We start from the raw sequence: 56,464 nt of genomic DNA, 5'->3' as shown, positions 1-56,464 counted from the left end.
AAGTGCTCTAAAACATAGGACAAATATTTAATTGTTTACTCAGCGATAACGTTTATATTGTATTGTACTCTAAGTGTCAAGATGGCCATATTACAGACAACTCAATTTGTAACAATAATATAAACGACTAGATTCAATAATAATCAATTTCTAAGGTGACATGATGATTGTCTATCGTTTGATAACAACCAAGTATTAAGATCAGAAATTATATGGGGCAATACGGAAAGTTTACCAGAGACAATCGGCCATTATTCTACATATTGGACAATCGGACGTGGTTATTTTGAATGTATAAATTAAAATATTCCCACGGAACGAAATATTTTTTAAAGTGATCTAATAATTTGTACGAAACACAGAAAAAAAACCACTGCAAAACATCATCAAACAAACAAATCAATGCAGACATGTATCACCAGTTTTGGTCGGGTTTGTTTTCGTCAATCTGTAGTATCAAAGTTGTGGTTGTGTACTATTGTTTGTCTGTCTGTCATTTTCTTTTTTATATTAATGGCACTGTCAGTTTATTTTCGACTAGTGAATTTTATATCCCTTTGGTATCCTTCGCCTCTCTTTTATGAAGCGTAGGACAAATTTTGATAAGATTACTATAGCAAGTATACGAAAGAAAGAACGATAACAAAACAGTATTCAGATGGACTAAAGCTGTAAAGCAATGCGCCAAGATCATCAATCGTAAAATAATCTGTTTTAGGAAAATATCGGTTGCAAATATATGATCTGATTAGTGTCCTACTTCTTTTTGCGGTTTCCCTTAGTGTTTTTTTTTATACCTAGATATATGTATGAGACTGTGCACTTATTAATATCAATGCAATTTCAAAGGCGTTAAATTTCATGTCATATAAATCCGAATCATAACTTTATCTGCTGCTAAAATGATGCGTGTACCACATGTGTCTGTTTTTCTATTATATAATCCTGATAATGATGTGTCAAGGAGAGGATATAAAAAAGCCAGCTTCGATGCAACCAGTTAAAGTAGAATGAGTGGTAATATCTAATATTTTCATACTAAAATTAGCAAATCTAAATAAATATATATTTACCATTTGTTTGCATCAAAATTGCACTAGTCTAAGAATGGAGGGTTATAGTTGGTAAATTAGATCGGAACATTAAAAAGAGGCTAATGACAGTAGAATTTAATTGAATTAAAATTAAATTCGTTCATTGAATTAACATATACGTGTACAGAGACTCGACAAATCAAGTCGTCCTTCCCATGTATTGTTAAGCAAATTTGAGCATGTGATAGTTGAGCAGTAAAAGTTCGTGCAATTTAACGACCTTTTACCTTGAAAACCAAACAGAGAGGACGTTGAAAAATGTAGACCCATCAACTCCCATCCTTATAAATTGAACTTTGTTTGTTGCTGGTTTTATATATGTTTCAGATGCTCCAGTCTTCAGACAAATATCCGTCATGGTAACATGCTGAAGCACAGTCACACAATCGGAGCCAAATTTCCATAATTTTATTCAGACTATGGATAACCCAGCTGCTAATTCTGAAACATTGCTGAATGAACCGCCCTTCAGTACACCAACTTTGGATCGCCCAGCTGTGATAAAATGATTAGTTAAATCGTCATCAAGATTTTATTGATTGACATATATTTTGGTTGTGTATTTTTGTTGTAACAGTTGTTGTTTTTGTTGTTTGAGTGAGATTATTATAGCAAGTACACGAAAGTTTTTTGAAAGAATTTTGATTAAATGTTTTCATGCAATTCAATATCCAAATGGAATCAGTGTTTGTTATTTGATATAGTGAAATACAGATCAAGGCATCAATGCGTCTATTCGTCAATTCTGATATTTGGGTAGTTAATATTAAATAATTACTTTGATCAAATGATACATTTATAATCAATAATGCAACAATAACTTATTAATTCTGTAACGAGATAAGATAGACAACCAAATATTATAAAAGAAAGACATCATACTGCCAATAAGGTCAGTAGTGAGACTTTTTTTTGTCCATTTGATTGTAGCAAAAACGACACATAGATTTAATAATTAGTGGTCGATCAATTATAGTGTGACTACTTCTTAAGGGGAATCTTTGTCTTCTCTGGGTCTTTACATCTTTTATAGGAAAATAATATTTATTGCAATTTTCCTTTGATCTTACTGACTGATAATTTTCAAAATTTTTCAGCACAGTAGAGTAATTAGAAAAACATATTGCTAGAACTTAGGGAGCACGTGGTGTTGTCATCGGTAAAATAGCGATTAACAGCTGTACCGACTCGAGCGAAACAAACAGTATCGATAATGCATTAATCTAGTGTATTACAGTTCGATCACCAATATTGAAAACCCTCTTTACACTTTTTACACTAGGGTTTAATGTTTGGACTAACAATTAAGATGGTACCTAACACTACAGGGAGATAACTCTGTAAAATCAGCAGAACGTTTTAATGACGTTGTGTTCATGAGGGAATATTAAGCTTCTCAATGATCAAAATTAGTGTTTGTCAAATTGCTATATAAGCAGTGTAATATTTCTGACAAAATGGTTGGTTCAAATTTTTTGAAATTTTTATATTTTTTTCAAAGGGTCAAAGTAAATACTTTGTCAAAATTTTATGAAATTTAAACGAGCCAAATTAATTTTAGTTAAAGTGTTGGGTACTACCTTATTTTTTTCATGAATGTGCATACACTGCACATTTTGTATAAAACCTTTTTTGAATACAGTTGAAAAAAATCACGTTACTACATTATCACAAACGTCATATCATATACAGGATCCGGTACATTAAATAGGTCTGTCAAATCTAAAGTTGAATGTTTTAATTTCAATACTGATTTGGTTACCTGTAAGGAATAGAATGTATAAATTGACAATAATATCTCTATCCAAAAAAAGAAGAACGACAATCCTTTAATACTTGCTTGAGATGAGAATGATTTCTGTGGATGGGGAACATAGTACTTATTTCTGCCGTTAAAACAAAACACAAAAACCGAGTTCTGTTCTTAAACTTTACAAATAAAAATAAAAAAAATAAATAAAGCCTAAACATATTTGAAAAAACTCAAACATATAAAAAGACGGGAACATTAACACACTACGTACATATGAAGTGATATTTCTCTATTGCTGACACATAAAACTTAAAAGTGCTGCAATTAAGGTTTGATAAAGATATGAATCATTCTGCATTTAGTTCCCGTTTTTGAAACAGTTACTTTTGTATTTTGGTTCTGGGTGAATTAGACTAGGACGGATTAAAGGTACATCCTTAAGACAATCTTATTTCTATAACAAAATGAATCTCTTGTACTTGTATACCACAGTGTTTGCTATTATAAGAGGTATCTACAAAAAATGTGTCCCAATAACTCCAAATTTATGGTTCAATCTCCTAATTGCACCTGTTCCCGTATATATGCTTGGAAAACACAAAAGTGAAGTTCTAATATACATTTTTGGAACACAAAATCGACAAATAAAGGCAACAGTAGTATACCGCTGTTCAAAACTCATAAATCCATGGGCAAAAAACAAAATCGGGGTAACAAACTAAAACTGAGGGAAACGCATTTAATATAGGAGGAGAACAACGACACAGAATTAAAATGTAACACACACAGAAATGGACTAAGCATTAGACAAAATTCTATGAGACATGAATTTTGGATAGATATGTACCGTGACACCTCTTATAGTAATGTGAATTCACACAAATAAGACAATGAAGATACTTCTCTGAAAGTGCCATATTCTAAACAGAGTTCTAGATACATATAGTACATTGTACCTGTAAGGAAGTTATTTTGTTTCTACTGACACAGTCCCAAATAAAGGCAACAGTATAGTATACCGCTGTTTGAAAGTTATAAATCCGAGTTACAAATTAAAATACATCAACTTTAAGATGAAAACAACGAAACAACAGAAACACTGAAGTGAACAAAAAATCAAAATCTAAAATAACAGCATTGCATGACAGGACTACAGTACAAATAAATACAAAAACATTCGGGACAGAAAAATACGCGAAATAAACATTACAATATGACATTTGAACATGCTGATAGTTATCAAGGGTACCGGGCTAACAATTTAAAATAAACCATATGTGCGCGTCTTCAACATAAAACTCACCAATGACATTCTGATCAAAATAGTAAAGAAAGCCAAACAAGTGCACAGTTGAAGAACAATGATAACTCAAAAACTTCAAAATGCTGTGCCAAACAGCACTAAGGTTATCTTTGCCTGGGATAAGAAAGTCCTTAGTATGTAGAATAAATCTTATTTTTGCAAACAGTAAATTTATAAGAATGACCATATAATTGATGTTTATGTAAACACCGAAGTTGTGACTAACCACAGAATAAACACGAACACGTAATTCAAAATTGGACAGCACATAAAACAGCACAAAAGAACCAGGCATCGTCACACGAATTAATAACATAACAAAAGTGACGTCACATGTAAATTTAAAAAAAAATGATATAGTTCAAAATCAGGTTTATAATAATGGTATTTGATTTATAATATAACAATTAAAATTTGATTAATTTAGAATTATGTTAGTGTTTAGATAATTAATTGTATTATCTAGATGTGTCGTTATTTCTTCTAAATCAAACTATATACAAAAAAATCGTGTATGTTAATAGTTATCAAAGGTACCAGGATTATAATTTAGTACGCCAGACGCGCGTTTCGTCTACATAAGACTCATCAGTGACGCTCATATCAAAATATTTATTAAGCCAAACAAGTAAAGAGTTGAAGAGCATTGAGGATCAAAAATTCCAAAAAGTTGTGCCAAATACGGCTAAGGTAATCTATGCCTGGGATAAGAAAATCCTTAGTTTTCGAAAAAATCAAAGTTTTGTTAACAGGAAATTTGTAAAAATGACCACATTATTGATATTCATCATGTTCATGTCAACACCGAAGTGTTGACTACTGGGCTGGTGATACCCTCGGGGACGAAACGTCCAGTTGCCCCAACATTGCACAATAAATTCTGAAAATTCATTTTGTTACCCTGAGTAATTTGTCAACGAAAAATGCTATGACGAAACAATCACATTTAGGTAAATGTGCCATTTTGAGTTTCAAAACTCAATTCCACTGGATACATAATTTCATAATGAAATAAAATATACATGAGTCTCCTCATAAACAACATTATATTTATTTGTCTGCAAATAATGAAGGTAATTGCATGCTCAGAAGATCTTTTTTTTGTTGTGATTTTTGCCTAAATCTTTCTCGTTTAATAGTTTTAAAGTACAGTCGACTCTCGTTATGTCGAAGTCAGCCGGACCTGAGAAATATTTCGAGATACACGTAGTTCGACTCAAACGAACACCGGAAGTTCGACAATCTAAGGGACACAACTCTTGATTGGCTTGGTAAAGCTAAAATAAATCCGGGTGAATATGGCAAGGGGATCGATATTCTAGTATCAGATCGATGTATTTGTATGTCACAGTCTTTTATTATTATAATGACATTATTTTTACTTATTCAATTGTTTCAATTAAAAAAAAATCCTATGGCTTTTCCAAGAGAGTAATTTCCAATCGATAGTTTAGTTATTCAGGTTGTTTACAGCTGACAAAATTGTTTATTCTCGGATACAAGAGATTTAAGAAACTTTTGATTTCTATTCATATTGTTTTATCTCACTCTTTCTTTTCAAAAGAAAATATAACAAGATTAAAAACGCCGTTTGAGTAGTTTTTAGGTGATCATCAACGGAAGCCATAATCCTCACTTGATACACACCCAAGCTCATTAGTGTAAATCACAAATTAATTGTTTTGTAAACATTTTAAATACTTTTTCATGAACATTAACAATGTATCACTAATTATTTATAAAAATTCTATAAAAGATAATCTTAGGTAAACACTCATGGAAATAGCATGTCATAAATGAATACAGTGGTCAGTGACCGGAAATTTAATTACACGTGTATTGTCAGATTAACTCTTCAATCCATTTAAATCCCGGAGGTCATGTTTTGACATATGTGTATTAGTTCGAGATAAAAAAATGATTTTTGAATGCTTTTGTTAACCTTGGGACCGTATATTTAGTTCGACTCAACCGAAATTTCGACTCATCCAATTTCGACTCATCAGGAGTCGAATTACATACTTTTGTATGGAATGAAGTTCGGGACCACGTGAAAACTTCGACTCATCCGAAATATCGAGTCAACCGAGTTCGAGACAACAAACTTTACTAATCGAGTTATGCTCAATGTTGAATGCTGTACGGTGATCTATAAATTCTAACCTCGATGTCATTCTTTGTCTCATTGGCAACCATACCAAATCTTCTAAATATTCAAATTTACAAAATACATCACATGCACACTTTCACAAAGTATCGATCTTAGAGTACTTGCAGCTACGGAAAGCTAACAAGTAATACAAAATCACGTTTCAAAGACAAAATGTAAGTCAGAACACATCAATTTAAAAAAAAAAACGTACAGACGTCATAGGCAGTTCAGAACAACATAGCCTTGTATACTGCTAAGAAATAAGTATCGACAGATTTTATAACATTATCTAAGTGATAATAATTGACTCACAAAACAAGTTTATTATGTTTTGAATTATAGACAACAAAAGTACTTCTAGTACAGAAAAAACAACCAATTTACAAAGATCTAATTACAGTATTAGATTGATAACCTTTTAGAATAGATTGATGTCATATTATCCAGTTTTGATCAGGGTTGTGTTGCTTAGTCTTTAGTTTTCTATGTTGTAGTTTGTGAGATATAATTTATCTATTCATCTATTCTTTTTAAGTCATGGGGATGTCAGTTAATTTTCGATTATTGTGAATGAATGTTCGGCTGACATCTTGTACCCACATTGTAGATGCAATCTAAATAAAATAATTGTTAATCCTGGTTTACCGTTATAACCGCTACTTGTTTTTAATAAATTTTCGACAAGTATTTAACATACATACCTATAACCCCTTTATTTCTATCAATTTTAAAAGTAAAAATTCATATACCAATAATCCATAATTAGGAAAATAATCGATTTGATATGTGAAAATAACATTTCGTTAATTTGCATTTATGAGCATGTTATTCCAATTAACTCGTGTCATGAAATATATCAAGGTTTTATCTTTATGTACGTAAGCATATATGTATATGTATGTTGATGTTAATTCAATCCTTTGTACTTTGAAAAAACCTATTAACCATATTCTACAAGATTACCTGCAAAAATGATTATTCAGCCTTTTATCTGTTAATGGAGTACACGAACTCCTGTATCCGGTATAACTAATTTTACCATAAACGATTTTCAAAGCATCCCTTATGGCAATGTATGGATGCATAATAGTTGTCTTTTAATGGGGTTATCTACTGTAAATCAAGGGTTTCAGTTTTAATTTGTCTACTGCAATAAATCTGTATACAGAAAATATCCATTTTGAAAGTATTTATCAATGTTGCATGACATTCATTTGAAACACATATAAAAGGGAAAGTTATTGGGCTTTTTTAAAATATTGTGATCAAATGTATTTTAGTATATGAAATAAAACAATAAAGAAAAAAAACATTTCGATATAACTCTTATATGAAAAAAAGTAAAAACACAAAAATACTGAACTCCAAGGAACATTCAAAACAGAAAGTTGCTCATCAGTAAAATTGTCAAATTGGGGGCACAAATATTTCTACGTGATTACTTCCTTTTTTACTAAGCAAACACGTTAATAATAATAATAAAATACCACTAGAAATAATTTTGCAACCAACTGTGGATTAATTTATTTTCGAAGGTACCAATTTTCGTGGTTTGAGTAAAACTTGCATATTCATGGATATTTAATTTCGTGGTTTTGGCAAAGTCTGCATACATTCCTTCAGAAAATTGGCAATTCGTTGAATATTTAAATTCGTTGTTCACCTGTTTCCACGAAAATTGGTATCCAACGAATATCAATGAATCCACAGTACATAAACACTATTCAAATATCAGTGTGATATGCATGTACAATACACACGAAAAACCCAAACTGTTTAGTTTTAAAATTATCAGGGTTAAGCCAAATTTGATTTCTCAAACCTTAATCAGTGTTTCGGACTTTTATTCAGATTGTGAATTTATCGGTATAATTTACCAATCAATACCTTGTACATTTTGTACTTCATAAAACGTTTTGTGTGTGCTTAGGCTATTTTCCTCATACAAAAAGCTTGTATTACAAATGTTTAAGTCTATTTAGAATGAACGATATGATTGGCTGAATAAATGAGCATGCAGGGAAAGTTATATACATGTATCTCCAATATAATTAACAAATGCTGAAATATAAAAAAAATAGGCCGTCAGTTAATAAGACATAATATATAAAAAGGAAAATCTCAAAACTACTGAACTCTGAGGAAAATTCAAAACTGAAAGTCCCTAATCAAATAGCAAAATCAAATAATAAAACATATCAAACGGATGGACAACAACTGTCATATTTCTGACTTGGTACAGGCATTTTCAAATAAGAAAATGGTGGATTGAACCTGGATTTATAGCGCTAAATCTCGCACTTGTATGACAGTCGCATCAAATTTCATTATATTTACAACGATTATTATACACATTAGGCCTTTTTGTTTAAAGACGAAGAAGCCGCGTTTCATAAATATGTTTTACTCAAAATAACATATGTTTGCTTATCTTTTTTGGTATGCTGATAGAACTTACAGTGATAAAACACTATACACAAATAAACCAAAAACATATTTTCGAAGCGTCTGAAGCATCGCAGTATCGTGTATTTTATTAGCAAATTGAAAAAGAAATAAGTGTCTATAAATATGTCGAAGGTTGCACTTTGTAAATATAGCTGTTTCTCAAAACACGCCTTTTTTGGGGAGATCTTGAATATTCATAGAAAATTAATTTTGTTTACATACTGGTTCCCAGTTATGCTCTCTGTCTCCATCTCCATATCACAGAGACATAACTTGGGAATGTTACCAGTAAATATACGTGTGCATATTGTTTACATTGAAATCTGTGGTAAACTTTCATTCGAAGTAAGGGCAGTTAAGAAAATTAGTGTTAGTTTAAACTCTGAGAAGTTCAGGGCATATAAAAGTTGAAAATATGCCGCACAGCCCTATATTTTGACCTTTGAAAAAAAATTGTGGTGTATATGAACTTTCAATTCTAGGATAAGATCATAGTCAAAGTGGTACAGTTTTAGCCGTAAAAGGAGTTTCTATGGGAAATTGTATTGTCAATACAGAAATGCAACTCAAAGTCATAAAATATGTACTGAAATCGAACAAAAAAAATAATTAAAAAATCAATTAGATATTAGTAATTTTGTCGTCTTTTGACCACTGACTGCATTACCTTGATGGAGGAACACATTACGGCTTAAATATAAATGCTTTTGCATGCATGCTTTTGGTCCATGTTTGTACGATTTGCGCTCTTTTTTTGTGTACTTTTTATTTAAAGATATTGGTTTATTTCTTTCATCTTTTGCACCACGTGGTATGGCTTGATATATGATCATACTGTAAAATGTCATTGTTAGATAATTGTAAAAAACATAATTATCACCATGTCTTAAGTGAACATCATTTAATTTATTATAAAAATGTTCACATTAATCCTATATTCTCACGGATTTTTACTTACTCTGCATTATGTATTCAATAAATTCTGAATTGATTGCTGCTGAGTCTGCATGTTATGCAAACATAAAAGTGTTATTATTTTTTTTATTATTTAGAGTCGTGCAGAATTATGCGGAAATCATTGTTGTATCGTGATAAGATTCTTTTGTTCCACCTACTTATTTTTAAGACATAATGGAAAATGTTTAAAACATATTTTTAACAATTTTATTTATTTGAATAATGCAATCAAAAACCACGTGAAATATACTTCAAGAGTGCAAAATTAAATTTGTAAAAAAAGACAAAAGCTATGTATTCATATTCACCATCGGTAAATTGTATACAATAAACTTCATCATACTATCTGACATTTCACAAGGTAGTCGGTTGGATGTATCCGTTATAGCCTTTTTTTGACTTTGTATTCGATATTTGTTCAGGAACTATCTATGAAAAATCATAAGTTATTTTCATTATAGTCACAAAATTGAGAACATTTGAAAATGCAGTGAAAATGTCATTGTTTATCAGATTAGTCTTACTTTAAATGACGTGTGAAAGTAATATAGGTTACAATTGGAGTTGAATACCTGACCTGATATACAGCCTGAGACAGAACGAGCGTATAGAAAGCAATTAATAATGGATTTCACAAAAAGCGACAGTAGTAGCTATTTTCGAGATACAGAATTTTGAAAGTTTATTTTAGAACAAAACCTGGCTGAACATTTGCTCAATAAAGAACAGTTATTCTAACAGTATTTTTCAGTCTAGTATATAAGTTCCCGTATCATTTCTAAACCGAATTTGTACTTACCTCCCTTGCCTATCAATTCTGTACCTAAATCTACGTATCCAATCAATAAAGAACAGTTATTCTAACAGTATTTTTCAGTCTAATATATAAGATCCCGTATCTTTTCTAAACCCAATTTGTACTTACCTCCCTTGCCTATCAATTATGTACCTAAATCTACATATTACAGCGTAGAAAAGACTTCTCATGCATATTAGGGCTATTTAAGGTAAATATAATGTTTTGACTCTGGTATAATACAGACTGGACAGAATATCTAGTAATACAATATAATGGCTGCACACTACGACCTATCAGAATAAGCTATACTATTAATCATGAATCACATGTTTATACGCACATTAAGTCTAATGGTTTATTGTAACCTTTATATTTGCATTGTGACAAGATATCTGAATTTAATTCGTAATCGCATGAAGACTCATGCATCTTTCTATGTTTGACAAAAAAAGGTGTGAATTTCTTGTAGATATAAAATATTTTAAATTATATAAAAAAAACAAAAAAAAACATTTACTTAACATGACTGAACTCTTAAGGGCATACGATACAGTTACAGGGGAGGTAATGACGTTGCTAACGTAAAATGTTATTTTCGCGACGTCAAATTATGACATATCGGAAAAAGATGCATTTTTCGACTATTTTTTATCATTCAAACTGATTTAATTTGAAAACGAGTGCATGGACCCTATTTTTTAAAACGACATTTTGTTTCATTTTGCAGGGAGATTATGTGGACCAAATTTTATAAAACTGTAAATAGAGGAATTTTTTTAATTTTGATAAATATACAGCAAAAAAATACGATTTTTTCTTAATTCATGACCATTTGATAAATATGAGTTATTTCTAAATAAAAAATGCATAATTTTTTAGAATACTTATAAAATACAAAAATTATAAATGATCTAACAAAAAACAATTTGTGTTTATCTTTTAAAACAAAAAAGTTATGGCTTTCTTTCGAAAGGGAAAATACGGCCACAAATCCGAATTTTGAGCAAATATACAAAATTTCGACCTCATTTAACTCAAAAAGTAGCACATGAAGGTATATTTTTTATTACATATTTGATTTAAGCAGGCAAAAACTAGCTTATATGGAAATTTTCATCAAACTGTAAATACAGGATCAAAACTGTATCGTATGCCCTTAAGGCATTTTGTTTTCTCATTTTTGTTTGTGTATGCAGCTAAAAACCAAAACAGATTGAACATGAAAATAAAAAGGCATACACTGTTAAATAGGCAAAACTAGTGTAGCTTTCAGTTAAATTCATAACATCAAACATGTCAAAGATGTATGTTTGCAAAAAAAACCCAAAAACAAACATATATTTGAATATATTTGAAAATTTAAGCCGACTAGTCTGCATACTGGCCTTTTAATAATAACTGTATTATAGTTTGGCGTCAAAAGAAGCACTTTAAACAGAATATGATAACAGCAGCAATTGTGAGACAAGTGTTATCAATTAAAATTAATAAGCGATAATGTTTTCAACACATAATTTGATCTTTTTAAACTACTGCATTATCACATCACTAGAACATGTAGATCAGGTTAAGTTCACAACAACTTAACTTTCAAATTATAGTTTTTTTCCCAGATATCGAATTTTATCATACTTACACATATACTCAAAACCTGTCATTCTTAAACAAGGTCGGACCATTTTAACAACCAAGTTATTAGATAAAGTAGTTTGGAAATGTGCTCATCCCCAACAAACATAAGCCTGTAATGCAGTGGTTGTCGTTTGTTTATGTGTTACATTTTTTATACAAATAAGGCCGTTAGTTTTCGCATTTGAATTATTTTACATTGTCATATCGGGGCCTTTTATACTGACTATGCGGTTTGGGCTTTGCTCATTGTTGAAGGCCGTATGGTGACCTATAGTTGTTAATGTCTGTGTCATGTTGGTCTCTTCTGGAAATTTGTCTCATTGGCAATCATACCACATCTTCTTTTTTAGATATATTGTTGTCAGTGTACATTAAGAAAAATGAATTCAATCGAAAAATTTACAATTCGCCGTTTCAGAATCTAATGCATCCTGGGTAATATTTTCAAAAGTGTTCACCAAAACGTCGTGATTGGTTAAAAATGTCATAAACAATGGAAATTCAACCAATGACGTGACGTTATTTTCATTTTGGGGTACGAACAATGAAATTACCCATGATTCTTTAGATTCTGAAACGGCCAATTGTGTTGACTTGTTCATATTGAACATCATATATCTATTTTAAATAAAAAAAGGGGAAATCATTTGGTGTTTTTTTATAAAACAATTGAAGGTGTATCATTCTAAATTGTCCATTGATTACTTAAATGATCATAATATATATATTCAAACTGGCAGGAATGTTGAAGATATGTAAAAAAAATGTGAATTTGTTTAAATTTTAGAAATTAAAAGGATGTTTTTCAAATCTCCATTTTTTTTTATAGATTTTGCAATAATTTTGCTTAATAATGGATATACATTTTTGAAAAAAAACCTTTCTGCCAAAAATGCTTCTGAATTAAAATATATATCTGAATTTGTTTCGTTATTAAAATGTAAGTCTGCATATCTTTTATTAGAAGAATAAAGATGTTCGTAATTATCATTCATACACAAATTACAAAAATCTTGAAATCATTCGTAGGCATAATGTTTTCTGGAGAAAATTCTATAATAAGCCAATAATAAAAGGTTATGATTTCAAATCAATATTTAAGCAATATATAAATGAAAGGTAATTTATACTTGAATATAGAAACCTTTCTAACGTCGGAAAATAGCTGATAATTATTGGCGTATTGTTTTGCTTTTATTTTCACACTCCTATCTGGATAATAAATATGAATTTATGCTGATATACAAATTATGGTTGATATCGGAAATTAAGCACACTATAGGCTTTACTTAGTTTGTCTGAAGATATAAAAAGGTAAATATATATTTAGTTATTCCTTTATGATGATGCATTACATATGACTAGAAAAAATTCTAAAACAGAAAAAAGAACAGATGAAGAAATTGTCAGGTAAATCGTTATCTGTACTATTATATTTTAATATAAACAAGTTTAAAACTTTACGCAGACGAATTTTTGCCTTTTGGATGTATTTAAATTTGTTAAACGTCAGAGAAACAGGTTTTTAATAAAAACAAGACTGAGGTTATATTATAATATGTTAAATGTTACAAGTTGAATTATATTTTTAATCATTGTTTGACGGTACTATCGACGGGAACTAAGGAATGGTAAAGCTTTATTTCATATGAGTTAATAACTTCTAACACAGTGATGACTGCTGTACCCATATTTTGACTAATTTATTTATTTTGTCTGTGTTGTTCACGCATCCTTGTAAATAGAAAGGAATTTGATGAGACTGTCGTACAAGTGAGAGGTTTGGCGCTGTAAAACCAGGTTCAATCCAACATTTTCTACATTTGCAAATGCCTGTACCAAGTCAGGAATATAACAGTTGTTGTCCATTCGTTTTTGATGTGTTTTGTCATTTGATTTTCCCATTAGATTAGGGACTTTCCGATTGAATTTTCCGCGGAGTTCAATATTTTTATGATTTTACTTTTTTCAAATATAGTAAGAACTTAAATGCATCTACATTGAATTATGGTACCTATTTTACTGAGCCATATGCTCATTCGACTAATAATGTAATGTTCAATGCCATTATACTCGAAAAGTCAACACACAATATAAACTTCCGCGAGCATCGTACGCATTGAATAGTTCTAATGAATTGTATGCGTATCTGGGAAGAATTTTTATTCTTAAAATATTTTAATATATTTCATTTTAATTTAGTAACCATTATATACACATCGTTGATTTTATAGTTATAAGTTTTCATCCTTTTGACTTAAATGATGAAAATTTGTAATTATTAATTATTTTGTCTCGGAGTAAGTAAAAAAAATTATTGTTTTGAAAAAATGTTAACTTAGCTGTATTGGAAATCAAACATCATAGAAGAGAAATTGACATTTATGTCACAAGGACATTGCAGTAACTAAGATCAATTAAACTGAAATAACAATTCATGAATTGGTGAATTCGAAGCACTTTTATTGATTTAACTTCATCAGAAACACAAAAATGTACCATGTAAAATTAAGACGTACAATTAAAAAGCCGATTCAACACTTTAAGAATTGAATTAATAATACTACTGATTTGGAACAGGTAATTAGCAATGGCGCGAATTATGTTTAAGAATTCGTTTCTTACAGGACCTTAAATGAAAATAGAACTTTCAATAAAATAAGCATAGTAAAAGACGTTAATGTTTTTTCATCGTATTTAAAAAAAAAAACATGCATTAAAAAAGTATACAATTTTTATAAAAAAAAAACATGTTTGCCGCTACATTGTACTTAGAACAAGCAGAAAATGATTGAATTAGTTTATGATTATGGATGGTAGGTGTATAGTAAGTACTGCCTTAAAATGTGTAAACAGTAAGTATCAGAACGTTGCATTTTGAATCAAAATTACTGAAATATTTGAACGTTTTGTTTTCAGATTAGTTATTTTGTTAATGTTTTACTTTCAGATTTATTTTCTAATATGAGAATTGGTGATCCTTGGTCTTATGTGATTCTTGTTATACTATCAACACAATTGCTTGTACCATTAGTAGTGACAGACAGAATATGCAATTCACAAAGTACTCCTCACCCGTTTGGTGTGTGTGGAAGCGAATTGTCAAATATAATGCAACTTATATGTGGAGATCGTGGGTTCAACTCAAGAATGTCAAAACGAGGCGAAGTTATAGAAGGTAGTTCATTTTTATCTCATTTGTTTGAATCCAAAAGTAGTTTGCGATCTTGTGAGCATACCCAATAATATTTTTTTTGCGATATCAGTATCTTCTTACTGACAAAATATATAATAATGATACTTTTACCATACAAAAGAAGTAGGATTCTCCTTAACTTTTTATCGGACATGTTTGGGAGCTATAATAGAGAAATACCATTCATAAAGTAAAATAATTAACGTTTGATTCTATATGTTTCTTAAGATTAGGAATCAAACGCTAAATGCTATGCAATGGTTATTGAAACGATAACTATAAAACAATTGATATATAATTTTGAAAAAACCAGATCTGTGTAGTCTGTAACATTCTTTGACATTGAGTACAATATTCTGGTAGTCACTGATCAATCAATTTATAACCGCTGTTCAAAACTCAAAAATCCATGGACAAAAAACAAAATCGGGGTAATAAACTAAAACTGAGGGAAACGCATTTAATATAAGAGGAGAACAATCACACAACATTAAAATGTAACACATACACACAGAAACGGACTTAGCAAAACAAAACAGTTATTTTAATCTAAAAGCTCTTCAGAGATTGATAATACATAATCTATAGCAATTTTTAGTACTCAGATTTTTCCGAAGAAAGCAATTTTCAATCACGTATGGTTTCAAAAATTACGAATAAATAATGTTTTCTTATAATAAACTTAGTTATATATAATCTTAAACTATCATTGCTTATGCTATTATACTATTATAGTTCTATCATTGAAATAATTGTTTTCAATAGTAAGTATCACGGGAAAATTTACTTCTTGTTATGGACCAGTTCATTATTATAATTTATCAGTTGACAAAATAATATTTTGTTTTAAACGTCTAAGGATTTTCTACTCGAGCAACATGTGTATATAAAAGACGATGTGGTATGATTGCTAATGAGACAACTCTCCACAAGAGACAAAATGACACAGATATTAACAACTATAGGTCCCCGTACACTGTATTTCGCAAAATCTTTCAGAAACCCTCTTCTTAACGCTCTTAAGTTCATAATGTACTTACTTTAATTTCATTGATGAGAATTGTGGAGACGAAACGCACGTCTGATGTATACAATTCTAATCCTGATATCTATGATGATTTTTTAACCCCATCTATTACTGGATTTATTTGAATATATTTAAAAAGGCGGGGTTTAAGAAGTTCGCTTATTCAAGACCAGTCCATCTATAGACATGAGTTTTGGGATAAACTCATTATAAAGTGTCCAGTTATTTGTCCCATATCATACACTCAGTTCTTTTGTATATACGTTTGGTGACACTGTTAGCTATAGGTGATTATATTTCAATAATAATTATAACGGCAATCATCCTTATCACACACATCTTCAAATAGGCTGTCCTTAACAATTAAGATTAAAACATAAGCTCCGACTGATCAGTTGAAATAACATTAGAAATACTGATCTACAAATAGAAAGTTTGATACTTATAAACACTTACTTGATCGGACTGGTGATAACTGCTGTACCCCTACTTTGACAATTTTACCTATAATGTCTGTTTTGTTCACGTAGCGTTGTAAATATAATGGAATTTGAAGCGACTGTCATACAAGTGAGAGGTTTAGCGCTATAAACCAGGTTCAATCCACATCTATCTACATTTGAAACTGCCTGTACCTACGTCAGGAATATGAAAGTTGTTGTGTATTCGTTTGATGGGTGTGGTAATTTGATTTTTACATTTGATTATGGAATTTCCGGTCTGCATATGCTGAGTGTTCAGTATCGTACGAGATTTTTGTAGACGAAACGCGCGTCTGGCGTAAATACAAGACGTAAACCTGGTATCTATGATGAGTTTATTTGTATTCATTTGCTTATCCATTTTAATAAAACATTGTTTGTTATTTCAGATACTACAGACTCACCACTTCATGGAATCATTTTGGGTAAAAGAAAAGCGGTGGCCTATATTACTAAACGACGGACACACATTGTTTGTGAATGTTGTCATAATTCTTGCGAATTCAGCGAAATGGAACAGTACTGCAACTAGGATTGAAACACAAAACAGTAAATTAAAATAGAGGAAATTAAATAATATTTGTCAAAGTTAACATGCTTAACATATTTTGTTATACGAAAATATTGTTTATTTGATTTTTTGTAAAACAAACGGTATATAAAATCTTCTTTCTCCAGAAACTTTCATCTTTAAAGACAAGAAGCATTTGACTAAAAAAATATACAATAAGACTGTATGAATGATGAATTCCTAAACTAACGTAAACATAGAAATTGTTTGATATTATGATTAATAATATTTTAACTATCATGAGAGTTAAATACAAAGTGAAAATGCCAATTTGAGTTTTAACGTTATGACACAATTTGTCTGTGTTATCATAATACAGACTCGTGCATACATTAACACTACAATTGAACTGTGTAGGTAAACAATCGAGATAAATTTTATTTCGGCCTCTATCGTTTCATGATTGTATTAACAATAAAAAATAATTGTTTCAAACCTGACTTCTATTCTGTTTAGAGATGTAGAGAACCAATCTGTACTCAAATAATTTTTACTCACTCGCAAGATTTTAAATGCCAATTTTTATCGAAGACGCTGCTGAATGATTCAATGTACAGGTGTAATCTGCATTCGAACTTCTTGATATTATTGTAATGAATCTTACTTTTTCTACTGTTTAATTCTTTTTTTCGAGGATATAAATTGTCTAGGATAAAAGTAATCTTGCATGGTCGTGGACACAAATTTTGTTGCTGTGAAAACTTTGGTAAACATTTTTACAAGCTTATAGGAATTTGAAATTGACGGAACACTTAAAGTCATGTTTCAACAATACCTATCAAATCAACGGAAAAAATATATGCCATGAATAATATTCGATAAAATTTATGGAAAAATTTGAAAATGAGGCTAATATTTTGAAAGTTTTGATAATATTTATCCAATATGTGGTATGATGAGAAAGATTCATGAAATATACACTTTAACATATAAAGTTCATTTTGTATAAATATCACATAGTGTAAACAATCGTTGAAAGAGAGAGAAAATGAGAGTATAAGCTATGATGTGCTATGTGGCACTGCGACATTATTCTCTGATTTAACCACATGTAAGTGCAGATTCAGTTTAAAATGACGAACATCCAGAGTAATACTTTATACTTTCAGTTTATATAAACACGCTGCATTGTCTCATTGATCTTGAAGATACGAATTGTGTAGTAACAATTACATCATTAGTTCTATTATACAATGATATATACTTTTGTATAGGTTAATTAATCGTTTTATTAATTGATATCGAAAGTCATGAATTATTTCATCATTTTTGTTTTTTGTTTATCTGACATGTTCCAGTATGTGCTCAAGATTATTAACTGCTTTGTGTTTTTACATTAGTTATGTTTTTGCAGTTGCTAATTTTCTTGGGTTCAAATATCTAATAATAAATCAAATTTTTTTTAACACCAAACAAAGAAGAAAAAATACTTATAGTAATCTCTCATGATTGTTCCAGTGGTAACTTTAATGTTTTATCAAATTATAATTTTCCTTTTGTTTTGCTTTTAGCTAATGAGAAAAGAGAAGTTTCCTAGTCATATAATAATTTGAATTAATCAATTGAGAATGAAATGGCCAGTTAATGTTAATATCTCATTTTGACTAATTGTAATAGAAATTGTCCCTTTTGTGCACATTTTACAACTAGTTTTTTGTATGTGTATCTATACAAACAGAGCAAGTATGAGTGTAGCCGGGATAACATATAACACTGTTGTGAGTCTATGTTAAACATGCTTAGGAGATTTGAAAATGTTCGTGAATGTAATTGTTTACGTAATGAGAATTATATTTGTATTAAAATGTTCTTATTGACATGTTATTATATGGATAAAGTTATTTTCAGTAGATTGTTACTTTTTATTTTATTTTGGAACGAAGAAACTCTTTCAAATCATTCCTTTGATACTCTCTGCTCACGTTTAACAATGGCGTACAGGGTGTATAAGGGGGACATTTTGTCTGTGTCTGCAGTAGATCTAAAACTAGCTTCTGGTGCAGTAAATTTTTACAGTAAATGCTCTCACATACTGCAAAAGAGGGGCGAAAGATACCAGAAGGACAGTCCAACTCATAGATCGATAAAAAACGACAACGCCATGGCTAACAAACCAAAAGGCAAACAGACAAATAATACACAAGACACAACATAGAAAACGAAAGACTAAGTAACCCAAACCCACTAAAAACATGACATTTCCTAGTTATAGTCTATGAAATTATCAGAATGGTAATATTGCTTTAAAGTTTCATTTTTTTTGCCAATAAAGTTAAAAAAAGATTTAAATAAAGAATATGACTTTCTAACAGAAAAAGCAAAATGTCAAAATTGGTCATTACTTTCGATTTATTTTATTGATCAATATGAGAAAGATGATAATATCTTGACACTGGAGTGTCAAACAATAACATTTTTGTATGTCACTTTGATTTTCGTTTACGTGTCGAATGTTAATTTGACATTAAATGACCATTTGTTGATATACCTGAGATAGGTAGTTGCGAACAAAAACTATCCAATATGATATTTTATTCACATAAACATCTTCTTCTCAAATACATATTAGCATATGACTGTTTAGAAGATTCTTATTTTGGTTGTTTTTGCAGTTAAGTAAGACTGAGCATTTGTGACAATTGAAATATTGTAATGCCGGCACTCCCCCCCTTTTTTTTTTATAGTAAGCCTATGTCTGTATAGTTTATTGAAATTATTGAGGATAAACGATAGATGTTAGTGAGATGTCTAATGTTGCAAGTGATGTAAGACTTGTAATTTACTATTTTTACTGTTGTTTCCATGATACGACAGATTTGTGTATGTTAGTTTGTTAAGAACTTTTATTCCACGTACCGATTCCGTATTTTCGCGGTAGTTACCTTATTATACTCTAAACTCAAATAAAACTGTTCTTATGATCTTCAAATAAATTTAAAGTCAAAACCCATCTTTATTGATGAAGATCAATCCATGTTTACAAATAATATAAACGTTACGGGAATTTCCCTTGTGTGATCCATGGTTGCCGATTGGTAAACAATATGTAACAAGCTCTGCCATTGGTCAGTTGAAAGTATAAATACAAAAGCAACAACAGAATCGACGGAGAGTTGGGTTGACAAAGAATGGGAAGTGGTAAACTTTAATAGAAGCTGGAATATGTCTGACAAATACAGACAAGCATTGAAAGTTAACCTTGTTTTAATTTAAGATTTTCGGTGCCGGTGACGGTGCTTAATACGGTTGCCGGTGACGGTGCTGAATACGGGTGACGGTGACGGTGACGGTGCTCTTGAAGGTGCACATTAATAGATATGTTGGCGATTTTGACATGATTAATATGTCATTTAATGTGTTATATTAAGTTCTATAATGTAGAAGGGTGTTATTATCCTTTAATTGAGATGATAGAAAGATACAAAATAAGTGGCAATCTTGTTACTTGACTGTTGAATTATATACATGTACTAGTTTTGTGTGTCTACGTAACACCAACCTTTACCGGGAACCTGACCAGACCAGTGACGGAGCCTGCAAGACCCATTCTCTCCGGCGTGGATTATTTTTGATATTAATAAAATATGAAACTTTATTTTATTTCATAACTGAGAATTATATATTAACACAAGTATACGATTTCCCTTTCTGTAACGTGTTTTGATCCGACGGTAAACAGTGGACGTCGAACCTAACACTTTATAGACCCTTTTACTCTCTTTTTCTTTGTCACCCTGTCTTCTCTGGTGTCCGACTCTAGCACCAGGGAGGCGGCGTTACAATTTGGTGGCAGCGGTGGGATTTAATACTAGAGTCGAGTTGAAAGTTGATATTGATACAGCTTGGTTATATCAGTCTGTTAGGTTGTAAAATATAGACGATTCGAATGTTATTTCGTTCAAGCCCCATCTAGACAATAGGGAAGACGACGAAAATACGCTACCTGAAAATAATTTTGAAAGTTCCCCTGTTAGAATGTCTGGAAGTGAAGGAGCAATGGATATAATGGCTGCAGAGACTAGACTAGAAATGAAAAGGTTTTTGGACCAAGGTATGTCCGATTTCACTAATAGAATGCAAAAAATGTTATCAAATTTTGAAACGAGACTTGTCCCAACAATCTCAAGTAAACCTTCCGAAAATAGTAGTAGAGACGTAGTAAGTTCCCTAACACTTTCTAGGGAAAGTGATGATGTAAGTAATGACAGTAATTTAGTTAATAGCGATAGGTCAATTGGCAAACATGAATTGAGTTGTAAAATAAAACCCCAAGTTTATGACGGAAATGATGATTTAGAAGAGTATTTAACTCAATTTAATTGTAAGCAGAATTGCACAATTGGAACTCAAAAACAAAAGCTTTGTTTTTGGCTAGTAGTTTGTCTGGCGGAGCACGGGCAATTCTTAATGAAGTCATGGAAGTTGATCGTCACGATTTTGAAAATTTGGTCACGTCTCTTAAGAATAGGTTTGGTTCAGTCAATAAAGCTGAAGTGTTTAGAGCAGAGTTGCAAACACGAGTACGATTTAAAAATGAAAGTCTGCCTGAATTAGCTCAGGCTATTAATAAACTGACACGTAGAGGTAGTTGCGAACAAAAAACATCCAATATGATATTTCATTCACATAAACATATTCTTCCCAAATACATATAAACATATGACTGTTTAGAAGATTCTTATTTTGGTTGTTTTTACATTTATGTAAGACTGAGCATTTGTGACAATTGAAATATATAACGTTAACTGTACCCGTTATACTACAGTAAATTCTTATTTCGATGACTTATATCCCATCTGTTAAGCACGAGTGCAAAAATGTTTTTAAGATCCACAAATAACTCAAAAAATTATTGCTAACACCCCACGAAAAAGAAGAACAGATGAAAAGGACAAAAAGTATGGTTTAAGTCGATCTAATGAGATCATTGCATGAGGGAGATGTATCCCTTAATCTAAATTATCTCCTAAATTTAGCTCTCGCATTTTTCAAAAACGAAAGATCCTTATTTCACTTCAGTACCGATGACTTTATGCCGTGAAACACTTATACAAAATAAAGTTCTAATGGGATACAGACTGGTTTCATATGAGTATTTGAAGGTGGTAACAAGAAAAATTGTAATTCTATGTTTGTATTCAATAATGAATGGTTTGCGTCTGTCATTCATTACCGATTAAAATATCGGAATATTTGTTTTGGTCACATACATGGGCTTTTTCATTCGTTTGTTTCAACTTTTACATGTTGAGGCCATTAGCAGTTGTATAACGCTATATTTTTTACGCTTTGGCTAACATATTTGTGTGTTGTTTTACAGTGATTAAAATTTAAACACAATGTTGGCTGCTAAAACCTATTTTTAACATTTGTATATACTATGTCTGTTTTGATCACACATTGTTTTCAGTGTAATGGAATTTACTGCGACTGTCATACAAGTGAGAAGTTAAGCTAAAAAGTCAAATCACAAAAATACTGAACTCCGAGGAAAATAAAATCGGAAAGTCCCTAATCACATGACAAAATCAAATGACAAAACACATCGAAAGCGAATGGACAACAACTGTCGTATTTCTGACTTGGTACAGGCATTTTCAAATGTAGAAAATGGTGGATTGAACCTGGTTTTATAGCGCTAAACCTCTCACTTTGTACGACAGTCTCATCAAATTCCGTGATATTTACAACGATGTGTGAACTAAACAGACATAATAAATAAAATAGTCAAAATATGGGTACATAAGTCATCACCGTGTTACAATTTTACAAAAAACACAAGAGCATCTATCAAATAAAAACACATTCATTGGTTCTCGTGTCTGACGTCAGAAAATGTATACGTCACCTAGGAAGTAATGTTGTCGTTCAATGTTTATACACAACAATTTTATAATTTCACATGGGCAATGTAGGCATACAGGGTTTAAAAATCAAATGTATGTTAGAATTAATTTCAGAAATAGACCGAGATTTAAAATTGTCCAGAAGTTCTTAAGAATTGATAAGAATTCACAAATTGTTAATACCACTACGCGATTAAATAATGTTGACGTTTGTGGTTCAACGTATTTCTCAATTTATAATAGAGATATAACATAATGACATATAAAAAAAACAATAACATACTGAAGGGATCTTTTAAAGTACAGAGTCAAGTTAAAAGTACCAAAGAAACACAAAAAGTTGCATATACAAAACACACCAGCAAAATGAAAGATAAAACAAACATATTTACGGGATGTATAAGTACCAAGCCACGTCAAATGGATATCATAGAGAACAATTCAAACAGTAAAGGTAATATTAATAGAACAAAGACAAACGAAAGAACAGTATAATACGTTGTTAAGATGATAGACAACGTTAGTACGCAGAATCTATACATCAAAACCATCACGTATTGTTTGTGAAGTTGATACGGTATATTTATCAACAATGTCTTGGTACCTTCCGATGAACTTTTTTAGAAAAAGGACGAGACATTCTTTGACATACCCCTGGTTCATCAACTTTCTGCTCAGACACTGTTGACGTTTTACAAAGTCTGAGTAGGAGCTGCAAGATCTTGAATATCGAATAAGTGAAGCGCGTCTGGCGTACAAAATTATAATCCTGGTACCTTTGATAACTTTTTGAGATATGTATACCCCATATGCAGGTGAAGTTGATATATTGCTACTAAGGTGGGAAAAATTTATAATTTCATAATTAAAATCTTCTCGTTTGTCACATATTCTGGTACTGAGATGACTGTGTATGTCAAATTCAAGATACAAGTCTAAAAATGAGGCGGAGGAAGCCGTGTCTGTTTTTCTTTAATTTCTAGTTCTGGGGGATATATTAATGGAACCCAATCAATAAAGTTCGGATTGTTTATGGAAGGAACATCATCAATATATCTGAAAGTGAAATTAAATAATCTAGCTTCTTTGATCTTCTTATTTTTGACAAGTGTCTTAAGGAACTCAGCTTCATATGGAAACAAGAAGAGATCGGCAAGGAGAGGCGCACAGTTCGTTCTCATAGGAATGTCGATAATTTGTTGAAAAAGTCTCCCTCCAAACTCAACAAATATGTTGTCGATAAGAAACTCCAGCATACTGATTACTTGTTCTACTGTGTAGCATGTTTTACCTTTTTTCTTTTTCACCATTAATAAAATATTCTTTTAATAAATTTATAGCGTATACTACCATTTTTATGTTGATAGGCATTGTGGATTATTACCAGGCGATTTGTCAATTTCAGATGGGGAATGGTGGTATACAGGGTGGAAAATAAAAAGTGTTGATAAAACTTATTTCAGAAAAAGACCGATATTTAAGAGATAACTGTATTGTATTTGAAGCTTTGCGGACGTCCATCGGTAGTTTTACTGTCGCAAATTGAGTTTATCTGGCGACGCGGAGCGGACTATTCTAATTCAAGTTCTCCTAACCTAGCTTTATCTAGTTTATTGATCCAATTTGAATGTTTACGATGTACGTTGCATGGCTATTTACGTTATCCATCCGCCAAGAAATAGTTCCTTTACCTGAAGTCAAAATTAAGCATGTGTGAATAAATTTTTATATCATAGTAATAAGAGGAGAAAAACTTTACTTTTAAGAAAATTAACAATTTATTAAACAAGAAAGAATAACGTACATTCCAAGTACTCTCGGCGAGTTTAATCAAACATTGTCAACTGTCATGGCCGATCACGAAGTGTTGCGAAGAAGTAAACAACAAAATCTACGGCTGTGCAGCGTTCCCTGTTATATTGTAGTTAAAGACTTGGACAGTTGAATTATGGACTTCAAACTGTTTGTTATACAAAACAGGTAATGACATTTGATTGTTAATTTGTGTGTTTGTCAAGTTCAAACAGTGCGTGTTGAAGGAAGTAGCTGGAATTGGCGGCAAGGGCATTGCATTTGGCTGTGTACAAAATGGCACTGGTGCGGTTGAACCCGATTTATCACTTCCATTCTCAGTATTGCCAAGTAGAATTGCAGAATACTGCCTCTTCTGTTTCTCAGTGGAGTCCTGATAGTAGGATTCCAAACTGGCATCCGACTTGTGTCCTGTAATTATCATTATATCTGTCTTTGGCACACCCTGTTGTGCCAACACAGTTACAGTTGTTGCTCTCATACAATGGTTTGTGCATATATGACTTAGTCCAGCACTATTAGATATGTCGACCATCATGTTGTTTAAAAGTCTTTCCCCTACAGGCCTTGATATGTACCACATGTCGTCCTCATTATCAACTTAGACTCTAGGTTGTTGAAAGAATATATTGGATTTAGGGTTCCTTTTGGAAAGATATTTCGTCAAGGCAGCAACAGGACAGTCTGGCTGTTTTGTCGTACATCCTAGGTTTTATAATGTTTTGATTGTCATCTAGTCCCCCTTTATGATTCTTTGTCGTCTCACTCACTGCCATCTCTACGTAATGATGGCTACAATCATCTGATTTAACAACAAAGGTTTTGTCAGTGAAAAACCTTTGGTTTTTCCGGCCTCTCCTTCCAAAACTTAAAACTAGGTCAAACCAAATTTGTCTTTGAAGAGTCTTAGGGTTTTCAGTTGAAAAGGCATCTGATGACCTCAGTTTATGCAAATCACCTTCTGAAATGGATGAATGATGTTTGGTCCTGTCCATTCCTTCCCTCTGAACCTTCTTTATCATGGCCAAAAACATTTTATTTGATTTAAGGAAAGCTGAATAATCAGACATGATGGAATACGTCTTACTAAAAGGTGGTGCCCTAAGGTGTCTATTTATAGATGCCCGGATCCCAAATAAAGAACTCTTGGCATAATATTCTCCGCCTGTATTTCGGACCTCAGCATAGAATTAAGTCAAGGCATCATTCAATTGTTCAATTGTATAATTTTCAAAGGTTGCATCTTTCTCTCTATCGGTTAACCACTCTGAAATTTAAAATTATGATACATATATTGAAATTATTATACTTTATTTTATTCATTGTATGCATGTGTCAAAAAATCAACAGTAAAACTACCGATGGATGTTCAAAAGCTTCAAATACCCTAACATGTATCTCATCAATTTATTTTTTCAATACTCATTTAAAAGCTTGGACTTTTACGAAAAATGTTCTTTTTGTCAGTGTTTTTTATGCGTTCTTAATTCAAGAAAACAGTTACTTTATGTACATGTAGTCATAAACAAGGGAAATTTACCTATGACATTTATTTGTCATTGTATGATAAAGCGTGTAAATTGTTGAAGAATTAAACATTGTGTAGTCTAATTTGCCTTTTTTTTTTTAAATTTAGCATTAAAACAATGACTAGAATAAACTTCTTTATATATTTTGCAGGTGCCACGTGTAGATAAAATGGAAGTCTTGTAAACTGCATTAAACTAAGCAGCTTGCGAATGATGTACATATAACATACAAGTGCAACACATGATTAAATTGGATATGAAAATATTCATATAAAAGGCAATATTGGAAGACGTGACGGAAGAAAACATTAAAATCTATAAATAGAAAGGACCAGTTGATCAAGATATAGTGTAATGAAACATATGCATGATATATATGTATGCTAATTGCCATGAAGAAATTGAGGAAGTTTTATAATTGCTTGTTGAATTGATTGTTGATTTCAAGGTATCTTGTGTAATACAATTAATAGGAAGATACGTGTGCACACATGATGTTGGGATGTATAACAGTATTTTATATTTAGCAAATTTCATGAAATTATAAGTGCACAGAAATTTCAATCTTATGCATGCAGAAATATAAGACGAAAACATAATGTAAAATTGTACAATGAACACTTGCAATTGCACGAATTAGGCGTTTGCAATGTATAAAGTTTAGTTTTATGGACAGTATACCATGGCCAAAAACGGACAGTTAGCAGTGATTGCGGAAACTAATATTAGCTACATGTAGATCGATTTTGTTTATGATTACATACATGTACATTTTTTATGTTTTTTTTTTAAAGGAAAAGGAATTCCGAATACATACAAATCTTTATTATATGCATCAATTTATTTTTATTTTAACACATACGCCTAAATGTCTTTACTCCATATTTAGTTTGCTTCTTGATAGATTTGCTCAGTGCCTGGTCAAGCATATTTTCTTTCTCATTTGATGATACTATCGGGAACCTCCTGCCAGTTGTCTTCTCTTTGTTTTCTTCTGCTATACCGTCAACCACCTCCATCATGTCAATTAAATCTTGATGTTTTTCCGGATCATTCACCAGTTCCACTGTAATAAATATGACTATGGTCAAATTATGAACTGTCTTTTTTTATGTAAATCCAGAAATTATTTCGAGCATTAATTAGTGCAATCTTGTCATTGTATACATGATGCGATTTGAATTTTTGCAATATTAAGAAAAATCCTGTTTAATTTGATTCATATATAAAAAAAGCAAGTTTTAATTATTTTAGTGATTATGACCAGGGCTGTCACCGTTTTCGCAATAATTAAAACGTCGCAATAATTTATGTACATTGTATTTACAGTACATTTTGTATTTGTCAATTGATGTGTCAATTTTTTAAAAAGTCTCACATGTTTTTTTATTGAAGAAGCCATAATTGCTCCGCGTCGCCTGGTAAACTCAATTTGCGACAGTAAAACTACCGATGGACGTCCGCAAAGCTTCAAATACAATACAGTTATCTTTTAATTTGAAGCTTTGCGGACGTCAGGTAAACTCAATTTGCAACAGTAAAACTACCGATTGACGTCTACAAAGCTTCAAATACAATACAGTAATCTCTCAATTAGAAACTTTGAGTTATATCCTCAATAACCCCTTTAGCACCTCCAGCATTTTTTCCCTGAATTTGATTTGACAGAGAACCCCCTTTTCCCTTAAATCCAAACACAGAGAAAGGAATAAAAAGGTTGAAACAACTAACAGTGATTAATATTCATGATATTATAACATGCATTTTAAAGGGAAAGTGAATTATGAAGTGCAAAATTAAAGAAAGCCTGAATAGTTCCCGTTTATTGTTACGGGATGTACATGTAGGGTGTTAAAATGTTTGACATGCTCGAGCCTAGGAAGAAATGATGGTATAAAAATATAAAAAGGGTCAGGTATAAGCTGTGCAGATTAAAATCTGCTTAGAAATTGTTAATTTGAAACCTACAATCAACTCCATCTGTAGGGTTATCGCCCAAAACACCACTAGTGTCTGCTGTCAGTTAGATCAGCTGATTCTAACCCATCCAAAACATCTGTTTCCAAGTGGAAATTTGGTATCAACGGGCCCAAAAGATTCAGTTCTGTCATGTCAAAATCGTCGTCTGACGTAGCCATTGTTATTGTTTTGTGAAGTATTTATGTCACAAGATTCATACGCAAGGAATTTTGTGAAGCGGATCCGACGGGTACATTGTAATTGTACGCTTGACAAGAGCCAATAAGAAAGCGTGTTACATAAAGATTGCATTAGAATTAAAATTATCTAGAAGTTCTTTAGAATTTTTAAGAATCCACATATGGTTAATACCACTACGCGAGTAAATATTTTTACAGTATTTATGGAGACCCTCTTTCACTACGGACAGAATTTTAGTCAATCTAATGGATAATTCTTTAGTAGAACATGAAGATTAGCCAGTAATATACCGTTGTTTGTACGGAATTTTATGAAGCTTTGGTATCCAATACAAACAAGGTAAGTCCTCCCATTTGGTGTTAATTGTAATGTTCATTGAAGCCATTAAGGACTTATGATTTGCTAAGATCTCATCCTTGTCAAATGATATGTCTTTGTATGTTGGACTACCCGAGTGCCCATTTATTCCTATTTTTTTTACAAGACATTCGTAGTAATACGATTTACATACAAAGACAATATTAATTGAGGCTTTGTCCGCAGGAACAACAACATACTTATCATGAAGAGATGATAGACATTTCCTGGCCTCTTTGTCTCTGAAAACACACAGTTTTTCAACTTATGAATGCGACGTTTTATCAGAGACCTGATAGTTTTGACCCATTCTGACAAAGTGTCAAGTTCAACTTCTTCTCGTTTAGCCCATGCTCTGGCGTAGTCATCAAAGGAATCCATAATTATATAAGTTATGGTGGAAAGGGTGTCTATCGCAATCTTGGATTGTAAAAAAACAGAGAATCTTAAGAACAAATTTTCAATCAAGTTAGCAAAATTTGAGTCAGGAAGGGAAAAAAAACTAATGGGCATTTGTATTTATTAGATTACTCTGAAATAGTGCATTTTCTGAAGGAATCTACATGGAATTTCGCGATTTTGTATTTTAGCCGGAAAAAACACACGGTGATCCTATCTTTTCTTTTGATATTCTCAAAACATTTTCAAAAAGCTATCTTCTGGTGTTTTGATTTACTATTCTATCATTTAGTTTAGATTCTAATCACATAATAATGTTTTTTCCTGTATAATCCATACCAAATGTGTCATTTTGACACAAACTGTTGCTTGAGAAAATGCGCGGTGACCTATCTTTTTTATCATATTTTGAACATATACATGTATCGATACTTACTAGGTTTTGGCGCAGTATGAACAAATGTAGACTCCCATATCAACTCAAATGCGCCACTTTCTACATAAATAAAGGCAAAAGTAGTATACCACTGTTCTAAAGACATAAATCGATTGATAAAAAAAATCTAGGTTACAAACTAAAACGGAGGGAAACTTATTAGCTACAAGTGGAAAACATCGAAATATCAGAAACACTCGATTGTAACAAAAACAAACGACAGTGCAACATGCATAAAAATTATTTTCTATTCGTTTTATATGTTTGAGCTTTTGACTTTGCTATTGTGTAAGGTACAATCCTTTTTGAAATTTTCCTGGTAATTTTTTTATAATACTTTTTCACATATATCCACTAGGTGCTATCGATGGGACCAGCAATAAGTCACCATAAGTTTTCATTAATGGATACCTAGTTTGGTTAGAATTCGTGTTGCTCAGTCTTTAGTTTTCGATGTTGTGTTTTGTACTATTGACAGTTGTTTGTATTTGGTTTATCAATTGGAATTCCAATTGGTAGCTTCCGGCCCTTTTAACATGCATATTTTGTCCATGTTGTCATTACGTCAACCAAATTGAATAAAAAAAAGTAAAATCATAAAACATTGTTTTAAACGTATGGTGCTTTCAGTGTTCATTTCATGTTTCCCAAAAGACCCCGGGAATAGTTTATAGAGTAGTAAAAGTATTACGTCTCAGTCATGGTTTAATTATAGAGTGACGTGTTTTACAACAAATAATAAAAACCGTTCGAAAGTCTATGTCCTCTGACTTAACCATTAAGTCAATTTTGATTTCAAACAATCAGCTTACTTTTTCATTTTAAAAGTTACTATGCATCACGTGAATAAATACCTTGAGTTCAGACTATTTTTAAAGAGTGATAAGGGGAGTTTAATCATTAAGATGTTAAGACGGTATTTTATCTTAATGAGTATCATTTTTTTATAGGTCGCCCTTTCCACAATCAATATGCAGAATTGATATCAAAATAGGCCATTTTTGCGTCCTCTAAAATGATGTTCTGTCTGTCAGGCATGCGTATTGTTTGATTTTCTGTTAAGTTTTGTTTTTGCATTAATTTAAAAAGTTTGAATGACCTTTTCTTTGAATCATAGACAATATAAAATATACCTTTTATTGCCTTCTTCGTCAAATGCTGGAGCGATAATAAGTTTTTGTTATTGTGTTTTTCGCTGTGCTTTGTGTTCTTGCGTCTGTGTATGCTTTTCTCTGTTTTTGGATGTTCTGGCGTTTGTTTGTGCTATAGTTGTGTCACATAGTGATGTCATTTTAGCAATATTTGTTAACAATGACATATAAGCAGGAGGTTTGGCTAGCTATGAAATAAGACTCAACCTACCATTTTTTCTTTAAAAGTCCTGTACCAAATCAGGAATATAGCAGTTGTTATCAAATTATTCGTTTCTATGTATGTTTTGTGTTTGTTACAGTTCAGTTTTTCTGTTGTTCCGTTGGTTTTCGCTTATAGTTGATTAAATTCTTTCGGTTTTCGTTTATATCCCGGATTTGTTTTTCTATCAAACGATTAATTACTTTTTATCAGCGATATACTTCTGTTGCCTTTTATTACAATAAATTGTATGCACTCTGGATTTAAAGAACGTGCCTTTGACGCTGATTCAAGCCAACAATAAACGCGTAAAGTGATTAAGTAAAATCGCTGGTCGTTTTCAGTGATTATATGTACTTTCTAATGATTTCAGTGAATATGCAAAATCCATGAAAAATCATGTAAATATACATATACATTGTAACATATCTACTGTATGTATGAATTGTAACAAAAAGTAGTAAATCAAATGAAAGAGCAATACCAAATCATCGTGTGTTATAAACACAGCCAATGAAAGTTTTGGTAAGTAAAGAGCATTACAAGATATCTTTCTTTTAAGTCATACTAAAAGAAAAATAAATTAAAAACAAATAGCTGTCTTTAGCTGCCACGATAGTCTTGGCAAAGTACAAAATCATACACTATACATGTAACTGTTTAACATACACCATACGTTTGACTGTCCCTCTGGTATCTTTCGCCCTTCTTTTAAGTGACGTATGACAGTCAAGCTGTAGCAAATTTATGTTTTCCTGTTTAGCTTTCAAAATTTGGTTGTTATGAAAAAACATTACCCGTTTTTCGTGAAATTGATTAAATTCTCAACTGATATATGCAAATTGCGATCAGAGATGTAATCTTCGTTTTTTAATCATTTCATCGTATACTACGACTGTATTGAAAGTAATCGGGATGAAAAAAAACCAACATCTGTAGCTAACGTATATCTAACCCATAATTATAAGCAGTAAATGTACCTTGGGAACAATTCGGAATTCAAGTTCATGCATTCAAAGGCTTTAAACATAATTGGAAAGATTTGAAAAGGATACCGTATTATTGCAATATTTTCATCTGTCTAATTATGATGTTTCCATCATTCTGAAAGAAACTGTCGTTTCATTAACACACATAGATGTGAAATCAATTGTTAGTTTATCTCAAATCGACTTTCATGACTTTGTTATTCTTTATTGTGATATAAAAAAAAATGCAATAACTTTACGACTAGGTATTTTTGTATTGACTGTTTTTGCGCAATTGTTTTACTATATGATTTTCTTCAAATCTAGCTAGCAATAAATTAACGAAGAAAATTTTTCTTTATGAAAACAAATAATGTATAATATGCCATAGAAGTGTTCTAAGAAGATTTTATCATAACAATTTGATTTCAAAGAAGTGTAACTGTAAAAATGAGAAGATCATGACATAAAATATTATATCTATCTTTGATTAGGGACTTTCCGCCTGACTTTTTCCTGGAGTTTCCTTTTTTTACTTTTTACAAAAGCAAATAAGTTTTCGTCTGAAATCATAATAAATTTTACATAAAGACACATATCAATACGATATTGCATGAGTACATATAAATATTAACACAAAGAGAAGGATAAAAGCTGATATAAAAAGTATGAAGTAAAACGATATTTTAGTATCGAAATTTGTGGGTCATAAACTTTAAGCGATCTATTTTAATTTGCATAAGGAAGAATCAAGAATCTTTCAATGACAAACTGAAGAATTTTCAATCCTGTGTCTGATTTTCTTGTTATGTGACACAAAGCTAATAATATAAAACATAAGAAATATATGAGACGTCAATACTGAATCCAAAGTTTTGTGTTCTTTTGGTTTTCTGTTTGTCTTGTTCGTTTTAAGCCATGGTGTTGTCAGTTTAATTTCGATTTATGAGTTTGGATGTCTCTCTGGTATCTTTCGCCCTTTTTTACTTGCTCGTGTTAGGTTCTCTTAGACATTTATTTAAAAGTCTTTTCATTTTACCACTTACAACATTTCATAATACTTGATTTATGTCAAATACAAAAAAGTAAAAAAACTAAGTTAAAAACAAAGAACTGCAAAGAACTGCTAGCGATATGTTGTCATATTCATTTGATCTTAATTTACTATAAAAAAGAAGATGTGGTATGATTACCAATGAGACATCTGTCCACAAAAGACCAAAATTACACAGACATTAACATTTATAGGTCACCGTACGGCCTTCAACAATGAGCAAAGCCCATACCGCATAGTCAGCTATGAAAGGCCCCGATAAGACAATGTAAAACAATTCAAACGAAAAAACTAGCTCATTCGTCAAATTTATAGTTTAATCAATAATGTCCTTTTCTCTATTAAAAACTTTTAACTTTGTATCATCTTAATCTTTTTCTGTGATTTGAACTTACGGAAAGTACTCTAAATAACTTTAATTATATTATTGAATTGAAAAAAAAAATAACAAAGGGCGCTTTCATTTTGTAACATCTTAGGAACAAAACTCATCAGAGATACCAGGCGGATAATTTAGTACGCCATACCTGAGCCTCGTTCAAATAAGGATCACCAGCTAAAATTAAAACAGTTGGAAGGACAAATAAATTATTAAGTTGAAAAGCATAACAAAAAAAGATTCCAGGAAGCTGTGCCAAATACAGCTTTGACAAAAGGGCGAAAAATACAGAGGGACAGTCAAACTTGCATATCGAAAACAAACTGGCAACGCCAAAAACAGAAAAAGACAAACAGAAAAATAACTGTACACATAACGCAACAAAGAAAACTAAAGACTAAGAAACACAAACTCCACCAAAAACGGAGGGGATCTCAGGTGCTACGAAAGGGTAACCAGATCTTGCTCCACATGTGGCACCCGTCGTGCTGCTTATGTTATTACAATAATGAAATAACATTTGTTTAGTTCGTTCATATAAATTATACATAAGTTTTGTATTTCAACCCAAAATGCTGATTTCTAGGCTGGTGATATCCCCATGAACTAATATCAATCAGCAGAAGCATTGATCCAGTAGTTGTAAAAATTAAATTTGTAACATCTTAGAACGAAATTCATAAATGTATTCGCTGCCGTTTAGTATTATTAATTCGAAGATACATTGTACTTAATTATCTATACACCTTCAGCTTTGAATTTTACGACTTTCAAATTAACCAGAAGGGAAAGATAACCATTTCCTTATTCGCAAAAAACATTTGCGCTGGTAAAACCTAATTTGAGAAGAGATACGAAAGATATCAAAGTGGCATTCGATTGATAAAAGAATGTGTGGTATGAGAACCAATGAGGAAACTCTCCATCTTAGTCACAGTTTATTAAAGTAAACCATTATTGATCAAATTACGGTTTTCAACACTGAGCCTTGCCTCATACCAAACCTCAAATTATAAAGGGTCCCAAAAAAGATAAGTAAGTGTAAAGTCATTCAAACAAGAAAACAAAGGTCTAATCTCTATATAAAAAAAATACTTATGAACAACATCAACAAACGACAACTACTGAAAATCTGGTTCCTGACTTAGGACAGGAACAAACAAATGAAGTGGGTATAACCTACCTGCACCCTTAAAATTACCTGAAACAACAACAAAGAAATAAACAAAATATAAACTATCCTTTGAAATGACTTAACTAAATAAACGACATATCAACGAATAAAAAGTTAACATACACTGAACGAATACATTTGATATATGACACAATGTAAATACAAAATTAATGAAATAAGGAGTGAGATGCTAAACAATGTCAGAACGACAACCATAACCTTGGGCAAAATGCGGCAAAATAAAATAGCGGACACAGGTAAGCAAAAAATACTTTAGGAAGGTATACAGTCATGGAGTACACTTTTTGATTTTTTTACAAAATAAATTATTTTGGTGCGAGAACAGAAGTGTAAATTAAAAAAGTAAGATAATCAACGGTTTAAATAACACAATATAAGCCTACGAAAACTAAAGGTCGAGCAACAAGTAGATAACTAAAACCGAGAACGACGTCGACGTTAATCGAGTGTGTAAAACAATGCATATATTGTTAATAAAATGTATACATTGATATGATATTCCCGTGCTTGATTTTCTTGATAGAGGGTTGTTGCTCACAAGGAAGCTATTAACTCAAGAGTTTCAAATGGTGAAGTTGAAATCATCTCTTCGTTAATTTTACGGACACCATCACGAGTTGGTTGATCGTTATGGAATAACCGTTTCACAAATGATATTGGATATGTTCCTTACGTCGTAACTACAGTCCCTTCCCTTTCATAAATGTGACCTATAGTTGTTAATGTCTGTGTCATTTTGGTCTTTTGTGGATAGTTGTCTCATTGGCAATCATGCCACATCTTCTTTTTTATACCGAATTAGACTATTAACCGGATTTGTTACCTCATAAGACGGGTGCCACATGTGGAGCAGGATCTGCGTACCCTTCCAGAGCACCTGAGATCACCCCTAGTTTTCGTGTTGTTTATTCTTTAGTTTTCTATGTTGTGTTATGTGTAATATTGTTTGTCTGTTTGTCCTTTTTATTTTTAACCATGACGTTGTCAGTTTATTGTCGGTTTATGAGATTGACTGTCCCTCTAGTATCTTTCGTCCCTCTTTTACGGTTCATCTTTTACCTGTTACGACTTATAAATAAGGTTCATACACTAGTCCAAAATCAGGACGTAAATCATAACATTTTACGATCTTTTTATGAATAAATGTTCGAAATAGCATCTGGTGTAGAACAATCCATACCGTTGATGTTATCACAACCGATGGGTGAATACCTCTGCTGATGAATTGTTTATCATCAAGGATATCACCATACAAAGTAGCCAGTACTTCTGTACAGTTACTGGCAAGAAAATACGGATATAGTGTAACATGTGTAATTAATATTTACTGATTAGAATTGTTATGATTTTCATATACTTTTAATAAGAAATATATTTCCCTCATACAAGGTATTATTTCTGCCTCCCCCCAATCCCCTCCCCCCGATTTGCTGTATTTGTTTGCTTAGTTGATTTGTAAGTTCTTATTCTGTTGTGTAAAGTTTGAGATTATCAATAGTTTACTGAAAATAGTATAATTGCAGGAATACGTATATGGTGCAGACAAATTGGTTCCGTTAATGCATGTTATTAAACATAAAAATTCAGGAAGATACCAAAAGAACATTCACACTCATAATTTCAAATAAACTTACAAAGTCATTGCAAAATCCACAATCAAATTTGTTTTCTAATATCTAAAGATAACATGATGTATTGTCATGTTAAAACGTGTCTGGGTATTTCATTTTGATCAATTTTCAAGTAATTTAATGAAATTATTGCCTTTCCTTGGTGCAGAGGAGTGTTTTAGATCTAGATGTTCTTAATAGTCACGACAGTGCATTGTCTTGAATCTAGAATTCCCCTATCATTTTTAAACCAAAGAAATTATAGATAACGTAGAGTACATTTGTATAAAATGGTTAAATAATCCTTTGACAATTTCACTCGAATAATATTTGTTATTGAAATTTACAAGAATGATAAGCATGAAAAGAATTAAACCGAATGGTCTCAATAATGAAGTTAAAAGTTATTTGTATAAAACCGACAGTAGACGCCTAACCTGCTGATAAACCAATTATCGCTCATTTTCAAATTAATTAAATTCTCCAAGTTAACTAATGGTAGATAATATCCGAAAAAGATCAATGAATAAGACTTATCATTTTGTTTCAAATTTATTTTGCAGACGAAACAAAACCTTTGTCTTGAAATTGTCAAAAAATGGAAAAACTTCTAGGTATTACAAAAACAATATAGATTGTGTTGTGGTAGATGTATCGGACTACTAACACAGAGGTTCCTGGGTCGATTCCCGTTGCGGGATGAAAATTTCAGGAACTTAATTTTCGGCTCTTCTTTGACACCATTTGCGATTATGGTCTTGAGGAAACGATCATTGTCAGTCGGAAGTGGACGATAAATGGCTGGCCCGTGTTAAGAGAGAGCCATATCTCATGCACGTAAAAGACACCCTTGTAGATTTCGAAAAAGAGCAGGCTAATGCCGCAACAAGGCAGCACTCGTACCCGCAAAGTGTTAAGAGATTATTATAAGTTGCAAAACTTGTTTCCCAATCCACTAACAATAAATATGTTTAAACTGAAAATATAGATTTCACCACTGCAACAAGTGTGTTACGATATTTCTCCACTCGAGACAATTAAGTTGTATATTTAAAGCGCGAACTTGCCGGGCTTTTTAAATACTTAACATTTAACTGTTGAGAGTGGAGAAATATCGTAATACACGTGTTATAGTTGTGAAATCTGTTTTTTCAATGATCTTCATCCTTCCTTTTTAAAAGATTTGAAGAAAGTTGTGTACTTTTTTTAGTGACGCTGTCAGTCATGGTCGCCTTTATTCGTGACGTCACAATAAGAAAATTCAGCAAGAAAACTTGACGTCACAATTAAATGTTGACCAATCTTTTGCCGAGATCAGATGTTTCACTAGTGAGGAGAAATATTTTTCTCAAACCAATCGAGAAATGTGAAAATAGCAAAGATTTGCATGTTGCCCGATTTGGACTATCTACTCTTATGTGTTCAATTTTGAACTCTGCAATTAGATTACTTCCATTTTTATGAAGAGGCTCGTGCCAAAATATGTGCGATTAATTACCACGTATAAAAGTTGTTACCTTGAGGACGTTTTGTGACATTTTGTTTTACACATATTGCGTGACATATTACCGGGGCCACTAGATGAAAAGAATCAGCTCGACGGTACAAAGTACAGGAGTTTACATTCGATTTTATGATAGAATACGTATGTCTTAATTTTGATATTTTCTATATTTCGGATTGGTTAGTGCGTTGTTTCCCCCTCTTTGGTATCTCTTTTTTAGTGTATCAATCAAGCCTAAAGTAGTATCAAACATTTGGACTGATTTGTAATGACGAAACAGTAAACTAAAAAGGAAAAGTGACTGCCAAAAGTTATTGATTCGTTAATCGCCAATATTGCTACACTTTTAAACCAAATTCAATGCTAATCACTCAACATATACCCTCACGACACTTACCAAAGAGGAAATCCTGGATAATCATAGGTCTGTTCTTTGTTCCTTTGGTATTTCAACCAAAGATGAAGAACTGGATCTTCCATCACTGTATTGGATACCTAAACTACTTAAATGTCCTTACAAACAACGGTATATTGCTGGGTCTTCCAAGTGCTCCACGAAACCTCTTTCTAAATTATTAACATCTATTTTATCAGCAATTAAAGACGGGCTTCAAAGTTATTATGAAACTGCCTATTCTAGAGGTGGCGTGAATCAGATGTTGATACTTAAAAATTCCAAAGATCTTTTAGAGTACATACAATCTAACTCTCTTTCATCTTGTAACAGTATTAAAACATTTGACTTTTCTACTCTTTACACAAGTATTCCACATTCCAAACTAAAAGACAAATTGAAAGAGTTGGTATTACTTTGCTTCATAAAAAAGAATGGCCAACGTAGATACAAGTATCTTGTCTTAGTGAGGGATAAATCATACTTTGTAAAGAATCACTCTGATTCAAACAAAAAAATTCTCTGAAACCGATATTATCAAGATGCTTGATTTCTTGATTGACAACATATTTGTAACGTTCGAAGGACATGTTTTTCAACAGACTGTCGGCATCCCAATGGGAACAAACTGTGCCCCTCTACTTGCCGACTTGTTTCTTTATTATTATGAGGCTGACTTCATGCAGGAACTTCTTAGGAAGAAAGATAAGAAGTTAGCAATATCCTTCAACTCTACTTTCCGCTATATAGATGACGTTCTTTCACTAAACAATTCAAAATTTGGTGACTATGTGGAACGCATCTATCCCATCGAATTGGAGATAAAGGATACTACAGATACAGTTAAGTCGGCTTCATATCTTGACTTACCTCTAGAGATTGACAATGAGGGTCGGTTGAAAACAAAACTTTACGACAAAAGAGATGATTTCAGCTTTCCAATTGTGAACTTTCCATTTCTAAGTAGCAACATTCCAGCATACGGGGTATATATCTCCCAATTGATACGATATTCCCGTGCTTGCATTTCCTATCATGATTTTCTTGATAGAGGGTTACTGCTCACAAGGAAGCTATTAAACCAAGAGTTCCAAGTGGTGAAGTTGAAATCATCCCTTCGTAAATTTTACGGACGCCATCACGAGTTAGTTGACCGTTATGGAATAACCGTTTCACAAATGATATCGGATATGTTCCTTACGTCGTAATTACAATCCCCTTCCCTTTCATGATTGTGACCTACCGAATTAGACTATTTACCGGATTTGTAATCAGATAAGCAACACGACGGGTGCCACATGTGGAGCAGGATCTGCTTACCCTTCCGGAGCACCTGAGATCACCCCTAGTTTTTGTTGGGGTTCGTGTTGTTTATTCTTTAGGTTTCTATGTTGTGTCATGTGTACTATTGTTTTTCTGTTTGTCTTTTTTTCATTTTTAGCCATGGCGTTGTCAGCTTGTTTTAGATTTATGAGTTTGACTGTCCCTTTGGTATCTTTCGTCCCTCTTTTGAAACAATGTTTACAATCAAAACACGAATGATACGATTTTTTGTCGTTAAAATAGCATGCTTTTGGGAAAAAATACTTGAATAGATACTCTGTTCCACTAATAAGCACACAGTTTTCTTCCAGATTTAAAAACAATTAGTATGTATTATTCTTATTTGGACATTGAACGTTCCATATAAAGAGGTTACCATTTAGGAACACCTGTAAACAAAACCCGTTTACCGGAGTAGAGACTCTGTGTCACCGATAAGCACGTAGTTTTATTCAATATTAAATACAATTGGTATGTTTTATTCCCATTTGGGCATATGAGTAAATCATTCAACTGTCTCAGGTACAGAGGTTTACTTTACAAATGACTCTGTGACGAGTAATACTGCACAAAAGAAAAAAATCACAGTAATAATATAATACTATTCTCACTGTTCATCATGTAGTGCATTACCAACTTTGATTAAAGCACCGCGGACAAGCATAAAGCGGTTAACGAAAGCTTTTTTTTTAAAGTCCTGTTAACAACATACATAATAGGAGTAGCTGAACAGATCTCGTTCCTATTTAGAGTTCAAGAAATTCCTGTCAATATTGTTGGTTACCTTAATTTTATTTCTTCATAGATAGATAAAATTTTACCTATATTTAGCAAAAGGATATTTTTTTTATATATGTAAACGATTTTACAGTTAAACTTTCAAAAGCTTAAGCCTATTCAATTTTTGTAGCGGGAAAAACATTGATATAAGTGCAGCTTTCACATCATACGTTGAACACAACAGCCATGATGTAAGTGAGAGCTGCTCTTGCTGTACTCCTAATTTGCGATGATAACTGTCAACAGCGATTCAACTGCAGTTAATCTTGTACACTAGGGACGTACTTAGATGAAATTTTAAAAATCTAGAAATTAAAATTGATGCTACAAGTTAAAAGAGTATCAGTTAAAGAACAAAATAAGCTTAAAATATTTATAGTTATTGAACTCCTTATCAAGATATTAAATTTCAATAAATATGATAGGCAATAGCTTACTCGGACTTTTACCATACATTTGTATATTTGGATTGGCATTATTTTGGTCTCAAATTAAAAGAAATGAAAACTAGAATATGTTTAAATTTTGGGAAATGATGAAGTAAATGCTGGAAAAGAGATTCGGGTGCAATTTTTGTAATAAGAATTATTAATTTCATTATGACATTCAAAATGTAATGTAGTTATTTTTAGAAATAATGTGTCACTTGAAAAGAAGTAAATAACTACTTATTCATTATGTTCATCACATCAATTACTGATCTATTATTTCACAACTCGAGAAAGTTGAAAATTTTTTTTTTCACCAAAACTTGATACTACATCAATATGTGCAATTGAATGTCTTTAAACTAAATGACCGTCATTAAATGTTGTTTGACTTTATTAAAATGGGCAAATACTAATCTGTTTGCGTAATTAAAAGACCTAATTCAGAAATAATCGTATCTTCCTGAAATAAATGTTGCTTTCTAGTCATTGATAAAGTCTCCATAGATACCAGGATTAATATTTAAACCTTTCAATCTAAATATTTCATCGAAATCATTTGAAATAACTTAGAAATGAATAATTTACAACCGACATGTACTGTGATACTAAAACGTGAAGCATTTCAGTTCGAATTTGAATTTAAAAAAAATACAATATTAACATATTTCCTTTGCTTGTTCATTACTGAAAGTTGACGTGAGGGCAATTTTATAATGAAAAGCCATTTGAACCATCACGACTATAATAAAATAGAAAACAGAAAGCGTGTTTTTATCTGAAAAAAATTAATGACTGAGAATTAAACCAGTTTAACATACACGATTTTGTTCTCAGTCTTCGGTTTTAAATGTTGGTTTACGTATGCTGATGTCTGGGCTTTTAGCACTACGGGACCCGAAGTGCCCAATGTGAGCTGATGCCGTCTGTCGTCGTAAACTATTTTAAAAGTTTTCACCTCTGACACTACTGGGCCAAATACCTTCATACGTTGACTAAATGTTCCTTAGGGTATCTAGAGTATTTACAAATTGTATCCGAAGTTTTGATTCATCGACAAACATGGCTGTCATGGCTAAAAATAGAAGATAGGGGTCATATGCATTTTGTGGGTAATCACAAAAACTAAAGCTTTTCGAACGAATCCGACAGGGATAAAATTGTTCAATATTGGTCAAGATCTATCAGCCCTGCAATTTTCAGATGAATGAAACAACCCATTGTTGGGTTGCTGTCACTAAATTGGTAGTTTTAAGGAAATTTTGAAGTTTTTTGTTATTATCTTGAATGTTATTATAGAAAGATATAAACTGTAATCAGCAATAATGTTTATCTAAGTAAGATCTACAAAAAAAAAAGAAGCTAATATGACCAAAATTTAAAAATGACCCCTTAAGAAATAATCGTCCTGTAAAGACAATTTTACAAAAATTATTCATCAAGTTTGCCGACATTTAAAAATCTTCTCCTCTGAAACTACTGGACTAAATACCTTCAAACTTTAACTAAATTATATTTACGATACCTAGTTTATAAATTGTATCCGACGTTTTGATTCATAGACAAACGTGGCCGCCATGGCCAAAATAGAACATGGGATTAAATGCAGTTTTTGGCTTATATCTAACAAATTAAAGCTTTTAGAAAAATCTTACATGAGTAAAATTGTTCAATTGGTCAAGATCTATCAGCCCTGAAATTTTCAGACAAAAGGAACGAACCATTGTTGGTTTGCTGCCACTAAATTGTTTTTTTTTTAAGAAATTTTGCATTTTTTGTTATTATCTTGAATATCATTGAAGATAAAAATAAAACTGTAAACAGCAAAAATGTTCATCTACAAAAAAGTTCATATCACCAAAATAGTGAATTGAACCCTAAATGAGTTATTGTTCTTTAAAGATAATTTTACACAAATCGTTTTTAACTTGAAAAATCTTCTCAAATGAATTTAGTATAAAGTTTGTAGTATAGTTCCTTGTAAGTCAATTAACATAGACACTATGACTAACATGGAACATACATGTATAATGCATTTATTTGCTTTTGAAGAAAATGGGTCATATACAATGATCGTTTAAATGGGATTTTTATCCTTCATTACATTCACAAAGATCGATATAATAAGCATATATGTTCAAGAAAAAAAACTTGGCATCCTCTATATTTGATAACAACTGTCATATTACTGACTTGTTTCAGAATATTGAAACAAAATGGTGAGTTGAACCTGGTTTAATAGCTAGCTAGCTACTGCTTTGTGACAATGTGAAAAAATATCGTTGAAATGTCAACACTACGTGATAGATATACAGCACAAACACACGCAAGAACTTTCGTCACAGAGAATCGCACTTACAAATAATATTACAGTTGACACAATGATAATTATATAATGGTCGAAACTACATGCAAACTGCGGAACAATAACGCACATATTCCATTGACGACAAACACCACATGTTATAAACAAAATAAACAGTAACGCATTTACGTAACTTACATGCAATCTCGGACTTTATACAATTATTTTCACAAATCTCGTCTAGAGAATTTTCATGAAAATGTCGTATTATAAAGACAATTCTATAATTATTTGGACTACAAACGATAAGACATATCAGATCATCCAACCGAAACCATAACAGAAACAAGAAGAATGAATACAAATGTTAGAAGTACAAAGTACCGAGACACGTCGCATTCGGGAATATGACTAAAATTGTATTGGAAGAAATTTCATAATTTTTTGGAAAACAAACGAACAGACAAAACACATTTTTTAACCGAAACCATCACAGAAACATAAAAATGAATACACGAATGTTGGAACAAATAATATTCATGACAATGCTGTTAAGGAAAGGCAATTTCAAAATTATATCCTATAAAACTTTTATGAAAAAATGTGTGTTTTAAGTTTTTAATATTTTTATATTTTTGTCAAAGGATCAACGTAAGTATTTGGTAATTTTAATCAATACTTCATTGCCCAGGCATGAGTTACGTCTGTTGTGTACTTTAGATGCAGATATAAGAAGATATTTATAATTCAAATCACAGTTTGTAAAAGTAAACCATTATAAGTCTTCAACACGGACCCTTGTCTCACACCGAACAACAAGCTATAAAAGGCCCCAAAAAATACTAGTGTTTATCCATGCACACGGGAAACCCACTGTCTAATCTATATATGCACTAATTTATGATATTATATTTTAAAATCACTTTAAGAATGTAAGAATGTACTTGAATGGCCTTTTATTATAAATTTGTGTTTCTTTTTTTATTTAGTATATATGTCGTGTACACGTTGCGATTTTGTACAGGTTATAACATGTACAAACATTTTGTACATGTTATAACTTGTATAATGCAAAAAAAAAACAAGTTATAACATGTACAAAAGAACCTCATACATGTCATAACATGTACAAAATATTGCTTAAAAATGGTTCTAACTTGTACAAAATTTGAAATTAAAAAATACGTTTCTTGTATTACAACACATGCCATTAACCTCAATAATATTTTCATCATTGTTTTGTTTTTGTCCATTCATGTTAGTGTCATACCCTTAGACTAAATTGGACAAATAAAGGGATACTTCAGTGACACCAGGTTCAATGTCTTGCAAATGCAACTTTAAATGTGTCTGAAGTCCCAATGAGTGATACTAGTGTGAGAGAGATGGTGCCTAAGATATCATTAAGTAGAGGGCAGAGATTTGTGCATTTTCAGTGTAAGAAAGGCCGTTGTAAGTCTGGTAGGTGTTAATGTAGAGGAATTACAGTTTTGTGCAACTCAAAGGTGTCACATGTTTCTGTGTTGCAGCAACAAGTAAAAATAATTTGTTTCTAAAATATATGAAAATGAAGTATCTTTTATGCATGCTATAAATAATGCACCTTCCTTTGCATTTTATTATTGTTCTTTCTTATTTCATGAATTTTAATCATGAACGTATATTCTGCTTTATTATTATTTTTAAATTTTGTGCAGGTTAAAACCATTTTAAGCAATATTTTGTACATGTTATAACATGTACGAGGTACTTTTGTACATGTTATAACATGTATTTAGGCATTGTACAAATTATAACATGTACAATATTTTTGTAAATGTTATAACCTGTACAAAATTGAAACTTGTACACGACATATATATATTGTGTTGGTGTTCTGCTATGTTTAAATTTTAGACCTAAGTTTAGTCTGAAACGGCAAGTTTTAAATTTACAAGTTTTTTTTCGTAATAGCCACATTAAGTCTTTCTTGGATTTCTAGTTGATTTTATGATAATATCATGACAGTAGGTCAGAACTTACCTGATACGTCTGCCGATACAGTAAACAAAAAAAATGCATTCGAAATTATCACACAAATAAATAATTTCATCCTGTACTTGTGAATTACTTATTCATTAAAACAATACTAGAAAATTCTTACAAGATTGTATTGGAAGTGTCCGCAAATTTACATACCATTTGATGTTTCAGTCTCTGAAAATAAGTTCAGTGCTCTCCATTCATTTGATATGTTTGAGCTTTTGATTTTGATATTTGATTATGAACTTTCTATTTTGAATATTCCTTGGAGTTCAGCATTTTTGTGACTTTTCTTTTTTCATTGGAAAACGTATTTAGAATTATATGCATTTTGAGAAAGCAGAGAATATTTTTGTTTCTGTTGTAGTTTATTTTACAATTCTTGGTTTTGTTTTTGTTTTGAAGATGATTGATATCCACTTATTTTATTACTGTGCACAACATTGAATCTAAAGATCACTAATCTGTTAGGTTTTATCAAATAAATACTAGGATTATTCTTAAAGCCTGTGGATATGTATTTTCTATACTGATATTTCGTCATAGACCACTTTCAGTAATGACTTTGTGTACGAAAACAATGACATGCAGTGTGATAATTACCCTTATGTTTATATCAAGCGCCAATAGCAGGATTTTCTTGTCTGAATATTATAAAATCCGGAAAACATTACTGCGCATTAACAAGTGACAACAACACTTATCGTGTGAATATTGATAAAGTGAATTGAAATTGATGACTTAGAATATTGTTTCCATAGTTTGACATTTTAACCTATAATGTCTGTTTGTTTTGTTCACACATCGTTGTCAATACAATGGATTTTGGTGAAAGTGTCATACAAGTAAGAGGTTTAGTTAAATTTAAAACCAGGTTTAATCCACCATTTTTCTACATAAGAAATGTCTCTACCAAGTCAGGAATATGACAGTTGTTGTTCGTTCGTTTGATGTGTTTGAGTTTTGATTTTACCATTTGATTCGGGACTTTACATTTTGAATTTTCCTCCGGGGTCTGTATTTTTTAGTGATTTTACTTTTTGTAAACACATCAAAACGAATAACTTGTGTATGTTAAAAGAAGAAACAATACAGGTGTCACTATTCGAACAGGAACCCTTTCGGAGCACCTGCGATCAAACCAGATTTTTTAAAGTTCGTATTGCCCAAGGTTTAATTCTCTGGGACCTTTTTGGCTTTGTCATTTTCTTTAAGCCATAGAATTGTTAACTTGTATAATTTATGATATATGATTTTCGCTTTGGTATCTTTTCAATACTTTATAATATAAACCTATTACCATAATAGCCAAAGTCAAGGTAAATTTATGAGTAAAGCTGTCATGAGATAAAAAAAGAAATAACACATTCGTTTAGTGTGTCTTTTGTGTAAGGTGCACAATTGCGTTCATACAACATGTACTATAGTTACCATCACATAATACACTTAAATGTCTCGAGATAAATCAATTATACAAAAGTTGGTACAAGGACAATATTCTGGTTTTACTAACACTTCTGTCTTCTTATGTAGATAACGAATACCTCTCAGTACATTTTCGATGTTGTCGTCTGCTGCTGTTATGAATCTTTCTTGTCGAAGAGACAGTATTGAGAAAGCTCATCTAGACTGCAATGATTGTAGCAACACTCACATACTATTCCTTGGTACGAACTTCCATAATCATAAAATCTCTTACTCTTTCCAAGATATGATAGTGCATTTCTTTTACCCAGGATTTGTCCTTGTAGTGGTGAAAACCTTGGGAAAATATCTACAAAATAAAATATTAGCGCATTACAATGAAGCATGAACTTGATGTGCCAATTTTATTAGTATGATCTGAATATTGCCTCGTTTTAATGATGCACCTAATCATTTTCTGTAGAATTTAAATAAAAGAAATTGCAAGCTTAAAGTAAACTTTCCAATATCATGGACAGAATGCATTTTATCACTATTTTTTGCTTTAATTTTTTTTCTTCCATGGTGTCTTGATTCTCTCTCTTTATCACAATTACTTATCTGCTACATCATAGTTAAACAAGTTACACTAAATAAAATATTGAGAAGGTAATAAGAGAATATGTCAAAGACACAACAATCCGACCAAAGAGCAGAAACGAGCTTGCTCTTAAACAAAAATGTGTATTAGTTCTGTGAAAATAAATGTATCGCTTAATTCCGAAACATATGAATAAACTATAATTAAACATTAACAAAAGGCTCCCGACAGACGCATAAATGCGACGTGGTTTAACATATTTTGTGATATTTTAACACGTTTGAAGGATTAAAAGAGGCATACATATATGCTGTTTGGTTTGAATTAACACTGGTAATGTGTATAGTGCAGAAATTTAACGTTAACGATAGCTCAATCTGCAGTGTCCTCAGAGCAAATAAAATTAAGAAAGGAAATAGGGAATGGGTCAAAGAGACAACAACCCGACAGAAAACAGAAAAGAGTCGAAGGCTACATAATAACATTAACGGTACCAATTGTCCTGCCCCAGATGCGCATTTCGACAATACATGTCTCTTCAGTGATGCTCGTGGCCAAACTACATGTATTTGAAATCAAAAGCTTATATAAAAGATGAAGAGCTATAATCTAAAGGGTCCAAAAAGTATAGCCAAATCCGTGAAAGGAATCAGAGCTTTGCATGAGGGAGATACATACCTTAATTTATAATAATTTCAACATGTTGTACATTAACTTTATTCGAATTTAGTTTAAATAAGGTAAGAGTACAGAGAAGTGTCACACAGTGGATACAGGTAAAACGCGTCCGTTGTAAGCATTTTCCTAAAAGCACTTAAAAACAAGGGGAAAATTTAAACCAAACATAGCAGGAACACTGGTACAGACCAAGACCTTTATAAGGATATAGTTCCGATTAAAAATTATCAACAATTTGAGATTTATCGGTTTTTAAATATTCATTGTTTGTCCCTTTGAGAACAAATACAAACTCTGTTAGCGCAACATAACGGTACAGTAAGGTAAATAATAATAAGTTTTGAAAAGCTAAAGAGCAAAATATTTTTGTGTAGAAAGCTTTGATGCATACAAAATATTTCCGGTTACTGGCAATGACAAACACAATTTCATACACATGATAACTCTTCTTCAAAGCCCCATAAGCATATACATGTATATTCCCTATAGGGAATCGTTTATACTTGGCTAATTTCTTTCTAAACTGCAGAAATTAAATGGCAATTACTGTTGTTCCTATTTATAAATTCGTTAAACATTTTCAAAACACATTTTCAACGATGGAGCAATTCTACGAGCATTAAAATATCTTTCTTTTTCACATTTTTTTTTATTGGACATTGCTCCGATGATAATGATGAAAATGCTATCATCTTTAATTTGTCAGTGTTGTTAGCTGAAGTATACTAAAATAAAACACTTCTTCATATTGGTTACTTCTATATAATTTAATTTTGAATGTAACATGTCTTCTTATTGCCTGAGCTCATAGACATAATTTTGTCATGTGACTGTGATGTCATCACCGGTTTTTTTTATGATTAACTCCTTAAAAATGGAATTAACAATAACATTATGAGAATAGACTGTAATATATTTTCTGTCTATTCGAAATTATCCTGAAATTTGGTGCACACTTTAAAGTAACAAGTTACGTGATATATTCAGTGTGCGCCTTCGTTTTTGTTATTCTTTCAAAAACAGAAAAAAATGTTGAAGGTATTCCTAAAATAATTTTTATACGTGTATTAAAAGCTTCAAATTGATTCAAAATGTTTAGAATAAATATTAGAAAGACTGAATTAAAAAATTTAAAACTTGATATTCATAAATTAATTAACAGCTTCAAAACATTCCACAGTTAGTATTAGAACAGTTGCAGTGGCACTGTGATAAAAATACGACTTATCTGTAGTTTTTATTAAAATTATTATTCAGTTACATTGCCCTACTTTATTTCATTTACAATGTTGACCTTAGTTTGCACCCTTTACCATTTAAGATTTCCGTATTATAAAGCAAAGAAAATACAAAGGACAAAATCATGTTTCGACCAGACGCCTACACAGTTGGACATTGATTCATATAATTACAGTTGTCAACTTTCTTTCTGTTAGAAAATAACGTGTGGTTCGATAACCTCGGAAGTGAATATTTTCTCTTCATTTATCATATTTTTTTCCTATTCAATGTAAACGTTACAAGTTATTTTTTATAGACTAATGTCTCAACTTGTCGTCATTAAGAATAGAAATGTCATTATTCCTGCTAATGTATATATATGCGCATTTATTACAAGGTACATGAGAACTTAAAATTGTACGATTTGGTATTTGAACGGTAATGAATATGATTAAGGTTTACATAAATAGAACATTTAAAGCGTTACTGAGATTGAAAGCATAAAACAATAAGATATACATAATTACAGATGTTTTATGCATAACGTTTAAACCAGTGCAATATGACGTATGAAGTAGGCCAGATGTGTTTCGCTTCCTAAAATATTTGTTCATATTAACCACAAACAAAAGTTTAAGAAATAAGTCGACTTTTATAATTTTGTATTATTATATGTAGTTACATAATGTGATAGTGACCTAATACGATATATATTGGAATGGAAATTCCATATGGGGCGAGAGTGAAGCTCTAATCTCCATATGGAATTTACTGACCCCATATATATCGTATTAGGTCACTATTAACACACTGTTTAACGAATTTATCTTACCGACTATCTTAGCATGTTGTATTTAGACTACTGGCATATCAAAATGATCAACTCTTCAATACCAATAGTATTAAGAACATACTTCCATTGATCTATACCAAAAAATAATGCCAATAACAAGTTTGTTAACTTTAAATGATTTAAGAATTAATTTCAATTGTTTATGATCAATGTCTTCGTCTGTTGAAACCTTTAATATGTTCCTTCAAGGCCGTGTTGTTTTAATAAAGGGACATAACCCCACTCCTAACCGTGTATTGAAATAAGCTCCGCCTACTAACATACTAACCTAATATGGAATATACACGGTCTTTACGCAGTTGCATTAACAAATCATATTCCTAGAAATGTATAGGAGGAAGGATTAAATAACTAAATGATTCCTACTGATTAAAGTTATTAAAGTTTTATTTTATTAAAATTCTTTAAAACTAGAGGCTCTAAAGAGCCTGTGTCGCTCACCTTGGTCTATGTGAATATTAAACAAAGGAAGCAGATGGATTCATGACAAAATTGTGTTTTGGTGGTGGTGATGTGTGTTTGTACATCTTACTTTACTAAACAGTCTTGCTGCTTACAATTAATTCTATCTATAATGAACTTGGCCAAGTGATTCAATGGAAATGTTAATAAAAATTTACAAATTTTATGAAAATTGTTAAAAATTGACTTTAAAGGACAATAACTCCTTAGAGTGTCAACTGACCATTTCAGTTATGTTGACTTATTTGTAAATCTTACTTTGCTGAACATTATTGGATTGCAAATATTTTGGCCACGAGCATCACTGAAGAGACATGTATTGTCGAAATGCGCATCTGGTGCAAGAAAAATTGGTACCGTTAATTTTATTATTGCTGTTTACAGTTTTTTTCTATCTATAATAATATTCAAGATAATAACCAAAAACAGCAAAATTTCCTTAAAATTACCAATTCAGGGGCAGCAACCAAACAACGGATTTTCCGATTCATCTGAAAATTTCAGGGCAGATAGATCTTCACCTGATAAACAATTTCACCCCATGTCAGATTTGCTCTAAATGCTTTGGTTTTTGAGTTATAAGCCAAAAACTGCATTTTACCCCTATGTTCTATTTTTAGCCGTGGGGGCCATTTCGGTTGGTTGGCCGGGTCACCGGACACATTTTTTAAACTAGATACCCCAATGATGATTGTGGCCAAGTTTGGTTAAATTTGGCCTAGTAGTTTCAGAGGAGAAGATTTTTGTACAAGTTAACAACGACGGACGACGACGGACGACGGACGCAAAGTGATGGGAAAAGCTCACTTGGCCCTGCGGGCCAGGTGATCTAAAAAGTATCTTCATTTGCTTAAATGTATTATTGTGTTAAAGCTTTCCACTTGCATGCAGTTTCTCGGAAATGTTCGAATTTCACAGTTAAAGTTGATATTTCAAAGTCGTCATTTCCACCGATCAACCTCAGGTACATGTAACTCATTCAAAATATGCGGTGTGGAAGTATTATTGGAACAGCCTACACAAATTATAATTTTGCACATCAGCTAAAATACACAGTATAAAGATTCTTGCAACAAAAACATTCTTATCTGTAAATTATATGTTGTCAATTATGCAATATCTATTACTAGTTCAATAACAGCTGTAAACCTCATTAGTTAAATTACTCTTTGAACACACAGGAAAATGGATAAGGAAAAATTAGTGAAACAATAATTTGTCCTGCCTTCATTTTGATGTCTTTTCATAAGCCATGCACTAAATATTGCATGTGTTATAAGTGAAGTTAGACCTGAACACAGCTGCTCAAATACTTGGAAGAATTGTAATATCATTGTTCGAATATAATTCTTCTCAAAGTATATAAGGGCTTAAGCATTATAATTTAGACTTGGATTGAGAGTTGTCAGATAGGAATTCCTACCACATATTCTTATTTCTATTAACTGCAATTACGAGTATACATACGGGACGTTAATGTGGCTGTGCGGTCTGATACATTCATCAATGTTCATGCATATAGCTGTAAAAATGTGTAACACAAAACAAGATAACGCAAAATAAATTCAGATAACTGTAAATTTTGAAATAACACGTTCTATTATATTTGAACATCAATTGAAAATGTAAAAAAAATGAATAATTAAGTCATTTACAGTCTTATAGTTGAGATTTTAGTGCATGAGCTTCGTTAGATAAAAAACTGATCAGTCAATTTGCTAAAAGTTAATTAATATGAGGCAGGCATTACCTGTGAAAGGGACGAAGTCTGTATGAATTGTTTTTTTTATTCAAACATATTTTAACTTCAATATCTGTTAAAACGAAACGGAAATACCGTAACGTTTCCGATTTTGGTTCTATTGTTAGAGATTTTAGTTGTAACTTTTTTAAGTTATGACGTCATATTCAATGTAAACAAAGAAACACTATCATCAGGTAACGTTTTTTCATATCAAGGAATTATTTAAATTAAAAATGGTATTGCGTTCTTCCTATATTGTACTAGACCGATAAATATATATTTTACTCAAAGTCTCATGCAAACAAAACTGTAAAAGGGAAGTAGATTGCTGCGCAAATGCGAGAAAATAAAAAAGTTTGAAAATAAAAAAGTTAACGATTTGAAGCTCATTAGTAGAATGATATTTTTGCGGATTTTGTTTTTGTTTTTGTTTTTATTTTCTACCGTAATAGGAGACTTTGTCCCCTTAATATCTATCTGTTAAGTCAGTGTTCAGTAGTTATATACTAGTTCATATTAACAACGGAATGAATTGTCTGAAAAGTACTAAATCAGTGTTCATCAAATTTTGTGAAGGTATTTAAGTGAATTGGAAGTAGTATATTCTTCTGTAATTTGACTATAACATATTGTTTGCTCGGAATTTCAGATGATGTTCAGATCAAAATAACAGTTTTAGACTTAATTGCATTTAGTATTGTATCCTCTGTCCGATTACATTAATCATTTGACTTTTTTATCCTTCTTATTCTGATCTAAAATACACTTGTCTCATATCAGCTTAGTAAGCTGTAAACATTAACAGACTCTGAATATTAATAGAGAATATCGTTGGAATTATTTACATATATTATGTCGGATTATAAAATTTATCTTCCGGTATAAAAACTATAATTGATGTATATGACGTGATGAACATGAGGATGGTTTTTATTTTATTCTTTCCAACATCAAGTTTCAATCCTTTTGGTTATCACTTGTATCCTATTATGTTTTACAATCTACTCTTTCTGTAAAAAATCCTCTTTTCAAAAGGAGATAGTTAGCTTCTCAATTATCGAAATTAGTGTTTGTCAAACTGCTATTTATTCAATGATTTTCTTTTCGATAAAGTGCGTGGTTGAAAGTTTTGGAAATTGTATATTTTTGTCAAAGGGTCAAAGTATTGTCAATTTTTTAAGAAAATTAAACGAGCCAAATTAATTTTAGTCTATGTCTTTGATACCACCTTAATGCCAGATATTCAGAGATTACATAGTATTTCAAATTAAGACAAATGACAGCATCCGAGTTAATGATAAACACATCTTACATTTAGATACTATAAAGAGTTTTTCATAAAACTACACTCCTTTACAAATTTTTTCTATTTAATGGGTATCTCAACAGCTGAACTAACAAATTTAGATTAAGATCTCAAATGTCAACCACTTGTCATTGATTCTAATGTCGTGAAATGGTATCTGGAACAGCCTTTAACTGCTCTTTTAATTAACAAATAAAAGATAAAACACATGTAATGCTTGTAATGGCCTTGTTCAAACAGGTTTATCGAGAAATTTGCTTGTTAAATAATTTGATATAGGTTATTTAGGCGTAATGTTTTTATTTTTAGAAAATTTAATTAATTGGATGAATGGATTGGCCTACATGTTTAAAGAAAACTAATGTACTTTAAAATTAATTGATTGAATGTAGTTTTATTTGAGATGTACTACAAAATGGTTTGCAATGTGCCGTTTGATAATCTAAAGAACTATTAGTATTTTGATTTTAGTTTTTAGGTCAATCACAACATTTAGTTGTACTACTTTATAAATCATACCCAGAAAGATATAAGATACTGAAACGATGAATTATTTCGATTTAACACTGCATTAAATTTGATGTTCACTAATTTTTTAATTTTTATTTTTTTTCATGTAGATTGATTTTCAAACAATTTTGTTTTACTCTGTAGGGTATAAATAAATACAAATTGCTGTTCTTAATACATGTGTAAGGTAATGTAAAACTAAACACATGGCTTCAAATATCATTTCCCTTTAATTGAGAAAAGAAACAGGAAATGTGTCAAAGTGATATTGACTTGACCAAAGAGCAGAACACAGTCAAAGGTCATCATTTTGGTTATCCAAACAGGAGGAAAATACGCACTCGGAAGCAGCCAGAGTCAAATGTACGATAAGGTAACAGACGAATGACACCGATGAAGATAAATCAACAAAGGACGACTAGCAGTTACTAACATGCCAGCTCCAGACCTCAGGTAAACTGATTAAAAAAGTATGCTTTATTTAAGTTTTTTTTAGTGAAATTCAAGCACAATCCCTCCCTTGAGGGGTTAATCATAGTACTGTCATTAAATATTCGAGGAGAACATAGCCCGTATCATGCCAATGACTGGTTTTAACGCCACTTGAAGATTATGCTTTTTTAAAGAGAGTAGTCAATTATTGTTTTCAAATGTTATTGAATCGCTCTTAGTTTGATGAAAAAAAAACAAGTTAAATATATGTCAATACTTCAAGCATAATAGCCAAACAAACAAAATGATCCGTCTTGCAACAGGTCAATTTATTTGCATATCGATTATCATTTCTTTGTTCAGATTATTAACAACTTAAATTTATAGATAGGGGACAATTTACAGATTGACATATTGTACCAACACTTGTCTGTTGTTGACGTCGGCGTTATATTATCATTTAAAAGTCTACTTTAGTATATAATTTTCTTAATGTTGTCCTTGGGTTGCAGTCTTATTGCCAAATATTCTAAATCCCCTTATCAATATACGCAAACTTCCTGTCGAATGTCTATATAGTTCTCTTCTGCCAATTTGGCTTCATCCACCATGAACAACTGACCGCCACAGTAACGTCAATAGGGCTGACAGTTGCCTTAAACACTAACAACCAATCAACCAATCATTTATTTAAATAAAAATAGAGTGAGTGTAGATATGTAGATTGAATATTTAATTGACTTGAAGAAAAAAAAGAAATTAGTGGTAAACATCATTAAGAAAACAACCCAACACTACAGAAAATTACTTTTGTTTGATTTGTTAACTATGTCGTCATCAGCATACAGTATCTATCAATTAATGGACCTGCATGGTGACGACATTGTGGTGAATAATATGATCTCACCTTCCATCATTGTTTTCATTGGCTTTTCATAAAACTTCATTCCAATAAGATATTTTAGAATGAATGAAATAATTTCAAAACTAGATTAATCTTGATAAAAGTAAATAATTTGTTTTCCCAACATTATCATCAATGCAAACCACGCAGAATCCCGTGTGGGAGAGATTTGAAATTAATCTAATGAGTATGATAGTATGATATACGGTAATTGAATATTTGCCACGGTAATCAAATCAGATTAATGAAATTATAAACACTTATCATACAAGTCAGTATGTATTTCCTTAAAGTTTACTTCCTACCCACATTCAGGACGTAAAAGAAATTAAGCTATAAATAGAATGCGCCAGACTAGTTAATATTAATAACTATAGGCATTAATTTACAAAAAGGAAACACCGACCCAGTTTTCGTTAGACATTTGAGCCACTAAGCTGATTTCCATGCATTCCAAGTATTTAGGCAGATGGGTGGTCTCACAAAGAAAGAAGACCCAACATATTCAGTTTGACGCAAATACAAAGTTCGAAATAAAAATGTTAAAGGTGATGATACCAAAATAAATCTTCCATTTCCCTTGCAATAACCATTTGTGTGCTAGTATGGTCAAATATAACGTTAGCGGTTCATACCATTTAAAGACATGAAGTAAGAAGTGAAACATGCCTTGCAATAAATAAACAAAACAGTAACAATTGACCAAATGAGTAAAACTAAATATATGTACAAACAAAAACCTTAAAATATCAGATCAGTTGAGCTTTCATGTGGTCGAACTATTCGCTGTCATACGCGAGTCTTTGAACTGACCTCGATAATTACTTTCATTTAGCAAGATAATATAATGCATAGACAAGTTTCAGTTTAAGAAATGTGTACACTGCTAAAAATAAGGGAAAAAATGGGGGGATACTCTGGTATTGCTTATATTTTAATGTATTATAAGCCAAGTTCGAATGGGATAACTATTTTACATCCCAGCTATTCTAGATTAGATAAATAACCATTTAAACTTCATAAAATCTAGCTAAGAATGCCAAACAATCCTTATAATAATTATACTTACTCGATGATTTAT

At 31.5% G+C, this 56,464-nt stretch overlaps 1 long non-coding RNA gene across 1 annotated transcript; it reads left to right on the top strand.

Annotated features, from left to right (window-relative positions):
* Positions 1-13,294: 13,294 nt before the first annotated feature.
* On the top strand, positions 13,295-19,266 carry LOC139491490 (uncharacterized). The gene is made up of 3 exons (XR_011656560.1): positions 13,295-13,452; positions 15,089-15,316; positions 17,233-19,266. It is a non-coding gene; the product is annotated as an uncharacterized lncRNA (long non-coding RNA).
* Positions 19,267-56,464: the final 37,198 nt, after the last annotated feature.

The sequence above is a fragment of the Mytilus edulis genome, chromosome 10 (assembly GCF_963676685.1).
Source record: "Mytilus edulis chromosome 10, xbMytEdul2.2, whole genome shotgun sequence".
Classification (NCBI taxonomy): domain Eukaryota; kingdom Metazoa; phylum Mollusca; class Bivalvia; order Mytilida; family Mytilidae; genus Mytilus; species Mytilus edulis.
The sequence above is the reverse complement of the archived record's forward strand: the minus strand, read 5'-3'. Positions and strand labels throughout refer to the sequence as shown.